Genomic DNA, 72,089 nt, shown 5'->3' with positions numbered 1-72,089 from the left:
ATGCATTATGTTAAAGGTACACTGGGGAATGGAAATTCCATTTTTCTCTAAATCCTCTTTGGTTCTGTCTAAGTATTCTGAAGCTGATTGGGTAGGTAATCCTACAGATAGACGATCAACCACAGGTTACTGTTTTTATTTGGGTGATTCTCTCATTTCCTGGTGGAGTAAGAAACAAACGATTGTTTCTCGATCCAACACTGAATCGAAGTATTGTGTAATTGTTGATGAAACTTTAGAGGTCTTATGGTTGTGTTGACTCTTAGCTGACATGGGGGATCCTCAAAATTATGCCACTGTTCTTTATTATGACAATCATAATGCCATTCAGATAGCACACAATGATGTTTTTCATGAACGGACGAAGCACATTGAGATTGACTGCCACTTTGTCCGCCATCATTTTCAAAGTTCCACTTTACGCCTCCAAACCATACCTACAAGCGAGCAACCGACCGACATCTTCAACAAAATCCTTCACTCTAATCGTTTTCATCAGCTACCATGCAAACTCAAGTTGGTTTCTACCCAATCATCTTGAGTTTGAGAGGGGATATTAAATTGTAAAGATACTCTTCTGTTAGGATATTCATATGTTAGGTTGAGATTTGTTAGGATGTTTATTAGGAGATCTATTAGGACCTGTTAGCTATTTTTAGTAATTGTATACCTATTTATACTTGTACTCTACTTTATTGAAACATAAAATACACACATAAATTATTCATTCAAGTTTTTTTTTTTTTTCAACAGTGTGGACTATTTTTTGGGATTTTATCAAATTATAGAAACTATTTATGAGATTTTATTAAACTATAATGACTAATTTTAATATTCTCCAAATCATAGGGACCAAATTAATAATTTAACTTATGTATTTTTATGTAACGTTTAGGGCAAATTGCAAAAACCACTCCTAAACTATGATAATAGTTGCAATTTCACCCTTTGAATTTTAAAAATTAAATCCTTTAACTTTTATGTTGGTAAGAATTGGGCCCTCAAAGATTGACAACCGTTGACATGTAAGAATCAAATAAGAAAATCTGTCATTGATTCTCTGTCAATTGTTTAACAAATAATGGCGTGACATATACTTAAACAACACATATATATCAATTGAAACGAGTTTTGAATGGATGTATATTAAACGACAAAATAACAAGTTATAGACGATTTTGGACCGAATGACATAAAACAAGCACAAAACCAACATGACCAAGAAAACAACAAATTTTAGGCCGAAAACAATACCTTATGACCAAAATGGCCTAGGGAACAAAGTTGACTTTGACCAAGACCCAAATCGATGTGTTTAGCCTTAATTGAGCTAGTAAAATATGGTACGAGGTATGTCTCATACATGTCTGACTCGAAACATCACTCCTAAGACTAAATTGGGCCTAGGAGAAGTTGCTCAATCTCGACTAAGGCCAATATCGAGCCTAGAAAATTTGTCCAATAAGGCATGCCTCGACCCAGTGAACAAAAATTATCTAGTGTATCCCCAAAACCCTATTGGAGACAATATTCCTGTAATATATCATTATAGCTCCATGGATAGGAAATCAATTCACACTCTCAAAATTCTAAAACTTTCATATTCTTACACTTTTGACTTAAGCATCGAGTGTGCGGTAAATATCACACTGGTGTCACATATATAATATTTGACTCTCTTTTTTTTCTACATTTTAACATAACAATAACAATTACCAAAATTTATCTATTCAAAGTTTAAACTCAAATTGACCTAAAATTAGAAACTAAAACATAGCGATTTCGAAATTAAATCCATAAAGTAAACAGGTGGGCTCCTTTTTTCTTTGCTTTTCTTTTTTTAAAAAAATACATTAAAATAATAAAATTAATACAGCAGCAGTAGTAGATTGGTAATAAACTCAGTGAACCAATATATATATATATATATATATATATAATAATAACTTTTACATATTTTATTAATATGTAGTCCTCGTGGAGTTGAAATTTAAACAGGTCTTACCAACTATCAACCCTTTGATTAATTCCGGTCAAAATTTTTATTTAATAAATATTTGGTTTAATGTTAACCATCCAATTGCAAAATTAAGTGTCAATTAAAAAATATTTGAACCTCAATTTCAAACTAAAGTACGATTGGCATGCACCTTCGACTTTTTTTTCCCCTTTTAAACTATATTATTTTTAATAGCTGTGATTTTTTTTTTTCAAAAATATTTAGTTAGATTGTAAAAGATTAAAATATTGGTGGAAAAAATACAAATTAAGTCTCTAGATCTCGAAGTTAATTTTCATCCGGCCCATTCAAATGTTACATTTCTATTCGTATATTTTGATTTAATTTCTATTTTGTCCCTATATTTCAATGCTACATTTACTCTAGAGTTTTGAATTAAAAATTCATTGATCCTTAAGTTTCAATATTTTACACTTTTACCCCTTTAATTTTTCATAATGCTTACTTTAGTCTCTGAATTTAAATTTTATTTAATTAATTTAAAATAATTATGAAAACTTTTATGGGTGATTTTGGACCGAAGGGTATAGTTAATATTTAAGAACGACAATGTCTAAAAAAGAAGCGTGATGTGAGTAAAAAGTGGAAATTGAGGACCAAAATGGGCCAGAAAAAAAGTCAATGCAATTGTGGGTCTTTAGTGGAGTGTATTAACGAATATTGATTAATTTGGTTAATGAGTTTAACTAATTAATCTCGTTGTAGCTTTTGATCTACAGGTCCACCTGGTCCCTTCGTTAGCTAACTAGAGGATACTTAAAAGGGATAATTTGAATTGTTCAAATTAATTTGAAGAAACTATATATTAATGAGATTAATATATAATTAATTATGAGTATGATCTATAATTAAATTGGAGAATAATATTGAATAAGATTCGAATTAATTAATTCAAGTGAATTAGATTCACAAAGAATTAATTAATAGAGAGGTTTTGCACGTATACATGGGATGTATGTGATAATCAAATGTATACATTAAATTGAGCTTGATGTATAAGTAATTATTTGATTATTGTCCAAATCAAAATTAAATAAGTATTGTTTAATTGTGTAAAATAAATAAGTGTTATTTAATTGGGCTAATTAATTGAATAAGTGTTATTTAATTAAATGAGCTAACTAATTAAATAAGTGTTACTTAATTAATTATAAAAAAAAAAAGAAAATATATTGGGAAAGATCCTTGACCCTTCTCTATACAAATACCTCTCAATAGCCCTTTGGGAATGCACAACACTGAATGCATAATTCTCATTGCAGAGAAACTCTGACAATATACAACTTCTTAGTATTATTGTGCATGATTTTCTCTAAGACATAAATTATCTCTACTCTCTGAAACCTTATTCTCCTCTCCATCTCTCAATAGTCGGATACCACCTATCCCTCTAATGAAATCCTAGAGAATAACGAGGTAACTCTCGTGGTAGTATTTGAGATCGCTCAATGAGTTGTTCGTGATCAAGACTGTTTGAAGATCCGTTCGTTGGAACCTTGGAGAGGATTGTTTTTTGGCACTTGGAGAATCTACCGAGGTAAGAACCATTCTAATGCTTTCCCCAATAGCATGCTAGTTTACGTGTTTATCTATTCCATCAAGTAAAACGAATTTGTTTATTGTAAAAATGGAATCGCGGGATGCAAGACGTTTTAACAAAACGCTTCCGTTGTGTGATTCAATCCCTCCACAAACAAGATGCTTGGCCTCAACCGCCAAACATAAAACCAGGTCCATCTCTTGGTTTGGTAGGTCATCTAATTATCCTAAGGCGCATTCAAAACCCTAGGAACAACCTAGTTCAAGTTTTCCTATAAATACACCCCTTATGGTTCATATGAAGTAATTACAACTTCTGACTTCTTCTTTATTCTTCAATTATCTTATTAACTTAGATATCAAAGTCATTTTTCTTTGTTTTGCAGGTTCTATTTTCCCCAAATTACAAACTCAACTACCAGTGACATACAAGGGTCAGGTGCACTTTCTCTATCCTAAATTTTGCATCAATAAAGACCTTAATTGCAACTTGATCGGTCATATGCTCAAAAAATAAAAAACTTGAGTGGTGAAAGTACTTTTAAAAACAAATTTGAATTTATTGGTTCATAGTACTTAATAGTCATCATTTATGGTTATTTGATATTAATAGAAATAATCTAACCTTATAAAAAAAATTAAACAAATTTTATATAAAAACACACTTATGAAAACACGTAACCAAACCCATGAGTTATTTTAGACATTTAAAAAAAATATTTAAATTAAAATGACTTTTTGAAAAGAAAAAAAATCTAATTAACTTTAAAAGAAATTAGTTTTTTCGTATCAATCAGTTTTGTTTATTTATTGGTTTAAATATATATATTGGTTGCTAGTTGCTCTGCTAGAAAAGGTCGGTTAAGAATAGCGGGACCCTCTTTAAAAAAAAAAAGTTTATTATTTATTAATTTATTTTACTTGAAAATTCATATGTAAGAAGTTTTTAGTTGAATAGCGAGTCAACTAACTGCACGCACATGCTCAAGGTGCGGTATATACTTTATACTTTATTTATTTATGTATTATTTGTTTATTTATTATTTGTTCTTCCCTTTCTTCAAGGAATGAGGATGTGCTTCGTACTAGAGTGAAACTCAGATTTAGTTTTATTGGCTTTGAGGCGAATCAATGATCAAACTAAATCGATCGATTTTATAAAAAAATGGTCTAAATTTATATAATTAAATTCAACGATTTTATAAAAAAATGTCTAAATCGATATTCAATAAAGAACAATATCGATGAATTAGTTTTTATTTGATTAATTTTAGTATCATTTTGGTTTTTTTTTTCCTTCTAATTTTTCATCATTTTTTCTCTTTTTACTTTGAATGGATCCTTTTGCTATTTTCAAATTAAAATTGGATCCTCTTTTTTATGGATTGAAATTTATTATTATTATTATTATTATTATTTTCCGTTATATAAATTTCTAAAGTTGGAGTTTATTTTTAAACGGTTCGCTCCAATATTTTTTTTTTGTTGACTCCAAATACTAACCAAAATGTTTAATTTTATACTAAAAAAACCAAATTAAACTAGTGAAACGATTACATTGGTTGGTTTTTTTTCAAGATTTCCATTTTTTTTTGCACTCCTACCAAATACTTATTTGTTTCTCAAACATCAAATTGGATTAAATTGAACAATTACTAATTATTTTTACAATTGAGATATCTTTTTTTAATTATATTTTTTTAACGTAATGTGATGTGTATTAAGAGTGTTCGTGGATTGAGTTGAGTTAGGTCGAATAATTTTTTAGACTCAACTCAATTGTTCGGATTGTAAATTTCTTCAACCCAAATAAATTTTATTAAAAAAACGAATCAACCCAACCCAACCATGAAACATTTGGGTTGAGTTGACTTGGGTTACTCGGTTCATTCATTTAAATTTTTATTCTAAAAATAAGTAAAATTTTAATACGTAAAAATCTGATTGAATTATTTTCATATATTGAATTAAGAATAAAATTTAATTTCATATTTATGAAAATTTTATTTTCCAAAGTACCAAGAAAAACTATTTTTAGGAGTTGGTGGAGAATAATTGGTAAAAAAAAATGAACTTAAATAAAACTAAAATAAATATATGTATATATACTTGATACATTTTAAAGTTAATATAAATAAGTTCGGGTTGATTCAAATTGGTTCGTGCTATTTTAAGTGATTCATGAACCAATCCAATCCATAATTTTTATTTATTTATTTGAACCAAATCTAACCAAAATGAGTTGATAACTCAACCCAAACCGCAGGAATTGAGTTGAGTTGATCCGTTTTTTCGGTTCTTCAATACATCAACTTAAAATTATGCTCTATTTGATGATCATTTGATTTTTAAAAATTTATTAGGTAAACACCGCTTCTCTATGTTGGTTTTTTATTTAATAATTTTTTCAATTTGAAATTTAACTAAAAATTTAAGTATTTAATTAGAAAAATATTAAAAAAAAGGTTAAGAGACTTTAGAATCAAACCCAATTTAAAAACTTAAATGATTATCAAATAGGAAGATTTTGATGTTCATCTATGCTCTCGTGATAAATACCTCACTAGATAGTTGATTGATGTGTATTTTATATCGTCTCGCTCGAGTTGTGTTACTAGACACACACAACCTTAAATTTTGTAGACTCATGTATGGTAAGTATATTCATGATATATGTGTTTTAAAAAACTATAACCTCGTAATATTTAAATTTTAATTTTGAAGAGTTTGGAGATTTAATATTTTAATAATATTGTTTTTGTTAATAGAATTTATTATATTTTATTTAAATAGAAATTGTATTGGAAATGCTCTATTTAAAGAATTAAAAACCAAAAAAATTATTTAATTAAACATAAATAAAAGTTTGCTTAAAAATATAAATAAATTAAAAAACGATCCCCTTGAAACTCCACGAATGAGGATTGAAATAAAGGTAGAAACGAAGGATGTTTGAGTCAATGAGTTAGTTATTATAGTCCGATTATTATAGTTGGATTATGATAATTTGTATTTATGGTGTAAACTATTTTAGTTTGAGAAGAAAATAATGAACAATATAGCAAATAATAAAAAAATAATGAATGTAAAATAGTAAAAACGGTAGTAAATAGTAAATACTGTAACTAATTAGAGGTTTTAAAATAGTTTTTATTGTAACAAGAGGTAGTTACTATATTTTGATAATAACCCTTACCCCAAACACACCATTTGTCTCTGTTCCATTCTATATATATCTTTACTTTTGACTTACATATTTTATAGCTTATATCAATCAAATTATATTGATATTGACGGAACCACCTTTAAACGTTCCATATAGATAAAATACACTTTTCATAGATACAAAGTTTTTTTTTTTTTTTTTTTTTGGAAAAAAACACTCCAATTTTCATATTATTTCATATTTAGCAATCATTACAAGAAACTTTTGAAATAAAAATCGATAAAAAAAAAAAAAAAGGACAGAAAAATGAAAACCATAGAATATATTAGATAAAACAAAGAAGAAGCTTCCTAGATCGTAAGCCATGTCCAGCCCAACGCGCCTGATGGTCCGCGTGAACGTGTTTCCTGTTTAACCAAAATTAATAAAAACCTGAAACCGAACCTTCGGCTCCATCTTCCTCCACTCGCTCAATCACTTAACCCCTAATTCCTGACCGCGTACACCCCTTACCAAAATTAACATTTTTAATTCATAAATTTTGGATGATATATATGTTATTTAGCCCCTAAATTTTAAAATATAATAAATTTAGTTATACAAATTTGAATTTAATTTCTATTTAGTCTTTATGTTTCAAAACTTTACGTTAACCTTAATTTTTCATTAAATACATATTTTTATTTATTGAAGTTAATGTCTATTAATTAATTTAAAACAAGTGTGAAGTTGAATTTAATTTTAATAGTGATAACACTAAATATTGAAAGTGGATATTTAGTAAACAAATAGACATTAAGAGGCATTTGGCTTGTTGAGTGGAGATAATATGTTGGAATTAGTTAGTTTGTGATAGAGGTATAGAATTGTAAGATAAAATTTTTCGATAATTGTGAAAAGTAAATTAAGAGAGGAAGATGAAGCTACTTGATAAATGTGAAAAAGTAGGAATATAGGAAAAGATGAATTCCTCGATAAATATGATAAGTATAAAAAGATGTGAAGATGTGGTTACTTGATAAATGTGTTGATTTCAATAGTGTTTACTATTTAAGTTGAGTTATTTGAATCAACTCAAAAAATTGGTGGGCTAAACGACTTCTAAAAGTGTAAATCCTGAAACATGAACCAAATTAAAACAAAACTATAATTTTAGAGATAAAATAATAACATTTTTTAAATGTGAGGACCAAATTGAAATCAAACTCAAAACTAAGAACTAAGATCTTATTTGGTGACCATTTCATTTTTTGTTTTTTATTTTTTAAAATTAATGTTGTTTTCTCTAATTTTCTACCATGATTTGCATCTTTATCAAGTACAAAATTAGAATTCCTAGTCAAATTTCAATAACATAAACAAGTTTTTAAAAGTTTCTTTTTTAATTTTTGAAATTTTAACTTGGTTTTTTAAACCATTGGTAAAAAGTAGATAACTAAGGAAGAATTTGGATGTGGGAGTAATGTAGGCCTAATTTTTTTTTTACAAAAAATCAAATGGTTATCAAACGAGACCTAAATGTATATCATTTTTTAAATTTAAGGACCAAACAGAAACTAAACTCAAAATATAGGACTAAAATAGTGTATTCATTATTTGATTTTAGAACAAGTCACAATTACATCCTTAAACGAGTATTAAAATTGGACACTCATACTTTCAATAGTCGTAGATATTCAATCCCTAAATGATAAAAATCGACCCTTCAAACTTATACAATTGTTATAATTTCTAAACTCGTTTCCTATAAAAAAAAAAAAAAAAATTCTACAACCATATAAATTTGAGAGCCTAATTTTAAGACTTATATAAGTTTGAATATTTAGTTTGTATAATAGGATATAATTACAACTATCATCGTACTTTATAAGGCATCTTTGCAATCTTTTCATAATTTGAGTAAAAATATATATATATATATAAAATAAAGAAAAAAAGAAATGGGTCCAATCTCCAATTTCAAGTCACCGTCAAACAATCCTCTACGCGTTCCCACTTACCCACACGTTTCTTCAAACACTCTGTATTTTTTTTTAATTTTCCTTTCTCTGTTCATATAAATATCAACAATTTTCCTTCATTTCTCATTCTCACTTCCATCTTCTCTTTTCACATTCAACAAAAATTCAAACCCCTTCCTCTAATATTTTCTTCAATTCATACGCATTTCACAAAAATTCCTTCCATTTCATGGAAATCTCCTCTTTCCCATTTCTTAATCAAGAAGAATTATTACCCATCTTCAATCTCTTCTCCGATATGGATAATAATCATAACAACACCAACGCCACTTTCAGTGTGAATCAAAGCCCCAAAAAACGGCGAAGATCAGACGAAAATGGCGACGACCACAGTCAATTCAACAACATTTCCTTCACTGAAAACGATGAAGCTTTACAAAAACTCCCCTGCTGGTTCGAATCTCAAGAAAATTGGATTATGGATTCCGAAGAACCAAAACCCAGAAACGAATTTCATCTCTCTGATCAAAATCCCACTCAATTTTCTAAAAAACCCCGTCGTACAACGGCGGAAAATGGTTCTCCGGCGAAAAATCCCACCGGAGGAGGAGCTCAGCAGCGACGGCTATGGGTGAAAGACCGATCCAAGGATTGGTGGGATCAATGCAACCATCCAGATTTTCCCGATGAGGAATTCCGACGAGCATTTCGAATGAGTAAATCAACATTCGATATGATCTGTAAAGAATTGGATTCGACGGTGATGAAAAAGGACACAATGCTTCGTGTTGCGATTCCGGTACGGCAGCGCGTCGCCGTCTGTATATGGCGGTTAGCCACTGGCGAGCCACTCCGATTAGTTTCAAAGCGATTTGGGCTTGGAATTTCCACTTGCCATAAATTAGTCCTCGAGGTTTGTTCAGCAATTCGCAAAGTTCTAATGCCGAAATTCCTCCAATGGCCAGATGAATCAAAATTAACCAAAATCAAACAAGAATTCGAGTCGATTTCAGGAATTCCCAAAGTGGGTGGCTCAATTTACACAACACATATCCCAATAATCGCACCAAAAAACAACGTAGCTGCTTATTTCAACAAACGCCACACAGAACGCAACCAAAAAACTTCATATTCCATCACTGTTCAAGGCGTCGTCGATCCCGCCGGCGTATTCACCGACGTTTGCATCGGATGGCCGGGATCGATGCCGGACGATCAAGTTCTTGAGAAATCAGTCCTATTCGAAAGAGCAAACATGGGTTTATTGAACGACGTCTTCATCGTCGGAAATTCAGGGTACCCACTAATGGATTGGCTTTTAGTTCCTTATACAGTACAAAATTTGACATGGACACAGCATGGTTTTAATGAGAAAGTTGGGGAAATTCAGGCGGCGGCGAAGACAGCGTTTGGGCGGCTGAAAGGGCGGTGGTCATGTCTGCAGAAAAGAACAGAGGTGAAACTGCAGGAGCTGCCGGTGGTGCTCGGAGCTTGTTGTGTTCTTCACAATATATGTGAAATTAGGAAGGAAAAATTCGATCCAGATCTGAAATTTGAGCTTTATGACGATGAAATGGTGCCGGAGAATAATGGGTTGAGATCGGTGAGTGCGATTCAAGCTAGAGATCATATTGCTCATAATCTTCTTCACCATGGACTTGCTGGAACTGGGTTTCTTTAAGGAGATTGAAATTTGATGAAGAATGGAGAATTTATATATATATTTTTTGTTGAAAAGAAATATTTATATTTGTTTTTTTGGGATATAGAGTATAGTTATGTTTTTAGAATAAGGTGACTTTGTGAGTATACTTGTAATTTGGAGGGAAAAAAAATGAAGATTTGGTAGTTTTAGGGGATTTTCATGGTTAGTGGTTAGTGGTTTAGTGGTAGTGTTACATCTTGGAAAAGGGAATTACAGGGATGTAATCAAGCAATGTTTCTTTTGCATCTTTTGAATGGAAGATTGCATTTTTATAATTTGGGACTTGAATTTGGAAGACCAGGTTTGCTAACATTCTCTTTGGAAAATTTTGCCATGGTTTTTGGACCAATATAAAAAGTATTCTAGACCAATATAAAAAGCATTTTTATAAGTAGTTGCTTGCTTGGATGACACTGGCCTGACTTAACTCCGAGGCGACCGATTCTAGAGCTATGGGTTGGCCAAAAGGGCCTCGACCGATCTCTAGGGGGTCGACCATGAGGCCTTGACCAAAATGGTTTTTGTGGGTTAGTTATCTATAGAGTATTGATAAACCCTCTAGGCCTAGGCCATTTTTTCTACCAAAGGTCATACCGTCGACCTAGAGCGGACTTCTATCTCTTGTGTCAACTTGGGCTCAACCTTTTAACTCTTATGATCTTTTGACTTGATTTAATAGTCATTTTCACACCTAACATGGTTGGTTGTATATATGATTGTTCGTATTAGTTTTGAGTTGAAAATGTAAACATAATAGTTTGCTAAATATCGACAAAAGTCTCTTATGTGCTACATTAGATAAACTTTTCATGATTAAGTTTGGATTGAAGATCTAGTTTGAGAACAACTACGTTTAAAATTCTAAAAACAAGTGAACAAGAGATTAACTATAGATTTCTTTCTATAGAAGGATATATATATTTTAAAGAAGAAAACATACTTCATTAAGAAGAAATACCCCTTATCATGTTACAAACCAGAACATCATGTACAATCATAGGCCTAAGCCACATGGGTATGTTAAAAGTCTACATTCCCCCTCGTATTAGAATCACATTACACTCATGAAGAATGAAATTAAAATCCAAAATATGAATATGAATCATCCACTCTCTAGTCTTGTCTAAAATATCTTCAAATTGTGACTGTTCTATAGAGTTTTCATAAATGTTTTTTTTACTAATCTTTGATAATTAAATTCAACTTATATATTAGTAAGACTCATCTCATCAACATTTTGAAGCACAAAAAGAACCAAAACTTCGATAGCCACCACTTCTACCGATAAACCCACAAATCAAATAGCGAGGGATATTAGTTATACAAGTGTTGTCATTGTTGAAAGACTTTTGCAATAATCTATGAGCTACCACTTAAATGGAGTCAAAACCCAACCTATTCTAAAGAGTCCCCCTATGAATTGGTTACGTACTTACATTTTATGTGGTATAAATTTAGACTTTAGATATCAATATCTAGATTATGTTGGTGGGTTTGAAAATGAGTATGAATTCAATAGGAAAAACAAATGACATGACAACAGTCTGAACACACAAAATTTGGTAGCATATTTGATCAAACTCACAATTTTTTTTTTTGTAGATTACGAGTTTATAATATGTTTGTCATTAAAAAAAACTATGCCTAAAATACTACAAATTGTGGTTTACCTCTAATTTTAAACAATATGTACATAAAAAATTAGTATGCAATAACTCTAGCCTAACTCAATTAATTAAGATAAATGTTCTTTTTATTAAAGTGTCCGATGTTAAAATGTTTTCACCCCTATTAAAAAAAGAAAAATTGATTAAAACATATTTTGATATTTGAAATTTCATGGATAATGGAAGTAACCACTTAGTCCCTAAGTTTTATTTTGTCACAATTTAGTCTCTACACTTTTAAATCCGTGACAATGTAGTCATTGTAACGATTTTGTTCCTATCATGAAAAATATTACAAAGATTTAATGGGAATTCTCATGTAAGTTATTGGTAAACTAATTGTAGATTAAATTTATTTATAAGCTCTAGAAATTAAGTCGGTTCCGTAATAAAAATTGGCAATTAATTTTGATGAGATTTTTCATGCTAGAGACTAACTAGTTACAAATTTGAAAGTATAAGAACCAAATTGATACTGCCTAAATTTAAAGGACTAGAAAAATTAACCTAAGAAAAAAAAAACTTTGACCATCTAAAAGTCAAGTTAAGAGGATAAATTACGACTAAAATAACATTTTGATCCCTATATTTTGGATTGTTCTATTTTAATTTTTGTACTTTTAAATATTTAGTTTTCATCCCTATACTTTTAACACATCTTAAATTTAGTCATTGTAGGTAGGTTAATAGATTATTGTAATTTTTTTAAAAAACAAAGACATAGTCTCTCATGACATTTCCTTTAGAATTTGCGAAAACATGTTCACAAAGGGTATTTTCTTGAATAGAATTATTATTATTAAACCAATTTTGATCGAGGACTAAATTTAAAATCCAAATCATAGGAACTAAATTTATATTTAGTCAAAATATCATTTTGATCCCTATAATTCGATGGTTGTGCAATTTTAGTCCTTATACTTTCAAAAGTCTAATTTTAATCTACATACTTTTAATAAATCTTAAAGTTAGTTCCTAAAAGATAAACTTTTATCAAACTTAGCTAAATAATGACAATAATCTTCATCCAAGGGAATATAATATGTGAATGTGTTTTTAAAATTTAGAGTGAAAATGCTAATAAATAACGAAAAGTTTTTGGAAAAAATCAACCATGAGACTAATTTTAAGATTACTTGAAATTACTGCCTATTAATCATGGTGACCCAAGTATGTTTTCTAGTACGTGTCAGCAGGCTGCAATCATATAAACTAAAATTGAACAAACTTTAAAGTACATAACCAAAATTGTGGAAAAAATTCCTTACTACACAATTTTTCATACTCCCTATTTATTGTGTATCATACCAACATGCTTTTAAAAATAGGGCGAGATTAATAAGCTAATATGCTTTTAAAAATAGGGTGAGACTAACTTATATTGATATGATGTCTAATAATATTTAGGTTTAAATACTACTTTGGTCCTTCTAGTCTTTGTTCATTTTGGTCTCTCTTTTGGTCCTTATATTTTCAATTTGTTGGGTTTTATGTCCTAAAACTCGTGGTATGTAAACAATAAAGCTTATTCTGAAAATTCAATAAAGGTGTTATTGAATAGATATATTGCTTGAATAAAAATTCAATAGATCTAAAAGTCCCTTGACTATTGGATGAGTACTTGAACTTTATGTGGAGACATAAAGGTGGATCAGGTTCAAGTAAATAGTCAAAATGATCTAAAGTATATGGATAAGGATGGGTACCTTATTCTGGTAACACTATTGGATACGACCTACTTTGTAGTTGTTACAAGGAGTTGTAAAGTGCTACAAACGAAGTGATCCTAATTCGTTTATGTTAGACATGAGGAGTGGGAGTGTCCTTGTGCTAAAGAGTTTGTACAAGATCGAACCACGAAATGAGTCACTCTTACTTTATAACGTTGTTTACTGTTTAAGACTGACTATTTCAAAGCGATAACCTAAGTAACTTTACCTTAATCCTGAGCAAACTATGGACTTTTATTTATCTATGATTGCCCTTAAATTTGCATAGGTGAGGGTTGACTCAACAATGCTGGCTCAATATGACTGCCATTTCAGGGGTAAGACCAAATATATAGCTGAGGACATAGGGTGCAAGAGAGAATTCACTCCTATCTGCTTTAGAGATAGTAGAGAGATTGTTCCCTTAAGTGTTGATTATGGGGCTTGAATAAGGGATCTCGCCCTCTCATTTGGCGTGAGAGAGACTTGGTTTTGTGATTGGATCACAAAACAATTGTTCATTAGGGGATCAGTGGGGACTTAAGAAACAAGAGGTAATTTTGAGGGTAAAATAGAGATTTGACCTAACCGTTATTACGAACAACATGTAAAGAGTTAACTTACTAATCGTGGTTATATCGAGTGGACATAATATATCTACAGTGAGGGGAGTTCAACAATGAGCTTTAGTGGAGTGACCCATTAGTTAACGAATGAGGGTTAGATCGGTCTAATGAGTTTAATTGATTAATCTCGAATCGTTGGAGTCCATGTTTTGTAGGTCCATGAGGTCCCCTACTAGCTCGAAAATGGATTAGCTCTAGAGTAGCGTGATAAGTTAATTTAAAACGTTCAAATTAGAATCAAATGAAATTGGAGAAAATATATCTGAACATGATTTAAATATATGAATATGAATTTGTATAAAAATTAATTTAATATTGGATATTAAATTAATTAGAATTATTTAAATTGTTTAAATAATTATTTATTAATTTTATTAGAAAATTAATTTATGAAATTAATTTGTAAAATTAATAAATTTTGATTTTAGAAATAAAACATGATTTTAAAATCAAAATAGATTTTGGAAATTGAAAAATTACACAAAATTTAAAATGAGTTTTTCATGTTCATCTTCAACTAGCTTACAAGGAACTCACCTCTTCTTTTGATTTCCTCCAAGCATGAGTTGCATCACATGCAGGCCATCTCTTTGCATGATAGTCTAAAATATATTGAAGAGATTGGAGTGGAGAAATGGATGATGAACCGATAGAATTTTTGTTGAAAAATTCGGACGAAGAAGGTGTTCTTCAATGGGTTGGTTTAGTGAGCTTTCTCTATATTCCCTTTGATTCCAACTTATTTTGAGTCTCACGACTCAATCTAGAGCACCAAAAAGATAGTAGGGAAGATCCCGTGGTAGTCTACCCAAGAATTCAGAGTATTTAACAACTGAAAATGAAGATTTCGATGGTTCGGCCAAGGTATGTTCTTGAAACCCATTATACTATGTTTAACATGTTTCTTTTCAACCAAAATTAATGAATTAGAATGCTTATGGATCTTGTTTCCTTCCGCTACGTGCTGGTGTCGATCCAACACAATTTTGGTTAATTTCTGTTCCTGTACTTTAAAAATGTTCATTTGGATTACTTTCAACTTTGGTTTTTGAACTTTAAAAAAATGATCGTTTCTATCATTTAGTGAAAATGAACGAATCAAAATGGCAACTTTTTAAAAGTATAAAGACTAAAATGAATTAAAATTAAAAGTAAACGACTTACATTTTAAAATATAAGAACAGAAAAGAACAAAAATTGAACAAAATGAACATTTTAAAATATAAAAATTAAAATAAACTAATATAAAAAAATATAGAGAATAAAATGAATAATTTGAAAACAAATTTAGAACGTGTATAAAGGAAATATACTACTCTCGAAAATTTTCCCAAAATTATTTTTAAAAAAAGACAGTAAAAGTATGGACATAAATTCTGGTACAACGCTCTGACTGTTGCCTGTCTCGAATTTTGATTGCAGTGGCATTGAATGATACATCTCATTGAAAGAGAGAGAGAGCGAAAATGGCGGGCCGCGTCAGACATTGCCAGGTGGAAGGCCATTGCAAAAGCTTTGGAAAGCAATGGAAGGAACGAATCGCCATTTCCCACATTTCAGGTCAACAATTTGGATTTCAAACGAACAAAAAAGTCGTCAGCTTTGTTAATTTTTTGAGGTCCCATTCTTCTCAACAATTTTTACCTCTTACCCACATCACAAAACGGAATTTCAGACAATATACACAGAGAAAATTTCTGGTTTTTGGAGAAAAATCATCAGGAGAAATTGAAAAAACAGAAAACCCCCAATAGAAAAAAAAGGCATTTATGGAGGATCATCAGGAGGTTGAAGGCGAGGAAGAAGATGAAGTGGGACCCATCACTGTGGAGGAGGAAGAAATTGGATTTGTGGGTTCGAGCTTGACTTTGGAGAAGGTCGCTGCAGCAAAACAGTACATTGAGAATCATTACAAAGCTCAGAAAAAGCACATTCAAGAACGCAAAGAGAGGTTTGAACCTGATTCTTCCAAGATCGCTTTCTTTATTTGTATTGGTGAACCTTCATGACAGATTTTAATATCGTCCAAATAACTTTTGTCAAGTTTAAAATTATTTCGAATGATCCTACACTTTTAATTGCAAATTTTATATCATATAAATTGGTATTGAATGATTGCAAAAATCTTTTTGATTTTGAGAATGATAAAAGTTATTTTAACTATTTTTGAGAATCATTCTTAAACATGTACTTAGAAGACCTTGGATTTGAGGTTTACTCTTAACACATGCAATGGTTTTATGAGTTAATCTTCATTTTCTGTGACATGATACATTAAAGTAACTTTGATTCTAATACAGATTTATTTTTTTTCATGTTTTTTTTTCCTCACATTTGATGCATTTTGGGAGATGGGTTCTCGATAGCTACTTCTCATTTTGATTCTTCATCGTCGTTATGTGGCAGGGACTAAATTAATACCTTATAAATTAACTTTCTATATAAATTATGTGTTACTTTTTGCAAAATGGTTATAGATTAGATAGACAGAGGTGTATACTTGTAGAAAAGTTAAGAAATGGAGAAGTTTTATAGATTTTGATTTCATTACTTTTCAGGTTGTGTAGGATCCACTTTTTGTTTCCCGTATTGTCCAGTTGCCTTCTTTCATTTGTCTTAATAAAAGGTGAAACATTATGTGATCCTTTTACAATCCAAAGTGCATGCTACTTGATTTTTCAAGTAACGGGAACTGCATCTTAGTATGTTCTTCTTGTGTTGTTGGATTAGCTGAGGATATAATATGTGTTTATGCAATTTGTGGTACGTGAAAGAGTACCTTTCCTCCTTTAGTCCCTTCAAAGGATGAATGCTGGTAGATGCAAGATGCTACAATAAGTTGATAATTTGATCACTCGATTATAGAATTTTGGTTTGTTAAGGCCTCGTTAGGTAACCATTTAGTTTTCTTTTTGGTTTTTGAAAATTAAGCTTATTGTTAAAAGATAGAAAATAGAGAACACTAGATTTACGTGGAAAACCCTAGAACAGGGAGAAAAAACCACGATAGAAAGTCTCTTTTATTATTTTTTAACACACAATGAAAGTAACAATAGAAGTCATATTTATAGACTCTAGCAAGCCCTAAAATAAAAAAGGAAATAAACCTAGGGTAAAGTAAAATACTAAAATAACCTTGGGGCTATAAACTATCAACAAAGCCCCTTATTTCCAATACTCCCCCTCAATTGGGACGTAGATATCAATCAAACCCAACTTGCTAACACATGAGTCAAAACTTTGCCTGAGTAACCCTTTGGTGAGAACATCAACAATTTATACTAGATGGAATATACGGAATACAAATACTACCATTGTCTAATTTCTCTTTTATAAAGTGCCTGTCAATCTCCACATGTTTCGTTCTATCATGTTGTACAGGATTATTAGCTATGCTTATAGCCGCTTTATTGGTAGAATACTGTCTTGGTGTAGATCAGACAGAACTTTTTTCAACCAGATTTCTTCACAGATTCCCAAACTCATAGCTCTATATTCGACTTCAGCACTGCTTCTAGCAACAATACTTTGCTTCTTACTTCTCCAATTAACTAGGTTACCCCACATAAAAGTACACTATCAGAGGTAGACTTTCTATCAATCATTGATCCTGCCTAATCAGAGTTGGTATAAGCCTCAATGCATTTCTTGTCAGTTTTTCTGAACATCAGACCTTTACCTGGTGAGCTTTTCGAATATCTCAGAATCCGATTCAGAGCTTCCATATGTTCTTTGTAGGGTGCCTGCATAAACTGACTAACAACACTGACAGCATAGGAAATATCTGATCTAGTATGAGATAAGTAAATAAGTTTTCCCACTAGACACTGATACCTCTCTTTATCAACAAGAACTTTGTCAACAGAATCTCCCAGTTTTGCATTGAATTCAATAGGAGTGTTAGCAGGTCTACATCCAGTCATATCTATTTCTTTTAACAGGTCAAGAGTGTATTTTCGTTGTGAGACAGAGATTCCTTCCCTTGATCTTGCCACCTCTATTCCAAGGAAATAATTTTAGATTCCCTAGATCTTTGATCTCAAACTCATCAACCATTTTCTTTTTCAGCCTGATGATCTCAACACTATCATTTCTTGACAGGATCATCAACATACACAATTAGAACATCAGTTTTCCCAGATACTGATCTTTTTGTGAACAATGTGTGATCAGAGTGTCCCTGAGTGAAACCTTGGAACTTAATAAAGGTAGTAAACCTGTTGAACCACGGGGACTGTTTCAAACCATACAAAGACTTCCCGAGTTTACAAACCTGATGATCAAACTGAGCTTCAAAACCTAGGGAGAAGGGAGAGGGGGGCTCATATACACCTCATTCTTCTAGTTCACCATTCAGAAATGTATTTTTCACATCAAGTTGATGGAGAGACTAGTCTTTATTAACTACAATAGAAAGAAGGACCCGGATCGCATTTAACTTCGCTACAGGGGAGAAAGTCTTAGAATAATTTATCCCATAAGTTTGAGTAAACCCCTTTGCTATAAGTCTGGCCTTGTACCTATCTAGAGTTCCATCTGATTTATACTTCAGAGTAAACACCCACTTGCACCCTGTTATAGTTCTATTGTTAGGATTTTCCATTATTGTAAATATCTTGTTCTATTTTCCTTTTCTATGCTTTGTACACTTGTATATATTCATATATTTGGTGAATGAATAAAGTATTCTGATTCTCTCTCAAACCTAAGAGTTTTACATGGTATCAGAGACCTTTAAACAAAATTAGGGTTTTGTGAATGTTAGGGTTTGAGAATTTAGAACCCGTTTGTGTTACATCTAGGGTTTTGTGGAGGGGTGAGTTTACACTTTTGCTCACAGATGCTGTCTTCGATTCGTTTGCCGCCATCGCTGCCAGAAAAAAAAAAGGTAGTTTTTCGAGATCGCCCAGTCCATCGAGGAGTCCGGCCGCCGATCTACAGAACCCCAAAGTTTGGAATCCATCTAACCAGCACGTGAGGCTCACACGCCACTTTTCCCTTCTGTCGTTAATCCACACACCGACGCTTGTAGGCACGTGTGCCATCTGTTGTTGACTCTCCTTGGTGGTGTGTTTTTTTGGGGCTATATACTCACTGTTTGTGGTTCATTGAAGAAAAAAAAAACATCTCTTCGATAAGTTTGATTCTCTTCTGTCTGGTGCTTATTTTTTGAGGTAATGGCTGATAAGAAACCAGTAGTCACGTCTAAGATGATTCCTATGGTGTCAAAAGTAACTGAGCACAAGTTGAATGGATCCAATTATTATTCATAGAGATCAAATGTTCACCACTTTATTAGGAGCATGGAGATGGATGATCACATCACGGAAGAGCCACCGGTTAATGCTAATAAAAATATTTGGTGGTAGGACGATTCAAGAATGCTTCTACAAATCAAGAATTCTATTGACCGTGAAATCGTTGAACTAATAAATCATTGCAAATCAGTCAAAGAACTATTGGAATATTTGGATTTTCTTTATTCTGGGAAAGAGAATATTAATAGAGTGTTTAATGTTTGTAAGACTCTATATCAACCTGATCAAGGAGAAAAATCTTTTACAAGCTACTTTATGGAGGTTAAAAATACACGTGCGGAATTCAATGCCTTGATGCCAATCAGCATGGATCCAAAAGTTCTAATGGCTCAATGTGAAAAGTTATTTATTATAATTTTTTTAGTAGATCTTGCACCTAAATATGAGATGGCCAAAGATCAAGTGTTGTCAAGCTCAAATATCTCATCGTTGGAAGAAGCTTATACTCGAATACTTCGTACAGAGAAGACACAAGTAGTTATGTCATCTAATTCTAGTAGTGCTTTGATTGGGTGCACAAATGATGGGGTTGAATCAATAGCTCCAAAGGTCATCCCAATAACCAAAGATCAAATCCAGAAGGTGTTGTTTGCTATTACTTTCATAAACCTGGCCATATGAAACGTGAATGCAGAAGATTGATGAATAAAGGTCAGAGGGTGCCATCTGCACATGTCGCTTCTACTTCTGATAATCTTGACAAGTCAATCGCGATTTCTGTAGAGGAGTTTGCTAAATTTCAACAGTATTAAGAGTCATTGAGGTCATCATCTTCTCTACTCCCATTACGGCCATCGTAGAGACAAGTAATATCTTTAAATGCCTTCTTTCCTCCACATCAAAATGGGTCATTGACTCTGGTGCTACAAACCATATGACAGGTAATCCCAGTTTATTCTCTAACCTTTGTACATCTATCTCTTCACCTAATATCACTATAGCTGATGGAACCTCCACTCCTGTTTTAGGATCAAGAACCGTCCATTTTACTAAATCGATTTCTTTGTCATCAGTTTTAAATTTGCCACATTTCTCGTTTAATTTGATTTCGGTCAGTAAACTCACTCGTGATCTTCATTGTTGTGTCTCTTTTTTCCCTGTTATTGCTTATTTCAGGATTTTACGACGAAGCAGACTATTGGTAAAGGGCGTGAATTTGGAGGTCTTTACATCTTTGAACCACAAACACCTACAACCATCACATGCTCTAGCGTGTCGTCTCCCTTTGAAGAACATTGTCGTTTGGGTCATTCGTCTATCTTTGTGTTAAAGAGTCTTCGTCCACAACTTCCAACATTTGTCTTCTTTAGATTGTGAGTCATGTCAGTTTGCTAAATTTCATCGTTTGAGTTTGTATCCTCGAGTCAATAAACGAGCTAGTGCTCCTTTTGAATTAGTCCATTCTGATGTTTGGGGTCCATGTCCTATCGGGTCCAAAGGAGGGTTTAGGTATTTTGTACATTTGTCGATGACTATTCTCATGTTACGTAGTTATATTTAATGAAAAATCATTCTGAGTTACTTTCTCATTTTTGTAACTTCCATACTGAAATTCGAACTCAGTTTAGTAGTGCTCTTAAAATCCTATGGAGCGATAATGCTAAGGAATATTTCTCTCATGCACTTAAGTCTTATTTACATGCCCATGGCATTCTTCATCAATCTTCTTGTGTCGATACTCCATCTCAAAATTGGGTTGCAAAACGAAAGAATCGTCATCTCCTTGAGACAACCAACGTCTTGATGTTTCAGATGCATGTTCCAAAATCCTTTTGGGCTAATGCTGTTTCCACAGCTTGTTTCTTAATAAATCGCATGCCCTCTTCCATTCTTAAGGGTGAGATACCTTTTCGTACTTTATGCCCCAAGAAACATTTGTTTCCCATTCCACACAAAATATTTGGTTGTACCTGCTTTGTTCGGGATGTTCGGCCTTAACATACCAAGCTGAATCCAAAGTCCTTAAAATGTATTTTCCTTAGTTATTCCCATGTTCAAAAGGGGTATCGCGTTATTGTCCTAGTCTAAATAAATATTTCGTCTCTCTTGATGTCACGTTTTTTTAACATTCCTCATTTTTTCCATTGTCATCTCTCTTTGAATAAGAGTCAGGGGGAGCATAAGGAATTAGAGGATGATTTCCTTGTCTACATAGTTATTTCTCCTTCTGATCCTCTTCCTGATTCATCTCTACCTGTGGCTACCTCTACTCTTCCACCCATCGTTAAGGTCTATACTCGACGACAACCTCCTTCAGTTCCATGCCCTGTACCAGAGACTTCTTTGTCTCCTTCAGTTCCATGCCCTATACCATAGTCTTCTTCGTCATTGGATCCAGAAACGAGTGATGATCTTCCTATTGCTCTTCGTAAAGGTAAACCTACATGTGCTCATCCTATTTCCTCTTTTGTTTCATATAACCATTTGTCGTCTTCCACATGTTCATTCATTGCATCCCTAGAGTCTGTATCCATCCCTAAAACTATTCATGAAGCTTTGTCTCATCCTGGTTCGTGTGCCGCAATGGTGGAGGAGATGACTGCCTTAGATGTTAATTGTACTTGGGATTTAGTTTCTCCCCCTTCAAGAAAGAAGGCTATCGATTGCTAATGGGTGTTTGCGGTTAAAGTCAATCCTGCTGACTCTGTTGCTCGGTTAAAAGCGCGCCTTGTAGCGAAAGGCTATGCACAAACTTATGACGTTGACTATCCTGGTACTTTTTCTCTTTTAGCAAAAATGGTATCTGTGAGGTTTATTTCATTAGCTTCAATCAATCATTGGCCTTTACATCAACTTGATATTAAAAATACATTTCTTCATGGTGATCTTCAAGAAGAGGTGTATATGGAGCAACCACTAGGGTTTATTGCTCAGGGGGAGAATGGAACGGTGTGTCGCATTCGTAAATCTTTGTATGGATTAAAGCAGAGTCCACGGGCTTGGTTTGGTAAATGTAGTCAAGTGAATGAAAGCTTTGGAATGCGGAAAAACATGTAAGATCATTCGGTCTTTTTTAAGAGATCTGAGGGTGGTGTCATTTTGTTAGTCGTATATGTGGATGATATTGTGATTACTGGTGATGATGCTTTAGGTATCCGGTCCCTAAAGACCTTTCTTCATAGTCAATTCCATACAAAAGATTTGGGCATGTTGAATTACTTCTTAGGAATTGAGGTAATAAGAAGCAAGAAAGGAATAGTATTATCATAGAGAAAATATGTACTTGACTTGTTGACTGAAACAGGGAGACTAGGGGCTAAGCCATGTAGTACCCTACTGATGCCCAACTCACAGCTCACAAAAGATGGAGAATTGCTAAAAGATCTTGAAAAATATAGGAGGTTAGTGGGAAAACTTAATTACCTTACAGTGACTCGACCCGACATAGCCTATTCAGTGAATATTGTGAGTCAGGACATGTCATGCCCTACAGTTGATCATTGGGTTGCATTGGAACAGATTTTGTGTTATCTGAAGGCAGCTCTCGGGCGTGGTTTATTATAGAAGGATTATGGTCATACTAATACCAAATGTTTCTCATACGCCGATTGGGCAGGATCTAAAGAAGACAGAAGATCAACGTCAGGGTATTGTATTTTTATTGGTGGTAATTTGATTTCTTGGAAGAGTAAGAAGCAAAATGTGGTGTCACGTTCAAGTGCGAATCAGAATATAGAGCAATGACACAGTCTGTATGTGAATTGATTTGGATTTATCAACTTCTTGTTGAGTTAGGATTTGAGATCACCACACTGACAAAGTTGTAGGTTGATAATCAAGCAGCACTTCATATTGCGTCTAATCCAGTATTTCATGAAAGGACCAAACATATTGAAGTTGATTGCCATTTAGTACATGAGAAAATTCAACAAGTGTTGGTATCTGCAGCATATGTGAAGACTGAAGAACAATTATGAGATATCTTCACCAAAGCATTAAATGGAACACGTATAGATTATCTATGTAACAAGTTGGGCATGATTAACATATATGCTCCAACTTGAGGGGGAGTGTTATAGTTCTATTGTTAGAGTTTTCCAATATTGTAAATATCTTGTTATATTTTTCTTTTCTATGCTTTGTACACTTGTATATATTCATATCTTTGGTGAATGAATAGAGTATTCTGATTTTCTTTCAAACCTAAGAGTTTTACACACCCAACTGTTTTATGCCCTTTAGGAAGAGCAACAAGGTCCCACGTATTATCCTTTTCAAGAGCTTTCATTTCTTCTATGACGGCAGTCTTCCACTTAGGAATTTCTATAGCCATATGTATGTTTTTCGGAATTATTACTATATCAAGGCTGACAGTGAACGCCCTGAACCAGAAGATAGATTACTGTAAGGCATACAACTATACATGGGGTACTTGGTGCAGGCTCTGGTGCCCTTTCTCAATGCAATGGGCATGTTAAGAGAGAGATCATAATCCTTTGGTTTGTCCGATTCCTCATTTGTAATGGGATTTTGATTACATTTTCCAGCCTGATGAAGAATCTCACCCTCTTGTGTTTCTGTTGAAGTCTCAATACTGCTTGTAACCTTGTTATTCTCTGGGACTAACATATCATTCCTGTCATTCTCAGCCAAATCAACAATATCATCCTCAACACACAAGTTAATATTATCAGTGCCCGTGGTACCTTGAGCTTGCATTGGTTTAGATTCATTGATCGGAGCCGGCGAGCAGTAGGGGACACCATTTCCTTTATGAGATTCTTCTTGTAGTAGGTTATCCAAAAGACTTGTTTAGTGGGTAGAACGGTGTCATGGACACTCAGGATGGGTTCAGGAAGGTCAGTCGGGACTTAAGATGTGGATCAATTAGTCTCTTCATTAGTAATCTCTCCCTGAAGATGACTAACGGGAAAGAAAGGTTTATCCTCAAGGAACTTTACATCGATGGAGATGAAGTATTTCTAGGAAGAAGGGTGGAAGCATTTATAACCTTGCTGGTGAAGGGGATATCCAACGAAGATACATTTCTGAGCACGAGGGGTAAACTTAGTTTGGGTAGGGCCATGACTATGGACAAAGGTAGTGCACTCAAAAACTCGAAGAGGAACATCAGGAATAAGCCACATGGTAGGGTATAACTCCTTGAGGCATTCAAGGGGGGTTTGGAGTTGGAGGACACGGGAAGACATTCGATTAATAAGATGAGCTACAGTCAAAACTGCACCCCCCCATAAGTAAGATGGAAGTGAGGTAGATAGCATGAGAGACCTTGTAACCTCAAGAAGGTGATGATTTTTTCTTTCAACCACCTCATTCTATTGACATAGACACACAAGCTTTGGTGGACAATGCCTTTAGAAGACAAAAAATACGAAGAGTATTATTAAGGAACTCACGACCATTATCACTACGAAGAATAGCAATTTTGATATTGAACCGAGTCTCAACAATAATGTAAAATTGTTGAAATACCGATAAAACCTCAGATTTATCAGTGAGGAGAAAAACCCATGTAAGACGGGTATGATCATCAATAAAGGTCACAAATCACCGTTTCCCCGAAGAGGTGGTAATACTCGAGGGACCCCAAACATCACTATGAATAAGGGTGAAGGGCTAAAAAGGTTTGTAAGGTTGAGACGGAAAAGTGACCCTATGTTGTTTTGCACGAATGCACACATCATAAGATTGAGAAGAGACATTAACTTTTATTGAATAAATGAGGAAATAAATATTTCATATATTTGAAATTTGGATGACCAAGGCGAAAATGCCACAACCTACAATCTTTTTCTGAAGTTGAAAAATAAGAAGATAATGAACTAGTCCTATAACAGTTCCTAGAGAAAGCATCATCATCAAGGACATAGAGTCCCCTATTGTGCCGGGCAGTGCCAATCGTCTTCCCCGAACTCAAGTTCTGAAAGAAAACATTATCTGGTGAGAAAGCAACTTGACAATTCAGATCTCTAGTTATCTTACTAATAGATAGTAAATTGTAAGATATTTTGGGTACATGCAACACATTCTGTAAAGTTAAACCATCAAATGAAGAAATATGACCCTTGCCCGCAATAGGAGCAAAGGACCCATCTGCAATCCGAATCTTTTCACTACCAGCACTTGGAAGATATGATAGAAAATTATCAGAAGATCTAGTCGAATAATCTGTAGCCCCTGAATCAAGTATCCATAGTTTCTTATCATTTATGCTGAGGAGACTTAAGGATTGAGAGGTACCTGACTGAGCAACAACCCCAAGGGAAGAGACACCAGGGTCACTTTGGCAATTCACCTGAGGTTGTGAGTGGGGGCACTCGCAGATTCACTCATAAGAGCCCCACTAGGATTGGACCTGTCATTTGGAGGACGTCTTTTTCCATTCAGTGGTCTCCATGTAACTTCCAGCACTGTTTTTTCGTATCCCAAGGTTTCTTGCAATGTTTACACATCAAGGTCTGTTTCCCATTTTGCTTGTCACTATCAGAACCAGATAATTTTGTACTAAAAGCAGCAGAGTCAGTAGCAGATATAGTCGTGATGGTTAAAGCACCGACTTTGTCTTCCTCTGGATGAACCTCAGAACACACTTCCATAAAAGAAGGTATAGGCCTCTGTCCCAGTATGCAACCTCGCACTGCATCGAGCTTGGAGTTTAAACCAACTAGGAAATCATGGACACGATCGACTTCCTCAATCTTAGAATACTGAACACCTCCACAAGGGCACTCCCAGATAATTTGACGACAAATGTCCATCTCCTGCCAGATTAAGGACAAGTTGTTAAAGTATGAAGTGACATCCATCGTCCCCTGTTTGCACTCGTGAGCTTGTTTACTTAGAGTGTAAAGACAAGACACATTCTGCCTCTTAGAATATAATTTCTGAACTACATCCCTATCTGAGGTTCCACACTATTAATCAGCAGTGATCGAAGCAGGGAGTCTTCTCCTTTCCAAATGCGTTCCTAAGGATCCCCTGGCCTAGATCTTGGTATCTCACCAGTTAGATATCCAAACTTGTGATGCCCTTCAAGAGTCATTTTAATGGACTGAGACCAGGAGAAATAATTCTGACCATTCAACTTTTCTACTGCAATTAACCTTATGGAATTTCCCATAGATCCAGACAAATAGTTTGCAGTAGTTAAAGCAGGGAAAGAGGTTATCGGATTCTCTGGATACATCGGTAGACCGGAAGAATATCAGAACTCATTGTACTAGAATTTAAGTTCGTGGAAGCACCTAGGGCTGCCCCAAGAGCAACGATTTGTTGCTGAAAACTTGCCTAAAGATTAGCCAATTGTTGTTGAACCATTACTGGAGATAAACCAATCGCACTTTGATGTTTACAACTAGGCGGCTTATGATGAGGAAGGCCTGGCAGCTGCAAATAGGTTGCTTGCGGCTGAAAGGGAAAAGAGTTGAGGATTCCCGACATTGTCGCTGTAGGGGATTTACCTCTGTGGTAGGTAGATGACTCACCAATCTCGGCTTCAAGGTGTAGGTTTCGGCTACTAGCAGTGAGGTTAGAGGGATAGGCAGCGGCAACTCTCGGTGAAAAGGGAGGAACGTCGACGGCATTGTTAAAAAAGGCAGCGGCGCAAGGGTTTCCATCAAAGGATTGTGGCGGTGCTAAAGTTGGACAGATATGCAAGGACTAAAGGTTCCGATTAACCGCGGCTTGGACAACAGTAACAGCGACGATAGCATCAGTGGTCAGAATCAACAGGAGTGGGGCTGGTGCAGAACTAAGATTATCTTGCACTGATTGGTTTTCGCCGATGGCGGCTAGAGTTTCGTCACCACTCTCTGATACCATGTTAAAAGATAGAAAATAAAGAACACTAGGTTTACGTGGAAAACCCTAGAACAGGGAGAAAAAAACCGCGATAGAAAGTCTCTTTTATTATTTTTTAACACACAGTGAAAGTAACAATAGAAGTCATATTTATAGACTCTAGCAAGCCCTAAAATAAAAAAGGAAATAAACCTAGAGTAAAGTAAAATACTAAAATACCCTTGGCTATAAACTATCAACCAAGCCCCTTATTTCCAACACTTATTTTCTCTTAATTTCTCATCATGATTTTCATCTTTCTTAAGTGAGGCGGAGGAATAATTGGAGGCAAAAGAGATGGATTTGGAGAATCCATGGCATTCGAACGCGAGAGAAAATGGAAGAGGGTTTAAACTACTGATACCATATTAGAAGTGTGAATGAGAGAGAAAAAGTGACTTAATTTTATTAACTTGTCTCAAAGTATATATACATTAGCTAATAATGTAAATAACAGAATTACATTATAAACTAGAAAAACAACAGATTACTGTTATATCTAATAGCAAAAAAGTTGAACTCTTAGCTAAATTCCAAAAACAAAAACAAGTTTTTAAAAACTATTTTTTTAGTTTTTAAAACTTGGCTTGGTCTTTTAAAACATTAATAGAAAGTAGATAACAAATCAAGAAATTTAGAAGTGGAAGGATTGTTTACGTACTTAATTTTTGAAAATCCAAAACAAAACACCAAATAGTTATCAAATGGAGCGTAAATGATATCTTGAATTGTTTGCATTTTCTTCTCGCTCCCTATTCATTTATGCAATTGAAAAGAGTTCGCTTGGTGGCAGATGCCCTTAAACTCAACTGAGTGGGCATGAAATGTTTGAGCCATCAAATAGCATAGGTTCGGACTTAATCTACAAATTTCTACCTCGTAAACATGGGGTCTAGACTTTTTGCATACAGGTTGTCTTGTCTCGTCTCTTAATCACTTGCAACCGTTTCAACTTTTACCTGTTCACATTGTTCTTGATCTCTCAAGTTGATCGAGTCCAAAGCCAGAGACTGCTATTTAACCATGCCATCTTTGTTCATGAAAAGTTTGAATCTAACATGTTTCCCACCTTTGGGGCATAAACACAGTAAAATGTATGATATTTTGTTTGGCTTCCATTATTCCTGTTGCTTGCTTGACTCAATATTCCACTGGAAACGATTTTGGAATCTGTACTTGCATCCATGTAGGTTGTTGATTACACTGGGGACTAAATTATGGATTCTGTGATAGATGAAGCATGTTTCTCTTTAACTTATTATAATATTTGTAGGCGCTCTGTGCTTGAAAGGAAGTTGGCATCTTCAGATGTCTCAGAAGAAGAACAAATTAATCTATTGAAGGATTTGGAGCGCACAGAGACTCAATACATGCGGCTGAAAAGGCATAAAATTTGTGTTGAGGATTTCGACCTTTTGACAATTATTGGGAGAGGTGCATTTGGAGAGGTTGGAAATAGAAATTATTAATTGTGTTGCATATAATTAAACAATTTCTTGTAAAGATTCAAAATTCTCTCTGTACAATTTTATTACACTACATTATGTTAATAGCTCTTGAGAACTAAAATGATTTATCTTATTGGATTAAGACCACACAAATAAATATGCCCATAAGTTGCTTTCTTTGAACATGATTTTTTTAGCCAAACATGTTATGTTTTCCAAATATTTCCACTTTAGTTCTACTTTCCTTCTGGGAGTTAACATAGTTTAATGTATATTCAGTATTATTTTGCAGGTCAGACTTTGTCGGGAGAAGAAAACAGGCAACATATATGCCATGAAAAAGCTGAAAAAATCAGAAATGCTCAGTAGAGGACAGGTAAGATTTGACTTGTATGTGGTAATCTCCGTTAAAATTTTGTCATCCCATTGTTTCTATGAATGCTTTTTCTCACAATGAATGTTAGAAAATTGTTTAGATGAGAAGAAAGTTCAACAAAGCAGAAATTGACTTTTTTTTTCCCCCTTTGTTATTCCCTCCTTTTTTCTGGGTAAATATACCAGTTTCCTTTGTTAAAGATAAAACTTAAATTAGATATTCCGAATGATCAACTCAGATACGGACAATCTTCTACCATTAGATATGGCCTGTGGGGTTCCATCAATTTCCCAAGAGCTTTCCATCTTTGAAGAGATCTCAAGAGGAATCATTATCTGCTTCTCCTTTTTTCAGTATGATTTGTGTCCTATAGTTCTGTTCCTGTCGATGTAGACTTCATTTTGCTTTTTCTTTATACTGAACCACAATTCTGGCCCAGAATCCTTTTGGAATGCTTACAAATAATGCAACTAGGCATTGGCTTGCATTTGGTAAGCACTCTTATTCACAAGGAGAATTTGTACAAAGTATAATAAAATAAGTTACTTCCAACTTCCATCTGATTGCCAATCATAATCGTTATTATCCTAATAATTTCTTTTGTATAACTTGTGGTGAACATACTTCTGGAAAGGACAATCCCTTTCACTTGATTTTGAAAAGTTGTTATCTGCACCATTGTGGAAAAGATGTTTAGTTACATGCTTTTTCAAGAGCAATGTTGTTCAATCTATTCAATTATGCAACATTATAGCTTTTGCACTAGGAGAATGGTCAGTTTACCTTCTCTCACTTGTCAGTTATTTACAACATAGGTTGAACATGTCAGAGCTGAAAGGAATTTACTTGCAGAAGTTGCGAGTCACTGCATTGTGAAACTCTATTATTCTTTCCAAGATGCTGAATACTTGTACCTGATCATGGAGTATCTTCCAGGAGGTGACATGATGACTTTACTGATAAGGGAGGAAACTTTGACGGAAACTGTGGCTAGATTTTATGTCGCCCAAAGTGTTTTAGCAATAGAGTCAATTCATAAACACAACTACATCCACAGGTTGGTTCATTATGTTGGTGCAAATTCACTGACAAACTAGATTGCATCTATTATATCTTGAAGTTCATTATGCGTTTCCACATAGACACACATATACATGTGTGTGGGGTATGTGTTTTCACACAACTTTATAATGTGCTTTATGCATAGTTCATCTAATTTTTCAGAGACATAAAACCTGATAACCTTCTACTGGACAAAAGGGGTCATATGAAACTCTCTGATTTTGGTCTTTGCAAGCCTCTTGACTGCACAAATCTGTCTGCAATAAATGAAAATGAAGTCCTTGATGATGAAAACTTGCATGATACGGTGGATGTGGACGACAGCGTTCCAGGTAAAAAGAGTGGGAGGCGCTGGAAGAGCCCCCTTGAACAACTTCAGCATTGGCAGATTAACAGAAGGAAACTGGTATAAGAAAAACTCTCTTCATGTTCTAGAACTGTGGAGTTCCATAGATATTTAGTGTTTTTTTTAATATCATTTTCAGTAACATAAGCTAATTTTTCAATTAACAAGCACCAACTTTAGAGAATGAAGAATCCAAGTGGTAGGGTCCTAGTAGGCCACTCTTTTAGTTTTAATAAACTAATACTCCTTATTTATTTAGTTTTTTAATTGTCAGCACCTTGATATCTATTTATATTTTCAAATTGACCATAAAAAGTTGTTAGAGAAGGGAGATACGAGAAAAATCAACATTTTTCTTCGTGGATTATATTTCATGGCGCTTTTTTATCATCTTACAGTTCTATATTGTTGTCTATTAATGGTAGGCATTTTCCACGGTTGGCACTCCAGATTACATAGCTCCAGAAGTGTTGCTAAAGAAAGGATACGGTGTGGAATGTGACTGGTAAGTTAATCCAATTTGACTGCATGGCATTTTCCAATGAAATTTATCCGATAGTAGTCATTACACTGAATTTCCTGCTATGCCCGAGAGAAATAGAGAGATGAAAACGTAAAGATGCGCGAAAGATAGTTAATTACTTTCTCTTTGTGCCAACATTGAGCACTGATATGAACTTGTATTATCAATCTCAAGGTTTAAGGTTCAATCCCCCCACCCCACATGTTGTCAAAAAAAAAAAAAAAAATTACTCTCTTCATTATGCTGAACATCATTAGAATGTTCGAAAATTTCTGTTCATCAATTAAGTTAGCCAGATTCTTTGCATTCAACTTACAATATGGTTGGCCGATGGAAATTCTCAATTATGCTAATCTTGTCATTCAATATGGTTTGTTTGCTTCATTGGTCCCTATACCTATACCTTACTGTGTATCTTCCAATTTTTCTCGGGAACAAATTCTTATACATATCCTGGTTGCAGGTGGTCTCTTGGTGCAATAATGTATGAAATGCTTGTTGGTTATCCACCATTTTATTCTGATGATCCAGTAACAACGTGCCGAAAGGTTAAATCTAAAATTACACTGAATAAGACATCTGTTTTTCCTTTTGCTTTCTTCTTTGAATAATGTGACCATTCGAGCTATTCATTTTGAGTTCTATTGGAGCACTTATAGCTCATTCCATATTTTTTCCACTGTTGATGATTCTTTTTAATAAGAAACTAGCAATATTTAATTAAACAGCAAGTGAAGTGAACAAGCAGCCTGATTTTTCGATCAGATACAAAAGTGGCTTTCTGTTAGTACATATATTAGAAATCAAATAGCTAGTAAAATGAACAAGCAGCCTCATATTTCGATCAGATAACTTGCATTGAATACTGTCATAAAGGAGTTCACTGTCAAAGGAACTTTATGAGTATTCCTTTGATAACATTATTTTTTAATGAGTATAGTTTATAGCTATTATGCTAAGTGGTCTATTCTTTACATGTCATTTTCCTTCTACGTCGTGGTTCAAATTAAATTAATGCTTGTGTAAGACCCTAGTTATGGTTATATTAGGATTATTGGTATGGTTATTAGTAAGGGTCATGTTAATAAATAGCTAGTAAGTTTGTTAGAGCTTTTGGTTATAAATAGAGAGAGTGGGTTGGGAGCAAGGAAGAATTTTGTGGGATTTCCTTTGGGGAATTTGAGAGAGACTGGCCTCTTGAAAGGCTATGTTATCTTGTTACTTTGTTACTTTTCTTATAATATTTCAACATATTCCCATACTTGAGTGTATTTGATTTTTCTGTGTTGTTCTTGAGTGTTCTTATTAGGAGGCATCCTAAAGCTTGCTGTTGAATTCCGTAATATCAGATTGTGCATTGGAAAAATCACTTAAAATTCCCTGATGAGATTAGATTATCACCTGAAGCAAAAGACATGATCAGTAGGCTGCTTTGCGATGCCGAGCATAGGCTTGGTTCTGGAGGTGCAGACCAAATCAAGGTCAGTATATGGTATCTTTCCTTAAATTAGATATATGCTGATGTTCTATATATTGACAAAAAAACCTATTAGGCTCATCCTTGGTTCAAAGATACCGACTGGGACAAACTCTATGACATGGATGCGGCATTTAAGCCCGAGGTCAATGGGGAACTCGATACGCAGAATTTTATGCAATTTGATGAGGTGAGGTCAAGATAATCTGTCGTATTTGTTTAAATCTCACTCCATGGATCCACTATTGTTTCATGGTGATCGACTTTTAATTGTATGAATATTCCTCTAAGGGTTGGACATGGTGTTTAAAAGATAGCCCTTGGAGTGAAATAAGAGGTTATTGATCCAAACGGAGTCGTACCTGCATTTTAAAACACATGCAATGAATAGATTTACATGAATTAATTTAGGGACTCTTTCTTATTAAAAACTCACTAGTCGCTTTCTTATTATAAGTTACAAGAGATACAACTTACAACTTACAAGTGACGTTACTAGTCACTTACCATAATAATCAAGTTCCATCCCACTCATAATTGACAATTTTTTCTTTGCTTTATATATATATATATATATATATATATTAAATATATGGTTTTCTTTTGATAAGAAATCAATGAAAAAACAATTTCATTGATGGTATGAAATTATAATAGAAAGGGGAAAACCTCCAATGGGAGAGATTACAAATTACTTTCCAGATTGAAAGGAAACTAATGTAGTTATAGTGTTGAAGAGATCCATTCGGCTTTAGTTCTGACAACTTTTTCATTGAAAAAATTTCAAGCAGTTTTTGTAAATAATGTGTTTGGCTTATACTATACACACAATAGGAAATTCTTTCACACACATCAAATAAAAAAGAACAAAACAGAGCAATTATGTACTTAGATTGTTGACAATAACTATCTTCTCCTCATCAAGTTTTCTAGATCCTGACAAGGGTGCTGCTCTGTCATAGGTTGATCCACCGCCAACTAGAACCGGATCTGGACCAATAAGGAAGGTACATAAAAAATCATGATATTTTGCCCCAATGCTTTGAATGAAATATTATAAACCTAACATATCTAGTATCCACTCTTCTCATTTTCAATTACTGTTGTTTATGCTACTTAGTTGTTTTGAACTTTTGACAAAATCATAAACAGTATTTGGTATCTTATTGTCTCCACTGACTTTTTATTTAGATGTTGTTGACTCCGAAAGATCTCAGTTTTGTTGGTTATACATATAAAAATTTTGACGCTGTCAAAGGTCTACACCATTCATTTGGTAAGAGATCTATATCCTTCCCAATTTCGTTCTGAGTGAATCATCTCCCTTCCCCATCCCCTCATATAACATGGGTAACAACCCGTTCTATGTGATATGTTGCTGACATTTTCCTTGTTTGATCATGGATTTGACCTAGTCCTTCCAATCGCTGCAAAAGTTTTGCAGTTATTTCTGCGTCATAACCTCTCTTAGACGTATTGTATACATCATCGTTTCTCTATCAATAGGTTAGAGCTTATATGCATTTTTATGCTCACCAAAAAGGAATCTTGCATACTTACTGCAGTGTGCAAAATTGTGAAAGTAATTTACCTTTTGAAAAATATTTTCTTATCGAGTTATCTCATAATATGAGTTGACTGCTTAGATTCTACAAGCGAATGTAAAAAGTTGGATCTAACTCAGTTGAAGTAAAGAGTTGCATTACTTCGATAACTCTCCATGTTCCTCAAATGGATCTCTTTGAAAATATCCTGAGCATATTTGTAAGTGACAGATTTCAATGACGCATATCAATTTTTATTGTGGTTACTTTCTAAGCCGATATTCTCTTCCCTCGCTTTCTGCAAAGCTCATAGTTTTACGTCGTATCACCTGAACTCAAGTATGATTAAAAAAAATATATCCACCTTATAGCAATAGTTAGTTTTGCCCTCTTCTCACTTTATTAACTACTTTATTCTTCAATCTGCTAGATAGTGACAGACTCTTATATGAAAATATAAATATGCGCATGCTTATCTGAATATTTTGATGTTTTCTGTGATAATGGATTGAGTTCACCAAACATGCCATGATCTCTCGGACATTCTTGTCTGCCCAATCCCTCACATTTCAGATTTGAAGTCAAGCACCACCCCAATTCGAACTTCGTCTGTTGACTCTACTAAAAGTATTTAAGCGAACTATACTTACCGATTTCAACTCAAGTTGTTTTGCGATGAGCTTCTTACCAACACGAACATCTTGTACAGGTGACTCGGCATTGAATAACTACTCTACCACCTACTCACCAGATGACAGGGAAGCCATATTGGCATCATCAGGGGATGCTTTGTCACAGTAAAAATGTCAAAGAGGCCTGTCTGAAGAAGATGGTGACTTAAACTTAAAAGCACCTGCTTATTTTTTCAGTGGGCAAAGGAAAGTCAAAGTTCCAAATTGTTTTGCAGAGTTCATGTACAGAGAGTTTTGGTTTAGAAACTCAAGATGCCCCCCTCCAAATGGCTGGCCTAGGAGTGTGTGAGATTGTGAGTTTTCTAAGGCGTTGACTGCCCAGGTTGGTTTATAGGACCTAGCCTTCTCTTGTGGCAGCTTCTTGGCCCATTTTTTGCCTCCTCCTTTGTATTTGAGAAATTTTATTGCTGCATTGACAATCCACAAAGCTATACTTGTTATGTGGATATGAGACGCTTTTGGTGTCTCAAGTGTCTTTTTCATTTTTTTCACAAGTTGCTCACAATATCCCTTCTGTTTTGGGAAACAAGTTCACTTTTACTTTTATTTGTGACATGTTGAATATATCATTTTTTGTTCCAATGTATACACTATTTTTCTCTTATAAGATTTTATTTTCAATCACCTTCTTATTGTTTAGGTGAATGTTGAAGAAAATATAAGATAAGAGATTAAATGGTGTTACGATAGTGTTATGGAATCGATAAATAAAGAAAATGTAAATAGTAGATAATTAATACATATATATACATGGTATAATAGTGCATTAACTATATTCATGGGCAAAGAGAGAAAGTAGTTTATTATTAAAGAGAAAATATCATATTACGGATTAAACATCTAGGGTTAGAGAGTTCCTCTAAAATCTAGGACCTAAATCATAATTAACATAAATACAAATACAACTTAGGTTTCAAGGACGTTGTCTCCAAAACCCCCACCAAGGTGTGTCACCCTTGGACCTCAACTCCATATTTGGTCATTTAGAACACCAAATAATAGATTTAAGATATTTCAATAGATAGAATAATGATGTAATAGTCAATTCATATTCATTATATTTTATCTCCGTGACAATATATATATGAGTCCAACATAATTCAAGCAATTATTAATTTAAAAAAGTTCCTCCTAAATATATATGTATATAGTACATACATAACTTAAATGTCAGATGTCTAAGTACAAGAATGACAAAGGTTGAAGGACTAAAATGAAATGGACATTACAAAGTAAAAAAGAAAAAAATTGAAGGACCAAGACCAAACTCATATTTTAATAGTAGAAAGAAAAGACAGCAATGTTTTAAAATATCTAGTAAGCCATATTTGCAGGTACAACTCCAGTTCTAGTATGCTTCCAAATATTGCCTTTTATTAGGAGAATTAAATTGAAAGTAACTGTGCTTTCTTTCTATAATGCTTATGACTCATTCTTACCATGGAAGATGAAACCAATTAACTTTATAGTAAATTATAAACACTATATTTGTTTCACTTCTACACCACAAACTTTATTATAATTATTATTATTTCTTTATTAGGAGAAACTCACACACTTTTTATTAACTACACGATGCTATATAGAGAGAGCTATAATTGGGTGTAAGATGAACCTATTATCCCACTTTCATCGAAGGTGTATTTGGCCTAAGGTATTATGAAGTAGAAGTTGTGAACTCCACTCATTGTTTGGTCAAAGAAATTTGTGGGTCCCGCTACTAAAAGCATTCATTTTATAACTCTTTGGAGCTTATCATTCCACTCATTATCCCACGCACTCTTAAAGAAAATGTAGTAATAATTTGGAGATAATTGCCCAAAAGACCTATTTTAAATGTCCAAAATGGTAAATAGTCTAGTTTTTGAAAAAAATGTCAAATGCCCCTTTGCTGATATCATAACCACATGAAGCTATGATATTGTCATTCTTTTTTCTTTTTCCTCTTCTTCTCCGGTGCAAGAAATCTTCATCTACACGTCGTCTTTTTCTTCTTCTCATGCTTCTTCTCCTCTGTACGTCTTCTTTTCCTTCTCCGACATGATGAGTCCACAAGAGCAGTTTTGATGCAACCAACTCCGGTGAGCAAGAGCGAGAGAAAAGAGTGGTTTTGTGAGTGAGGAGTCGAAGAGAGAGTGAGACAAGTGAGAGACATAGTAATTTGTGAGTGAAAAAAATAAGAGAGAACAAGACGAGTGAGAGCCAGAGACAATTTGATAGGAACCACATAGATGAGTGTAGTTTGTAGTGCACCTAAATATTTTTCTTATATATATATATATTATATACATGTGGAATATATAACCAGTGCTCATGCTTTAACTTCTGTTATCACGAACCATAGTCACCATTTCAGATGGTCAACTAAAACCCATGTCACGGTGTAAGAAACATAAATTAAATTTCTCAATCATGTTTAATCTTGTAGAATATGCCCCCTATATTCACATGTAATACTATTATTACAAGCACTTATAAAATATTAGCTACAAATTGGATCTCATAGCTACAATTTGATAATAGAAAAAAATCGTGGGTTAAAATATCTTTTTGGTTTCTATATCATAAAGTTTTTTCGATTGTAAATCTTATAATTTCAATTGTTCAATTTTAATTCTTCTACTTTCAATACTCTCTCAAAGTTAATTTTTACCGAATTTGATTAAATAATAATAATAACTTTCATACAAAGAAATACAATATGTGAATATGTTTTCAAAAGTTAAAATAAAATTTTCAATAGATAATAAAGAGATTTTTTTTTTAAAAAAATAAACAATTAATTAGTAGTGGAAACTAAATTTAAGATTTATTAAAAATATAGGGATTGAATTTTGAAATTAAATGTACTTGAACAAAGTTAAAGTATATCACAGGCAATTTATATTTGTAATGCAACGACTTGTTTGAATTGACTTTCTAAATGTTTATAAATATATATATATAAAAAATATTTATAATCATTTAAAAAATCAATCTAAACGGGTCCCAAATTTCATAGGTTGGATTTCTTAATCTCACAGACTATCTAAAGCCTTCATGTTGTGACCAACAATATCTACAACTATACAAATTATAAACTGCACGACTCGGTTAAGAACTATTCACACACATTTGTATATTTATATTTGAAGCATAAATTAATCTTAATTATTAAAGTACAATTAAAACTATCCAAAATATAAAGTGAACTATATAAAGTAATTCATAATTAATGTAACATGTTTGGTTTAATACGAATTAAGCAAAAGAAAATAAAAAATATGAACAAAAATAGAAACATGTGATATACTATTCTTTGAAAAGTACTAATTTTCATCCGGTTCGAACTTCATCTTCCGGTTCGTATCACAAACAATCACCGCGACCAGGCTTGAGAAGCCGGTTCGACCCGGTCCAACCACAATCTTCCCAAAATACTCGATTCCCAACACCAATTTTAATTTATAGGCCAAATAGTAGCATGGGCAAAAGCGTAATTTAGCCTGACAATTTTCATTGCCGATCAAAGCAATGAGCTTCCTCCTCCATGGCTTCGCATGAACAACCTTCAATCTGGAGCTTCAACTCGTACATGAAAACAAAAAAAATTGTTCTTTTATTTTTTTTTGAATTTTTTCTAGTACTATCTGATTCTGTAAGAATTTTCCAAACCCTTGAATGTCTTGGATCGTAGTAGCTCGAGTTGAGCACGAATATCGACGATTAATATCGGATTGAAAGTTGAGGTAGATTCATTTCGCTTCTTTTAGTTTAATTTTAAATTTTAATCGAATTGAATTATCGTATTTTTGTTGTATATTTCTTAGTATTTCTGGTTGTTTGAAGTTGGATTGAAGGTGTTTTACGTATCTCGAGAATTTAGCTTCTAGGGTTCCTTCTTTCAAATGTGAGGTTTTCTGTTTAATTTTGGTTGGGTAGTTATTAAATAAAGTGTAATTAACATAAGGTCAACGAAGTAGAATGGAAACATTCTTTAATTAATTTTGGAGCTGGAAATACTTTTCTAGCAGAATCTAGATGGGTATGTCAATTGGTTATTGGAGTCAAGTTTATGAATGGAAATGCCATGGAAAAGATGTAAAAGTTGCAGATACAGAGCGGAATACTGTATGATGAAACTTGGTTCTTTCCGGAAATGAAATGTAGAAATTTCTTAAAGTTAAAGATATTTTATAGTTGAAAATTTGTATTTACTTGTTTTTTTTGGACATAGATTTTAGTCTGTTTTTATTATAATTTGTGAATTTTGGATCTTGGAATCTCCAAGTGTTTGGAACGTTAATGAACTGTATTGGGGTGGTGTTGATCAGTAGGCTAGCCATATGTGTGTTGAAATGCATTAGTTGATCCAACTTCGTGTTTTTTTAGATTTCTCTACTGTGTCGGCCTCAAATGGTTGGTAACTTCTTCTTCTTCTTCTTTTTTGTCCTAAACTATCATGATAACTTTTAAAGTCAATCTTTATATAATACTATTTTCCTTTGATTATGGTCCATTTGTCTTAGTTTGCGTTATTGCTGGTATAATCACACAATACTGGTTTAATGAAACTGCAACTATGTCCATGGTGCATTTTCACTTTTAGGATTTTTAAAGAGTGGTGTTTATGGCCAACCAAAGGATAACTCAACTAGTTAAGGCGTCGTCATAAGTTTGAATATCACTCGCTTAAGTTATTCAACTCAAAGAGTAGTGCCTATGAGGTTATTTGTATTCGTTGGAGGGGAGAGGTCTGTGTACATAGTCAACTGCCGTAGCTTGAGCACATTGAATTTCTGCAACTGTATCTATAGAAAAGTTGAGTTTCTTACATATTTCTTTCATCTTACAAATATTTAAGACCCTCATAGATGCGATACCTGATTGGAGCTTGTGTGCATGTTTACATGAATGAAATGTAGATGGGATTTTGATTCTAAAGACCGCCAGTGTCTGGGATAAAAAATGTTCTTTGTCTTGCATGGTTTGCAATTTGATCATGCTTTGGGTGCTTCCTATATTTGTGTCTACTTAACAAATAGTTTCACTTTTGAAAAATGGATTCACACTTCAACGTCAGTATCCTCACGTTTGGGGGTGGGCAGGGTTGGTTAAGTACTAATCATTGACTATTACGGGGGAAAAGTTTGAACATAAACCTAGGATCCGAGAGAGGTTGTCAAGAACCAGTAGCCAGTAGAAAATGTAATTTAGCAAGTTATGCCTATAGAAGTGAGTTCCACAGATGCAAGGATATAAAGGTAACTACAGGTATTCTTGGTTCATATATTGTGGATCTTGGAGCAGGAAAATATTTCTGACACTTGGGCACAAGTTATCTACTTAGTGGACCAATTATATAATCGCAGCCTTTATCTTCACCCATCTCCTTTCTTATGTAAATATCTTTTCAATGAAATATCTTTTTGATAAAAGTATCATACACCAGTTAATTAAAAAATTGGTCTTTTATTTTGTTGAGATAGTTTTATCTTATTAGTCTAAATTAGTTAGAACTTTTGGCCTTAAGAGGACACAAGGAGTTGATTGGGACATTAGAGACAATCTTTAGTTTCTGACCCAAAGTCTGTGTTCCTTGAATTGGGATAATTATTCAATAGGATTCCAGAGCTGTGCTTCTTAGCCAAGTATGTTTTCTTGTATTTATGTACTGAAATGCTAGCAATTCTTTTTTCTCTGAATATTAGGGTGTGAAGTTCTGTCCTTGTCTTCTTTCCTTATTTGTTTTTTTTCTTACAATCTTGGATAGGTAAACCATCTTTTTGTTTCAAGGTATGAGTCGGGAACTCCTTGCTGTGTGTTACTTTGCTTGCTATGGCATGGACGATGCACGGACTTTAACCTGATGGTGATGTCTAGCAAGTTTGAATTCACTTCAAGTAGCCCAGATAGACCATTACACTCTAGTGGGCAACGTGGAGCCCACATGGCCGTTCCACTGGACAGATCTGGTAGCTTTCGCGAGAGTTTGGAGAATCCAAATTTATCTACTCTTTCAAATATGTCGAGAAGTGCTTCTGCTGTATCACAGGGGGACGTTTTAAATTTCTTGCAATGCTTGCATTTTGGTCGAAAGTTGGTTGCTACAGATGAAAAGTCTAATCGCCAAGGGGACTTCAGCAGACAGTTGCAACTTGCTCTTAGTATGTCACCAGACGATTCTCCATCTAGTTCTTCAAAAGGTAAATTGCCATCATCTGTGATGCCAGAAGAAATCAAACGGATGAAGGTTAGTCTACGTGAGTGCTCTATCAAAGCCAGGTAACTCTTCATAAACTTTGTATTTTGGATCAGAATTTGTCCAATTTCTTTGTCAGATCCTTTGATTTTTTATTTTCTTCAGGGAACGCTTGAAACTTTTCAATGAAGCCTTATCTGTATTTAACAAGTTTTTCCCAAGTGTACCATCAAAAAAGAGATCCCGGTCAGAAGGTTATAACAATGAGCGGTCCAATCTCATTTTATCTGGTGAGCGGTCTGCGAGGGGGCAAGTAGGCAAGTTTGGAAATCAGAGTCATGCAATCAATGGTGTTTTTGAGCATGAGATGCAGAAATCTGAAGAACGAATAAAAAATGCTTTGCCGAATAAACGCACAAGAACTTCTTTGGTGGATGCAAGGGGGGTTTGTACCTTATACCTCATACATATTTATGTGCTATTATGGCTTTTTATTCAATATTTTGACCCTTTTTCGTATTTTATATGTATGTTTTATACGGTTAACTCATTAGAATGGGCTTTTTGTAGTTGTCCAAATTTTCTTGCCTTTTTATGTTTGACAAATCTTTGATACCCATATATTTCTTGCTTAAATCTTATGTCATACTTAAATATCTCTTGAGTACTAGTAGATTTTTCACAATTTTATTGATATGTTGCAGTTATCCATGCATTTGTGCTGAGATTTATGTGAAATTCAGCTCAGCTTCTGTTCCTTGACAGTCTTCATGGTTTCAAAATCTACAGATGGATGTTCGTGGTAATCCTCCTGTGAGACCATCTGGAGCTGCAGACAGGGAAAGAGATGCACTAAGGCTTCCAAATAGTGGTGCTGTTCCAGGTGAAGATAGGAGTTTATCAATTGGCGTCGATGGTTGGGAGAAGTCAAAAATGAAGAAAAAGCGATCTGGAATAAAGCCAGATGTCTCTTCAAGCAGTCAATCAACGAAACCAGTAGATAGCTATGATGAAGTTAAGCAACAATTGCAGCAAAGACCTGTTTCTGATGCTCGATCACGAATAAATAAAGATAGCCATGGGTTTAGGTATGACTTCTTAAATCTGTAAACATCCCTCTTATAGTCACTATTTGACCATGTGGCTTAATGACATATATTTATGTATCAATTTGATGACTAAATTTTTGGTAACGATGAATTAGTTATGGTCTATGACACATTTTAGTCATATACTCAGGTAAATATCTTTGATATTTCTGATGAAGATGATGCTGGAATATGCATGCAAATCCTTGCCACTTATATTTTACTTTATACTATGGTTTTATGCTTGAAGCTTGCATAGTCGAGATTGCCCCTTGGAGAGTGATAATTATAATGTGGTTTTTATAGGCCAGGGTTTGCTAATGGAGCTTCTGGTGTTGGAAAATCTGATGCTGTTGCCCAACAAAATGGCTTGGGTATTCGTTCATCCATGTCCAGGACTGATTTGGACGGCAATTCCCTTGTCAATGACAGGAGAGATAATTCTTTTGGTTCAGACAAAGAAAGAGTGAATCTCCGGGGTGTTAATAAGTATATCTCTTCCTTGCTACAAGTACTCAAATCATTTTTTAAATGGTCAAAGCCATTGATTGCATGGTCTGAATCTTTTTGCTACATTTTCCCTCTTTCACATGCATTCTCCTTCCGTTTAATTCTTGGATTTTAGTTGGTTTAAAATATTTTCCAAGCATTATTACAAATTTGAGATTTGAAATGTCCTTCACCTCTGTTTGCTCTATTTTGATCATATACTTATGAATTTTCCATCTGTCAATTGGTAGGTCGAATGTCCGTGACGACTTTGTTTCAACCAGTCCTACATCAAATGCTAAAGTAAATCCATCTGTTCGTGCTCCGCGGTCCGGTTCAGGCGTTGCTCCAAAATTTTCCCCGGTTGTTCATAGAGCAGTTGCTTCTAATGATTGGGATATGTCAAATTGCACAAATAAGCCTACTGCTCCTGTTGGTGTGAGCAATCGTAAACGCATGACATCAATGCGGTCCTCATCCCCTCCAGTTTCCCATTGGGCAAGCCAGAGACCACAGAAGATCTCCCGCATTGCAAGGAGGACCAATCTGGTTCCTATTGTTTCAAGCAATGATGATAATCCTTTGGATAACACATCTGATGTTGTGGGCAATGATACTGGCTTGGGATTTGGTAGACACATGTCTGGTAGTTCTCCACAGCAAATGAAAATAAAAGGTGAACCATTATCCTCAGCTGCCCAATCTGAAAGCGAGGAATCTGGGGCTGCTGAGATCAAATCTAGAGAGAAGACCCGAAAATCGGACGATTTAGATGATAAATCTGAACAAGGTGTTCAAAAGGTACCTTCTTTAGTTCTGCCGACTAGGAAGAATAAGTTGGTTGATGAAGACATAGGAGATGGGGTTCGGAGACAAGGGAGGACTGGCCGTTCTTTTACTTCCACTAGGTCTCTCATGCCAATGACAGTTGAGAAGATTGATGCTGTAGGAACTGCAAAACAGCTTAGAAGTGCCAGACTTGGATTTGATAAAGTTGAAAGGTTAGACATATTTTGTATACATGAAGTTTCTAGGAAATGTCATTGCGATATTTCATTTAGTTTCAAAATTCTCATTATTTTTCAAATTCCACTCAGCAAGGCAGGTCGTCCACCTACTAGGAAATTTACTGACCGCAAGGCATATAAACGTCAAAAGCATTCGGCAATCAATGTGGGGACAGATTTTCTTGGTATTGTACTTCAGCTTTGAACAGCAGCTTCTTTGTTAGTGTGAGAATTCCTCCCTCATATCACCCCTTGTCTAATCATGTTTGGTTGACTTGTCTTAGTTGGATCAGATCATGGGCATGAAGAGCTATTGGCTGCTGCTAATGCTGTTACAAATCCTGGTTTGTTCTTAAGATTGCATGCAAACATGTTTCTCTACAGATGTCAAATGTGTTTTTGTTTTTTCTTTTCAATAAGAAACTGAATGTTAAATGCTAGTTTATCTTTCATGTTGCATATGTTAATCACTCTGCTGCAACAGGTCGCACTTTTTTCAGCCCATTTTGGAGACAGATGGAGCAATTTTTTCGTTTTATATCTGAAGCAGATATTACGCACTTAAGAAAGCAAGTATGGCCTATATTTTCTAGTTACCATTACTTTTCTTTTTTTGTTTCTATCCCTTTATTTTAATCCAGCGGATACTGCAAAGATGGTTATTTCCCCCTTGAAGTGCTATGAATATAATATTTTATATTTCTGCACCTTGAATTAAGTAAAAGATGGAAGGTGGAACATGCTCACGATCTGGTTTCATTTCAGGTTATTGAGCTGAAACTAATAAGCAGAACTTTTGTTTTAGCGGGTTGCATATTCTTTCTAAAATATGAGGCTTCTTTTGAAATTTTCTCTGCTTCTAGTCATCCAGCAGTAGTGTTCTATTTCATCTGAGCACCGATTGTTTTAATTACCTTTTCATGCTTGGCTTCTATGAACAAATCATTTCGTAGATTCCCATCCAAGTTAGTCATGGTTTAATAACTGCTGTAGTTTTATGTCAAAACTATCCTAAATTTTTTCCTTATAGAAAAAAAATGAAAACAAAACTATCCTAATTTTTCTAAGTTCCTGCTTGGTTTCTCTTTCAGGGAGATCTTGAAGGTGCTGCATCGGGGCCAAAAGTTGTTTCAGACAAGGACGCTTACAATATTAGTCACGATAATTTTGAGCACATTGAAAATGAAGCAAGAGGAGAGGTTCCTTTAGAACATATAATTCAAAAGTCAAAAGATCATACTGTAATTCCTTTATACCAGAGACTCTTAGCCTCGTTAATTCCAGAGGAGGTGGCTGACAACGAAAGTGAGGACTCCGAATTTGATAGATACGGAATGTCTGAGTTGGATGAAGATTTTAAACCAAACAAACTGAGTCACGAAATTTCACCTAGTTCTCAGTTTTCTGGGCATTCTGCTAATGATGATTATAACATGAGAGGAGGATCGGGATCAGATCAATATATGCCTGAAACAGATAGACAGGGCATTCCAAACTCTGTGATGATGTTAAATTTCTCAAATTCCCTGAATGGCTTGGTCTCTAATCAAGCTTTGCCTGGAATGGCCTGTCCAGAGTTTCAGTATGAAGACATGCCATTGAATGAGAAACTTCTCTTGGAGATTCAAAGTATTGGAATTTTCCCAGATTCGGTGGTATGTTTACATTCAACTAATTAATTCTTCGGTAGAGGAAATAGATTGAGACATTTCTCCGATGGCACTAATGTATCTTGTCCAATACCTGGAGTGGTTTTATATGTGAATGAACAATTGACATCATTTAAATATTGCTGAAATTTCTTACCCTAGTGTTAAAATTGGTCTCGTGAGTTTTCTTTTAAATATTGAAATCATGTTACATCATTTAGACAGTTCACTGTTCATATTTTTAACATATATATATTATAAGGACTCGGCAATACCTTAGGTCCCTGCAATCCCAAGCCTAAAGTGAAAATATGAAAACATGTTTTTCTTATTTAATAAATGTTATGGAACGGCCAAATGTCTTAGAAGTATTAATGCTAGACATAAATGGATGTGGCTCTTCTTATAAATATAGCATTCGTTTTTCCATTGTAAGCCATGTATTAAGTTTTGGCTCCTACACATACTTTGTGTTGATTCCATTCTTTCAGTTTTATCCCTTGTAATTATAAATAAATTGAAATAATGGTCTGTGCTTTTTTCAGCCTGAAATGTTACAGATAGAAGAGGAAGAGATCACCAATGACATCCGTCAGTTGGAAGAGAAGAAGAATGAGCTGGTATTCCTTTACTCAATGAGTTAAAACTTGCACATTGTAATGATTCTTGCTACACATATCTATATACTTGTCATGGCTTGGTACCTGCATTTTGATTATAGTTCTCAGCTTATTGTGGCAAAATTTCTTACGTTACAATATATTCTTTTCTGAGCACTTTTCTGGTTTCATTCATTGATGCAAATAGGTTTCAAGAAAGAATTCTTTGCTCCACAAACTGTTACAGTCTGCCTTGGGCACAAAGCAACTTCAAGAAAAGTATTGTTTTCTGTTTGGACTGTTTAATGCATAGTAGCATTTTAACTTTCATCAAATCTTCAGCATATTCAAGGTGTTAACAACATTTTTAAATCCCCACAGGGAGTTTGAAAGGCTTGCCATGGATAAACTTGTTGCAATGGCTTACGAGAAGTATATGGTAATCTTCCCTTTCAGCTTTATTGTTAGCTTTGCAAACTTGTTGGCTTTTCCTATGAGTTTCACTGTTTCTCCATTGCCCTTAATTAAGCACATGAACTCTCTGTGACCATTGCAAGCCATATATGATATATGTGAACCTTCTAAAGTTGGATAATGGTTTCAGATAACTGATGAAGACATAATAGGAAATGGACAAAGAAATTCTTTTATTCCACATACTGGTTCTGTTTTCTTTGCCCCCTAGAATGAGAACTATTAACTGGTTTTATTTTATTTTATTTTCTAGCAGAAGTATGAGATGTACAATTTTATTTTTGCTGCCAGTTTTCATTTTTTAATTTTAGCTTGATTTGTTGAGAATGAGCGCTTTCTTTCAACTCCACTAATTCACAAGCCCATTATGCTCTTCAATGTTACATATTTGTTTATCCTTTCTATATGGAGATATAAGTTACAAAATTTTGCTGCACAGGCTTGTAAAGTTTCTAATGCCTCTAGTGGAAAGAGTTCCAATAACAAAATGGCAAAGCAAGCTGCCTTGGCATTTGTTAAAAGAACATTGAACCGTTGTCATAAATTTGAGGATACAGGAAAGAGCTTCTTCAGTGAGCCTTCATTTAGAGAGATATATTCTTCCTGGTCTGTCAATCCCAATGGTGAAAGGCAATCAGATCCTGTGGAGGGTGAATCAGAGAAATCATATGCCTCCATTCAATCTCTGGATGCCAGAGTCTCAGGTGTGTATTAAGATGCCTTGTAGAAATTTGCGAAATTCTGTGAATAATCCTGTGATATCTTCGACATGAACCTCAATATTGCCATTTTTGTCATTCTGACTAATTTTAATTTGATATTTTTTTTCCATTAACTTCATGTAGATTGTGGGTGATTTTTTTAGTAATATATTTTGTGGAAATTGATTTAGCAAAAGTCACCTACAGAATCATCTCTCTTCCGCAGCTTTGGCAGGTTCACAGAATAGCCCTTCACACTTTAGTCAGAATGTGGAAAACCACGATGTTACCTCTGGCAATGTGCTTCCACCTGCTAATCACCAAGCTGAGAGAACAACCGGAAGAGAAGAAATATGGTCAAACAGGGTGAAAAAGAGAGAACTGTTGCTTGATGATGTCGGTAATGCAGGTGCCCCATCAGTCATTGGGAGTTGTATTTCAAGCAGTGCAAAAGGGAAGAGGAGTGAAAGGGATAGAGATGGTAAAGGACATAACAGAGAGGTGTCGTCTAGAAACGGAACTAAAATTGGTAGGCCAGCATTATCAAATACTAAAGGGGAAAGGAAAACTAAGACAAAGCCCAAGCACAAAACTGCCCAATTATCAATTTCTGTTAATGGCCTTCTAGGCAAGATGCCAGAGCAACCAAAATCAACGCTGTCTCCTCTACCAAAATCAAGTACTTCAACTGGTGGTTCAAAAGAAAAGGATCAATTTGGCTTGGATGGACTTGATGACCCTGACTCCATAGATTTATCTAATCTTCAATTACCAGGAATGGATGTATTAGGTGTTCCTGATGATCTTGATGGCCAGGGTCAGGATCTGGGTTCATGGTTAAATATTGATGAGGATGGTTTACAAGATCAAGACTTCATGGGCCTTGAGATTCCAATGGATGACCTCTCAGATTTAAATATGATGGTTTGAAGTTGCCCTCCTTGTATAGTCTTCAAGTCTTGTTTATTAATACTTTACAAACTAAAAGGAAATCCTACGTTAAGAGTGACTGGTAGTTGCATAGTTATTGGCTACCGATCCAAATTAGGTTATTAGATTCTTTTGAGGCTCCTCTTCAAGTTATTTCAAGTAAATCTTTCGGATGTTTGGAATTTTGCTCCTGTATTTAGTTGGTGACTTTGACTGTAAAGATAGTCTTGTTCAAGCTACAAGTTAGTATAGTCATAGTGATATCTAGGGTACACAGTATCCTTCATGTAGCTTTTTGATCAGAGAATGATTCCTCTTGTACATAAGTTCATATTTGAAATAAATCAGCCTTTTATTCTACAAGGGTCTGGAAATTGTTTAAACTTTATTTCCTAATTTCTTATGGTACATAATTCTTAAAGCATAGTTAATCTGTCAAAACTGATGCAGCGGATATACAGATAGGAAACGGCCATCAAAATCTGCTTGGGAATGTAAGGTGAGTTTTGAAGTTGCAACTTATAAATTGAATGCTTTGGATATTATTTCTCGTGCTCATGCTAGGAGATCATCGTTAACAGTTTTAAACGACTTGGGTTTTGCTAGTGTATTATTATCCTTAACGTTCTTATGCATTCAGAAGTAATGGAGCCTCTCCAACCTCCATCATGGTGTGGAGGATTCTAGTATTAGAGTGGAAAGGAGTAACAAATCGCAGACTTCTAGAGAGCTTGCTTTGGTAACATAAATTTCATTTCCCAATTTTTGTTTAAAAGGATTTTCTTTTATAATTATTGATATGCTTATTTCTAAGGGAACCCATGAAGAAGACAGTTATAAATTAATCTTGATACAAGACATATTTGTACTTTCTTTCCTTTTTATTTTCAGATTTAAGGGTATTTAGAGAGTTTCAAAGTTGCAATACATTACTTGAGTTTTCTGAAGAAACTTTTATGTACTAGGAACAGAGTCCTAGTTGCATCGGTATAGGGGATACTGATAGCCTTCTTGATTGATCTTCTGATGTGTCTTGCTGCAGGTCTTCAATCCATTCACTTGGGAAACTGGTTTACACTTTCCATAACTTGATGTTACCAAAGATATTTGCTTGGTAACTACAAAAGCTTGAGGTAAACAAAACTGAAAGTTTCAGTTTCTCATTTTCATCCGCCCTTTTAAGACTGAAACTAGGAATGAAATTGGAGAGCAAAAAAGAAAGGGGAAAAAAAAAGATGTAAAAGGGATACTGATAGACTTTTTATATATATATATATATATATATATTTATGCTTATTTCTCTTGCTGCAGGTCTCCAATTCATCCACTTAAGAAACTGATTTCGATTTTCCTTACTTTGAGGTAATACCAAACGAAATATACATTTCTAGTCAATACAATAGCTTGAATGAAGTAAATAAATTTGAAAGAGTAGGACGTTAGTTTGTCATTTTCATCCAGCCCCTTTAGGATCAAGACTTAACTTTTTATTCTCGGTCTGTTAATTTGTTGTTTGGGTGGTCAAAATTACATAACTAATTTGCTGCATATCTGGATTTCTTTTACAAGCATCTATTCTTCCTATATTACAAAAGAAAAAACAGTTTATGCATTGTCAATACTGGTCATTGTTATTTTTAGAGGAAATATAGACAAACACCTGAAAGTTCGATTACGTGCAGGAAATGAAATCTGAAGATAAACTGTTTAGCCATATAATGGTCATGTCAGGGGACATGGACACCACCAGGAGTTCGAACTTTGTTGAATCCCATACCAGAACTTTGAGCATTTTTACCACAAATGCATTATTCCTTCCTTGAATGCTCACTTCCCTGGAAAATTAATGTGAGATTGCAACCTGATATCGGACATGGAGGATCTGAAATCAGAGGAAGACAGGCTAGCAGCTGACAAATGGCGGCTCTCTCCATCATGAAGCTGAGGCACTGTGGACATTGGACACTTCTTACGAGTGCAATCTGGATGCGGAAATCATCTGTCAGAAACTCTCACGGGAAGACGATGTTTAGACTCGGAGCGTTTTATAATCTCAAATGGTGGTGTTGTGCTTAAACTCAGTCTCCACATTCTTTGATTCTTTAGAAGTTGCTTTCAGAAAAGAATCAGTTTCCAATGTGGGATGTCCTGCTAGGTAAACAACGATGTGGGATGGTAGAAGGTTTCATCACAAATCAAAGATGCAACCAAACTGCCCATAATCTAGCAAGCCATGTTAGACGAATATGAACAACACAAGTGTGGATCGAAGACCATTCCCTTGGGTGAAGCTTTATGTTTCTTCTTTTTCTCATATGCTTCAAGTTATGTTTCTTCTTTTTCTCATACGATGTAAGATTTGTATGATATTAGTAAGGGAGGGAGGGGTATTACAGATAATTAACTAATGTCTTGACTACAAACAAAAGGGAATTATGGACCTTAGAAGGTGTGAATCATTTTGGCGTGAGTTTTCATCATGAGACTTTGAGAGAGTGTGCCTTCTCGAAAGGTTATTGGTATATTATAACTTCATGTATTCCTATACTTGTGTTCTTAGTATTTCTATTTTTTCCCCCCTCTTTGTGAGGTGGTATCCTAACAATTATGTACTTATGGATGGTTATGGCCATCCTAGGATTCTTTAGAAGCTACGTGCACAAATTTAACTTCAGATAACAATACAAAACAAATTGGATACCATTGCATTCGTTAGAATGTTGTTCACCGATCCCACCAACCCCCACAGCCCAACCTCCAGATACTTCACAAAACTCCCTCACTATCCATGATGTGGTTCCTATCCTTGCTGAACATGGACTTTGCATCATGGCAATCCCATCCCAGCCGCCACCAAAACCTAAAAGACACCAATCTACGGTTGGGAAACGAAATAAAATGCAAGGGGAACTTCAAAAATCCATTCGAGAATTCATTATGATAAAGCAGCCACTCTATGTTGGCCAATGAAGATTATCTCATGGAATGTTTGAGGCTTAAATTCTTTGGAAAACATGCTTTGGTTAAGAAGCTTATTCAGCAAAGTAATCCTGGCATTGTTCTTCTCTAGGAAACCAAAGTATCAGAAGTGGACTCCTTTATAATCAAATCTTTATGGAGTTCATTTATTGGCTGGACAACACTGGATGCGATAGACTCATCAGGAGGTATTTTAATCTTTTAGCGTGCTCCTGACTATATTGTTCATGAGGTTATTACATGCATTTATTCTATATCTTTACATATAGTTTTGTTAGATTGTCTCTTTTTGGCTCTCTGCTGTCTGTGGGCCTTCTCATAATATATGTCGAACAGAATACCGGTAAGAATTGGATGATCTAGTTGGATTGGGAGGTGACAGTGATTCTAGTGTGACTTGATGGTCTTGGGAAAAATCTCACGATCATTCCATATCCTCCAGTATGTGGATGTTCAACCAATGGATATCCAATTATCAGTTATGTGATTTACCTTTGAATAATGGGAACTTTACTTGGTCCAGCTTTGGTTCTCCATGCTACTTATCTCTGCTGGATTTGTTTTTTTTACCACAGACAACTATCTTTATAAATTTGATACTATGACTGTGCAATATCTTGATAGAATCACATCAGATAACTATCTTTTGATTCTCTCTACTAGTAATATAGTTTGGGGTCCTTGTCCATTTCGTTTGGAGAATTCCTGATTACAAGACACATCCTTTCAACCTTTTGTTGAGGATTGGTGGAACGGAAACCCAACTATAGGATGGCCCCGTCATGGTTTGATGATGAAGTTAAAAGACTTGAAATGTTTTCTTAGAACTTGGCATCAAAACTAGGTTAATTTTGCAACGAGGCTTCCTTTTATATCACAGCTTAACTATCTTGATAATCTAGAGGATATTATGTTAGACCCCCCATCATCAATATGTACAAGAGGAGGGATAGAAAAGGAAAATTGTCTAGAATAGTGGAAGTTGAAAAAGAATATTTGGATGGGGGTGGAGCATGACCAAGAAAAAGAAATATAACCGTATGGATAAGGAAAGGGACCACTTCTGTTCTTCAAATAACAGAGTATAGCGAGGGTGAAAAAGGAGAGAAGAATTTGGGTTATTTGCTAAAGAGCTTCAGCTAAATGAGAGAAACAACCCTTTCAAATAGGCTGGTTCCTATCTTTTTCCTTTAGAGTTTTCTTGTTTTCGATATTAGTTCTTGAGGATTATATCTGTAATATTTTCCCTATTGTTGCATAAATATAGTAGAACTTGCTCTGTTTTTCTAGGAATATCTTCTTTGTTGGGTATCAGAGCCATAAAACATCCTGGGGCGAACAAGGCAAATGACACAAAAACAAATGGAAGAGAGAGTGGAAGCCAATAAGAAAGAAGTATCAAGTATGAAGGATATGTTGCTGGTACTATGCAAGAAATTGAGAAACTAACCTAGGAGGTGAAGGAGACGAGCTCGTTGCGGAAGGCGACTGAATTAGGTACGTATGAGGGCTCGAAACTTAAAATGAAGGAGAAAATCGGTGAATCTGATTCAGGGCTGGGACCGGACAAAGGGTCAAGCGGAGTGGACAAAAGTAAGTACAAAAGACTAGAGATGCCAATATTTTTAGGAGAAACCCAAAATCTTGGGTATATCGGGCTGAGCACTACTTCGACATACACGACCTCAATGACTGCGAGAAAGTGAAGGCGGTTGTGGTGAGCTTCGCGCTAGATGAAGTCGACTGGTTTCGTTGGAGCCATAACTGACAACCGATCAACACATGAGAGGAACTGAAGAAACCACTGTTCAATCATTATAAGCCAACCAGCGAAGAGAGTATAGGGGCACGACTACTACGGATCAAGCAAGATGGAAGTTACACTAACTATGTGAAGAAATTTGTCACCTACTCCGCACCATTGTCGAAAATGGTCGAGGATGTGCTGACAGATGCCTTTCTGAATGGGTTGGAGCCATCCTTGCAAGTGGAAGTTATTAGTAGGAATCCCAAAGGGCTGAATGAGTGTATGAAAGAGGCCCAACTAGTTAATGATCGTAATCTTGCTCTTAAAATGGCCCTGAGCGAATTAGTCAGGCCTTGTTGGGCCTATCAGTAAAGAATCCCAAAACGCAATGGGAAATAAAGCTTTAGCATCAGGAGTGAAGTATAGTCCAAAGAGGTCCAAAGCTGGGGCGGCCAGGCAAGTCTCAATCTCAGTCAAAACGAATCTGGTGAAGAAGGAGGCACCTGTGAGACGATTGTTCGATAGCGAATAGATGAGCACTTGGAAAAAGCGCTTTGTTTTCGGTGTAATGACAAATACTTCCAAGGACATCAGTGTAAGATATGTGAAAACTGAGAACTAATGTTGTTTATTTTGAATGAAGGAGACGATGGGGAAGAGAACCCAGAAACAGGGGTGACAGAAGAGACACCAGAGCTGCAAAGAGTCGAAGTCGTTGAAGACGTAGAAGTATCCCTGCGATCGATGATGGGATTTCCCAAGAAGGGCACGATGAAGCTGAAAGGAACAATTCTTGATTACGAAGTCCTGGTTTTAATTGATTGTGGTGCCACCCACAATTTCATTCATCAACGGCTGATTGACGAGCTAGAACTACAGGTCACGTTAACTACAGGTTATGAAGTAGTAGTCGGAAATGGAGATGTCATGTACGGGAGAGGAATCTATAAGTTTGTAAAGCTTTTGTTGCAAGGGTTGACGATCGAGCTGATTTCCTCCCAATGGAGTTGGGGAAAATGGACGTGATCCTAGGTATACAGTGGTTAGTGACAACCGGTTTCATGGGTGTTAGTTGGTCTTCACTGCTGATGTGCTTCAAGGACGGGGAGAACACAATCCTTCTCCAAGGGGACCCATCTTTAACTCGTTCAGAAGTATCCTTAAAGGTGATGACTAAAGAATGGGAAGAAGATGACCAAGGATTCTTGGTTGAGTTCCACAATGTGGAGTGTGCGGGTGAAGGCAAAATCTAAGCTGTCAGCCGTAGCATACAAGACCCCCTTCATGTGATGATTGAAGCTGTGTTATAAGAGAATGCAGACATTTTCGAACCACCTACCAAACTGCCTCCCAAGAAAGTCGTAGATCATCAAATAAACCTATCAGCAGGGCATCCTCCTGTAAATGTTAGGCCATACAAATACAACCGCCATCAGAAGGAAGAAATAGAAAGGTTGGTGGAGGAAATACTGCAGGTCAGCATCATCAGACCAAGTAGGAATCCGTATTTCAGTCTCGTACTGTTGGTAAAGAAAAAAGACAGGGGTTGGAGATTTTGTGTGGACTACAGAAAATTAAACCAAGCAGCCATAGCTGACAAGTTTCCTATTCCGATGATAGAGGAATTATTAGATGAACTCCATGGATCGACAATCTACTCCAAGCTAGATCTTAAGTCCGGATACCACTAAATCAGGATGAACGAGAAAGATGTTGAGAAAACAATGTTTAGAACTCATGAGGGCCATTACGAATTTTTAGTAATGTCGTTTAGGTTAACAAATGCCTCTGCTACCTTTCAATCACTGATGAACCACATCTTCTGGCCATTTCTTCGAAGGTTTGTTCTCATGTTCTTTGATGATATACTTATCTATAGTCCAGATTTATTCACTCATGAAACACACTTAGCCGTTGTTTTTAATGTTTTGCGAAATCACAATCTGGTGGCCAATAAGAAAAAGTGTTGTTTTTTCCAAGCACGGATTCAATACTTAAGACACTGGGTGTCTCAAGAAGGAGTGGAGGCTGATGATGAGAAGGTGCAAGCAATGATCAAGTGGTCGAAACCAAAGAATGTGACAGAATTGAGGGAATTCTTGGGTTTGACGAGTTACTACCGGAGATTTGTCCAAAACTATGGCTAGATCGCAACCCCATTAACACAACTACTTCAGAAAAACCAATTCAAGTGGAATGAACAAGCATCCAAAGCTTTTGAGGATTTGAAGAGGGCCATGACGACAATACCGGTATTAGCCTTGCCTGATTTTTCCCTTCCATTTGTGATTGAAACAGACGCATCCGACTTTGGAGTGGGAGTTGTGCTAAGCCAAAACGACAGACCTATTGCCTACTTTAGTCAAAAGTTGTCCCCCCAAGCGTAAAAAAAATCTATATATGAAAGGGAGCTCATGGCTATAGTTCTTGCTATTCAGAAGTAGCGTCATTATCTCACAAGGAGCAGATTTGTAGTCATTTCGAACCAAAAGACGCTAAATTTTTTATTGGAACAAAGAGAGGTGCAACCCCAATTCCAACATTGGTTAATAAAGCTCATGGGATACGATTTCGAGATACTATATCAACCCGGCTTGCAAAATAAGGTTGCTGATGCTTTATCCCGTTTACCTGCTACAGTGAAGGTATTTACATTGACATCACCTGCTTTAGTTGACCTCAAGACGACCTTACAAGAGGTGGAGAACGACGAGGAATTATAGAAAATTATTGCATTATTAAAGGAAGAACCCGATGGGAGATCAAAATATCAGTAGGAACATGGGAAACTACTCTGCAAGGGCCGATTAGTAATCTCTAAACATTCCTCGCTGATCCCGTCCTTGTTGCACACATTCCACAATTCGGTTTTGGGAGGACACTCCGGGTTCCTAAGAACCTATACGCGAATGTCGGGGGAGTTGTATTGGCAAGGGATGAAGGCGGATGTAAAGAGGTACGTAGAACAGTGTGAAGTACGCCAATGAAACAAAACATAAGCCCTCAATTATGCCAGCTTGTTACAACCATTGCCTATTCCGGAGCAGATTTTGGAAGAGTTGACCATGGACTTCATTGAAGGATTACCACGATCCGAAGGTTACAATTCTATTATGGTGGTTGTTGATCGGTTGAGTAAATATGCTTATTTTATTCCCCTGAAACATCCATTCTCTGCAAAACAAGTGGCCGAGTTGTTTATTCGAGAGGTCATTAAGCATTATGGAATTCCTAAATCAATAATAACCGACCGAGACAAGATCTTCCTTAGTCACTTTTAGAAGGAACTCTTTACTATGATGGGCACGGTCTTAAAAAGAAGCACAACATTCCACCCACAGATGGATGGCCAAACTAAGAGAGTCAATCGATGTCTTGAGACTTACCTACGTTGCTTTTGTAATGAGCAGCCTTCAAAATGGAATAAGTGGATTCTATGGGCAAAATTGTGGTATAACACTACATTTCATACATCCATCAATATTACTCCTTATCAAACGGTTTTTGGAAGGAAGGCACCACCTATATTATCCTATGGAGAGAAGAAAACATCCAATGACATGGTGGAGCAGCAGTTGATGGTGCGTGATTATGCATTGACAACATTAAAGGAACACTTAATAGTGGCCCATAATCGAATGAAGAAACAATTAGATCGCCATCGTCGAGAACTACACTTTGAGGTGGGAGAGAGTTTTTCTGAAGTTGAGACCCTATCAACAGAAATCTTTAGCATGAAAAAGGTGTGAGAAATTATCTCCAAAATATTACAGTCCCTATAAGATTGTAGACATAGTGGGGATGGTGGCCTACAAACTAGATCTTCCCTCAGAAGCAAACATACATAATGCTTTTCATGTCTCCTAATTAAAGAAGAAGTTGAGTCAGAACACTCAAGTTCAACATCATTATCCAACACTCACAGAAGAATTCGAGTTGCAGTTGTCTCCTGTAAAGATACTCAGGGTACGTTGGAATGGAGAGCTAGCATTGAAAGAGTGGTTGGTGCAATGACAAGGACTACTAGAAAGTGAGGCTACATGGGAAGCTGTCCACTTGATCACGGAGCAATTTCCTAAATTCCACCTTGAGGATAAGGTGCATTTCGAGGTGGGCAGTATTGTTAAACCTCCAATTATCAATACGTACAAGAGAAGGGGTAGAAAAGGAAAATTGCCTAGAATAGTGGAAGTTGAAAAAGAATATTCGGACGAGGGTGGAGCATGACCAAGAAAAGGAAATATAACCGTATAGATAAGGAAAAGGACCATTTCTGTTCTTTAAATAGCAGGGTATAGCGAGGGTGGACAAGGAGAGAAGAATTTGGGTTATTTGTTGAAGAGCTTCAGCTGAGGGAGAGAAACAACCCTCTCGAATAGACTGGTTCCTATCTTTTTCTTTTAGAGTTTTCTTGTTTTCGATATTAGTTCTTGAGGATTATATCTTTCCCTAATGGATCTTAAGAAGTTTTTTGATATTATTGACTAGAATTTTCTAGATGTTGTTCTATAGGTTAAAGGTTTTGGTCCTATTTGAAAGTCATGGATTCATGGCTGTATATCTAGCATGAATTTTTTGATCATCCTCAACGATAGGCCTAAGGGGAAGATTGTCCCTTTTTGTGGCATCATGCAGGGGGATTCATTTTCCCCCTTCTTATTTGTTCTTATCGTTGATGGTTTAAGTCGCCTTCTAGATCATAGTTCTTCTCTGAGTCTCTTTGCTACTCATCCGATTGGTTGATCTCATCTTAATTTGAATCACTTGCAATTTGCTGATGACACACTGCTTTTTTCTACTGCTGATTGTATTGCTGTTATGCGTCTTTTCTATGTGGTTCGAATTTTTTAAAGGGCTTCTGGTTTGGCCATTAATTTGTTAAAGAGCGAAATGTTGGGGATTCATATCAGTGACGCAAATTTGGCTTAGACGTTGAATACTTTTGGCTGTAAATAGGGTATCTGGCCTTCTACTTATCTTGGTTTGCCTCTGGGTAGAATCCCTATCTCCAAGTTTTTGGCAGCCTATGGTTGAGTGGATTCAGCATAAACTTCACAATTGAAAACATGCTTATATCTTTAAAGGGTGAGACATATACTGATATAGTCTACGCTTTCTAATATTCCTACTTATTATCTTTTCCTTTTTCACTCCCCATTGTTGTCATTGGTTTGAGATTTTCTCTGGGAAGGATCTCATGGTGATGAATGTGGGCATATTGTTAACTGGGAGATTGTTCAGCTCCCAAGATTGATGGGTGACTTGGGTATTGGTAATTTTTGTCGTTGTAATTATGCTTTGCTTGCGAAATAAATTTGGTGGTTTCTTCATGAGCCTAACGCTTTGTGGTGTGAATTTATTGTGGCTAAGTACTACACCCCATCTATTGGTGTCTGGCCTATTGTTGTTCAGGGTGGATCTTCTAAGTCTCCTTGGTGTTTTATTTCTCAGACTATTGATTTAATTGCATCTTGTATTCGGAATCGTGTGGGCATATTGTTAACTGGGAATCGTATTTCTTCTTCTTTCTAGAAGGACCCTTGGTTGGAATGTGGTATTCTTTGCAATTTTTTTTCCTCGTTTATTTTGTCTTGCGCTTCAACCTGATTTTTCTATGGCATGCTTGGATTGTTGAAATAGAGTCTTGGAATATGTGTCTTTGCCACAACCTTAATGATTTGGAGACCATTGAATGGGCTTCTTTGTCCCATATTTTATCATTGATCAGGTTGTGCCCCTTACCTGATTCTTGGTCCTGGTCATTGGACTCCTCTTCATCCTTCTATGTTAAATCCCTCGATGATTTGATTGGGGAGGTTGAGCCCTATGTACGAGACCTTTATTCTGTTATTTGGAAAGATTTCTATCCTAAGAAGATTAAAATTTTCTTGTGGGAGCTTAGTTTGGGTGCGGTTAATACTGCTGATCGTCTTCAGTATCGTATATTTTATATGTTTCTCTTGCCTTCTTGGTGTTCTATGTGTTGGTACAATTGTGAATCTTTAGTTCACCTTTTTGTGCATTGCTCTTTTGCTTCCCCTTTTTGGCATATCGTCTTGGCGACTTTTGGTTGGAATAGTATTTTTTATATTTTGGCATCCCTGCTAGTGGGTCATCCCAAAAGATTGATTTGGTTGGCGCTATTCTTCGAGCTTTCTTTTGGACTCTTTGGTACGAGCGAAATGGTTGTATTTTCAGAGATCCAGTCTCCTCTTTGGAAAAATTTATAGATTTGCTCTTATCTATTATTTTTCATTGGTGCAAGGATAAAACATCCTTTTAATCTTTTTAGCTTGTCGTATTTAGTCTCCAATTGGAAGTGTTTCTTGTAGTTGTCTTTTGGCTTTTAGAGTTTTTTCTTTCATTCATCAATATAATGTTATTAAAAAAAAAAAAAAAAAGTTGTTCACTGATCACCCTTTTAAAGCAACCGAAGGGAATTTATGGAACAGCATTATCAGAGCTCTCTCTTTGGAAGATTTGGGAGGAGAGGGATTCTACTATTTTCAATGAAAAATAAAGATCCTCAGGGGATGTTCTTCAATCATCCATTTCCAATTCCTTTTTTGGTGTAAAAATAAACACCCTCTCAATCATCCATTTTGTTCTCTTTGTAGATTTCACTTATCAATGAAATAGTTTCAAACAAACAAATACGGGATGTGGAATAAAATCATGCAGTGTTTCTGCTGTCATAATATGTATTTATTTCCCTTTGATGCTTCAAATTATACATGGGTAGTGGTAGAATTGGATTACAAAATGTTACAAGCAAGGGCCACAATTTGAAATCTCTTTACACAACATAATATCCTGTTATCATTCTGAACCATCCACAAGAAGGATCAGAACCATCTATATCGTCACTGGCAAAGGACAACTATATCATCCAGTTTTGATTGAAACCTCTTTCATTAAGACACAAACTGAAGTAAAACAAGCAGCATTCATGAGAAACCGAGATCACGGCGGATTCCTTGTCGATCTTTGCAAGCAGCTCAAAAGCAGCAAACGAGATTCCCGTGTAAGAGACAGAGACGATCAACTGTGTAAAAAAATGAAGCATTATTAATACAAACACCAGTAAATGGCTAAAAGCTCGAATGAGAGACAGAGACGGGAAGGGCATATGGGATAGATATCCTAGACAATATTAAATTTCTCACTTTCTTTAATTTTAGGGATTTCAATTGGCCATCAATAACCATCACTGACCATACATAATATTTTTTATCTGAAATTTTAATACTTCATCATTCAAGTAAAATGATAGTCAGAAACACCAACATACCATAGACAGATTTCAATTTCTAGTGACTCTGTAGATCTGATTTTTTAAATTAACCTATCATATAAGCTTTAAACAGGTTTCATGTAGGCTCTTAAGCATCTTGTCCTGTGCTTTCTTATATTCCCTATAGGTCATGGATTCGATCATGCTATATATGTGTATGCACGTATACTTTTCCTCAAGTCTCTTGTCCCAGAGAAAGCCGGTGTCCTTAATTTACTCATATTATGCAGAGTCACACACAGCTATGCTGGGGAGATTGGGAACCAGAGATGGATGTTCAAGATCCCTAACATTGTGAACTGGCAAAGCTGAAAGCAGAAGAATCTCTCACTACTCACTATCAAAGGAGATAAACAGTTGGTTCTACGCTCACTACACCAGATGATAAAAGGGCTAAAAGGGAAAACATAGTTTATAATACATGTTTAGCATGCAAACATAAATTCATAGAAATTTACACTTCATTACACCAAATGATAGATTCCGTTTCAAGGAAGTGATTGCCTCACGTAATTCTCAACAGAATTCAAAAAGATATCAAGAGGAAGCTTTAAACGGGACGTAGTTCCATAACATACCAGATAAAATTTAGAAAGTTGCAAGTGGAGATCCTGCATCGTTGAAGTAAGATGACAGGTCAATATCCGTATCTTCATACATCTTGATGAAAGGATGTTCCTGAAAATCACACAAAATATGAAGAAAAACTTCAAATTTATCTTCTCTATTGTGCTGACATATTGCTTATCAACAAGTGGAAGGAAGAATAATATACCAAAAGTTCACGTGCCGACAGTCTATCCTTCGGGTCCGTTTGCACACTGATATTCATAAAGATTACCAGTTTCCGAGTTAGCAATCTCATAATGTACAACCTACGAAGCATGAACACGGACACGAGACACGGAGATGGATACAACACGTTGGAAATGCACTTTTTTTTTTAATTATTATTATTTAGGATATATATAAATTTAACATAAAATATTAAATACACTCCACTAGAAAAAGCATAAAATATCAAGTTAATTAACAATGGTAGGAGATGAAACGTTTAGGTTTCTAAGTTCATTTTTTATATTTCTATTTTTTTTCTTTGGTTAAAAACGTGGGGTTTCCTTTTTTTTTTTCTTTTTTAATCTCAATTTAACATATAATTGATTTGGGCTTTAAATTTTGATCCATCATAAAGGGTTGGACCATTTTATCCATACAAAAATTTCCCAAGCGTGTCCAAGAAGTGTCTCAAACAAGTCCCCATGTGTCTGAAATTAAAAATAAATAAATAAAAATAGGACACATAAATTTGTGTGTCGGACCGTGTCTGGAGCGTGTTTGTGTTCGTGCTTCATAGTGTAAAACACTTGAAATAAGGAGCAAAAGAAAATACCTACTTACAGATACAAATTCCTACTTGAAGTACATCTAATGATTGACATAATCTTAGGAAAAGGGACCACAATAAAAGTTGGATCCTTACCATGCAGAAATGAACGAACAGAAGTTGGGAGTAAATTGGTCGGCCGGAGCAGAAGGAGGTTCGCCTTCAACAATGGCTTCCATAAGCTCATAAAAATTAACCCATCCTCCATCTTGCTCTGGTGGAGAATAAGGGAATTTTCCGGTGGCACACTCGAGTAATATCAGACCCAAGCTCCAAATGTCACTTTTATTGTCATATCTTTCTCCCACAATTCTCTCTGGCTATAAATGACAATGCATAGAGACACCATTCAGTTATACACATTGATTATAAAAGGAAAAACGTACAGCTTTGCCAGAAAAAATGAAGGGAAGACAGACGGCCAGAGAATTGTATTTATCCGAATATACTGAGAATTGATACTCACAGACATATAGTTATATGTGCCAACAAAAGTATTAGCCTCTCCAGATGTGCTTGCCATAATCGCACTGACACCAAAGTCAGTAATCTTGACTTCCCCTCTATGGTTTATTAATAAATTAGAAGGCTTTAAGTCCCTATGGATGATGTGTCTTTCGTGGTGAAGGTACGACAGCCCCTTAAGAACCTGTATGGAAGGAGAAAGGGGATTAAAAAGGAAATCTACAATTATCTCCTTCAGTTGAAAAATATTTTTCTTTTTTTTAAAAAAAAAAATTAATTAATTAAAAGAACAAATTCTCCGAATCCAAGCAGGGACTTTTTGTACCTACCTGCTTACAAAGGGCAGCAAGATATGGTTCTTGAATTTTTTTAACCTTTTTCAAAAAATCTGCTAAAGATCCTCCATCCATATATTCTAGGATGATGTATATAGATCCATTATCATAGAAAGATTGGTAACAGACCACAATATAAGGGCACTGCGCTGATTGATTGATTTTCAGTTCTTGTGCGATCTGCTTGCGGTGAGACTCTTCGATTTTCATCTGAATTACCTGAAAGAGTATATGAACTGATTTGAGGTATGGAACATCTTCCCTTTTTTTTGCTAATTAATGCTGCTAGTTGTTACCTTCTTTGGTGATTGTAAAATTTTTAATGGGAAGAGCACGAATAGGAATGTGAAACAGCTTGTGAAAGAAAAATATATCTTCTTTTATTATTAACCATCTTATTTCACCAAAACAATTGTCCATTAATGTTGATATAGTACAGTAGATTTAACTGTTTACAGTTCAAAATTCGAAAGAAAAATATACCTTCTTTTTTATTAACCATCTTTTTGTTCGCAAGAAAATAAGTTAAGAAATTCCATCAACTAAAATCCTCTCATTTTGATAAAGAAATCGTCTAATGATATAGTTGTCAAGAAATTAAAGGACCGTACAGAAAATAGCATCAAAATATTTGGAATCGAGGGGAAAGAAAAGAAAACCTTAAATTCTCATGAAGTATATAAATGCTTTATCTTTCTTAAAAAAACAATCCAGCGAGATTAGAGAGGATGGATAAGAATTTGAACTAAATTGCGTAGAAACAGAGCTCTGCCTGCACATTAGAAAACATGATTTGATAGCAAAGAGCTGTTGAATATGTTAGTTTCAGAAAACTGCAAAGACAGATGAAGGGGGAATAGTCGTTCAGAAATCATAGACCTTCAATTTAATGATGATTAAGATGCTCTAACCACTTTTTGAAGCATGAACTATAAAGTATATAAATCATAGAAGTCAGATGCAGACAATTTCAATAATGTTTAAGCTGTGCACTACCTTCAATGCAAAAAACTGAGCAGTCCATTTGTGCTGAACTAATTGCACAGTTCCACCATTTCCTTTTCCAATGACTTTAATAATGTCTATGTCCGCTAAACTCAACTGATCATCTGTAGGCTTAATCGGAGGTGGCTGAACACACATGTAGACAGATAACAAGTTAGTAGCCTGATATGCACAACATAGTTCAGAAGGCAACATAACCAACTACTTTTTCACTTTGTTCCCCGTCTGTAGGAAAACAAACAAGTTTGGCGTCGCAATTTCACGTATTATATACCTCAATCAATTAAACTGCATCCAATAATGATAACCATCTAGTTTTTAATATTTGAAAATAAAGCTTATAAATACAATTTCCACTTATGAGTTTTTTTTTTCCTACTCCTTGCAAATGTTTTCAAAATTCAACCCAAGTTTTGAAAGCTAAAAGAAATTAGTTTTTGTTTTTGTTTATTTGGAATTTGGCTAGGAATCTAAATATTTCATAAAAGAGAAATGAAAACCATAGTAAAGAAATGATAAGGAAACGAGCACAGTTTTCAAAGACATAATCTAAAAGTGAAATAGATATCACAGAGGCTCTTAGTACTAGAAGTTAGTAACAACTCTAAGCCCAATCACAAATGCAATCCATGGTTAGGGAAATGAGAGCACGGTACATCAGGTATAGTATAAGAATTCATAATTCCATACTTCACTGGAGAATATCTTTATGCAACTCAACAGAAACAAAGACTTTGAAAAGTTAACAAGCTAAAATCGAAGCCCCCAAGCATAACATTGAAAATTACAGCACATTATAATCCTCTAAAGTTACACTATGGTGCAAAACTGAGATTTCTTACTGCTTCAACTTCGCTTTGAGAAACAATCCGAACCCCATCTCTGTTTACGAGCAGATCACCATCCTTAAACGTGCCGCTCTGCGTTCTATACAAAAGAAACCCAAGTTCCAGATTCATCAGAACTTTCCACTTACACACACACACACACAAAAAAAAAAAACAAACAAACAAACAAACAGAGAGAGAGAGATTACAGGAACGTGGCTATGGATTGGTCTTCTTTAGGAAGATTGAGCTTGAGGTTGAGGTTGTTGCTGAAGCCTCCCTTCCTCATTGATGGCGGATCTCTTCCAGGCTGCAACCGTGTAGAATTGATACTCGAATTGAAGCTTTTCTGCGATAATTCTATGATTGGTAGAGAGAGATAAAGAGAGAGAATTCACAGAAATGTCAAAAACTTGTTTATATGTGAATTTATCAAGTGTTCAGCAGTAGTTGAGAAAGAAATTGATAGATTTACGAAAATTGATAACAAGTTATCATACAAAATTCAAACTCAAAACCCTAATTTCGCCATTTTTGTCACACTCAAAGCTGATGATTTAAACTTTAAAAAAAAAAAAAAAAATACGGCTGTGCTTGGTTGGATTAGATTGGAGGATGCGGGACCGTTTACCTTTCTTCTCCCTTTCCTTCTTTTGAATCTTTGACTTTTCTTTTTCTTGCAAAATTCTAATTTTTCAAACATTTAAATATGGCTTAACTGGTTACAACATGTATGAATGAAATCTTTAAATTCTATCTTTTTAAATTTTCAATGTTGGAAGTCGGTTTAAGTATTACTCATCTTTAAGAGACATATACGAACGGATTTTTTCTTTTTTAAAATGAAAAATCATAAAAACCTATCTTGAATAACAAATGAAACAACAAGTCACCAATAATTCATCCAAAACGCAATTTGAAAAACTAAAAAACGAACAACATCCAATACCTGCTGAATTAGAAGAATGCAAAAAGGCCGATGAACTTAGCAGAATACACAGTGAGCGGGCTTGTTACATATACGTAGACAACATGAAAAGGAGACATGACCCAACTAACTCGTTAAAGCTCAATTTTCTCAGCTACATCATCTACTTTAGTAAAATTGGACGAACAGTTGTTATTCAAATTCACCAACTTCCTAGCATCATATTCAACCACAATAGAGAGGGAGAGATAAATCATAAGAATGTAGAAAATACAAGCTCATTGACAATTGCTTATGCTTGGAGCAACTCGATGGACTATTCATGAAAAATATTTCTAAGCTCCGTCTCTTTTAGAGATTGAAATGAGTCATGCACCATCCAATTCACGCCTCTACAACATTTTCATCATTCCAAGAAGCATCGACATTTGTCTATAATATTAAATTTTCGTCAAAATGTCGATATTTCCAACAATATTTCTACGTTTCCATAGATTCGATATTGATATGAGAGATGAATCGATATTTCCATTATATCGTAGAAAAATCACGAAACATAATAATTAAGCAACAAAATATCACTAATATGAATATAATATAGATAATAGATATGCTAACTTGTTTAAAAATTAAAAAAAAATGTTTATATACAAATTTAAATTATTTTTTGAATTTTTTGTTTTTATAATTTTTCTAGAAATATACATTGAAATCGAAATTTTATCAATATTCCATTGAATTTTTTATAAAATTAAGATCTCAATATTTCCTTCGACGTCGATATTTTAAACAATGATTCATCATCCACTAGTTTTAATGAGGGAACATCACGAAATATAACTCTATTTTCATTATTTTCACTTGTTTTGTAGGAATAAAATGTTAGAATTTAGAAGGAAAAAAGGGGGAAAAAAATACAATGTTGATGTGAGAGTAAAAATTAAATATCATTTTCTTCCCCCGAACTTAAATTGTCATTACTGATTTCATATTTTAGTTTCAACGTAGAATATAGAAATATTAACGTAATACAATTGGAGAATGGCAACTCTGTACGTGGAATTCGTAATTTAATTTTGTAGAGATTAGTTTTCCGTTGGAAATTATTCCCTTTTTTTAAATAAAATTTTAACATAGAGAATTGAAGCGAAGATGGAGAATATAATTCCTCATCCCTTATCTCCGATTAACCCTTTTCTTTCTTTCCTCCACAAAGTAAATAGACATAAATTATTTAGTATCTAGTCGTCTAAAAATAGAGTCACCTTATTCGGTTAAAGAGTTAACCGACTTCTAATAAAATAGTACAATCAGAAGTAGTGGATTTGAATCATAGACCTTATAGTTAGTGACACACTCATATGAGTTATGTTCATTTTGACAATAATTAACTCTACTTGAATCTTTAAAAACCAACCATTTTGAAATTTAATATAAAGCATAATATATATTTTATAAAATTGGGTTCAAAATCACATATATATATTTCAAAGAAATAAAAATTTGGGAGGCCATAGCCCCACCCAATCCTTCTAATTTTGCTAGGTTTATCTTTCATCTTTATAATCGTTGTGGTTAAAAAAAAAAAAGAAAAAGAAAAAACAATCGACTTTAAAGAGTAAAAGAAAAAGGTTCAATTTAACCGTGGTGAAAAAAAAAAAAAACTCGTTTTGTAATATTAGTGTCAGATAGAAGACAACCGTGTCAACATTGTTCTTCCACAAGCCCATACAAAAGCCCAAATTTCAAATGGGTTGGATTTTGAATGTTTTTAAAGAATTGGTGAAAATATATTGTGATTTTCAGGGAAAAAAAAAATAGCGCAATTTACAAAAATGCCCTTGTGGTTGTTAGAATTTCACTACTGAATTTTTAATGGTAAATATTAATCTTCCAAAGTTTGACGAGTGGAAAAATTAGACCCTTAATGATCCTCTTAAATATATTAGGATTGACGAGGTTTGATTTTTATTGTTGAAATGTTTTTGTACTTGATGTTATATTGCATTTGGGTTCTTGGGTTTTTAAGTTCAATAATTTATTCTTGAAGTTTGCATATGATTCTACTTTATATTAGGGATAAAATTGTTAGTTTGAAAAAGTCACTGATGTGAATACAATTTAACTCAAATTTTATGGACATATAGTCTCATTTTTCTTAATGTTTACCGTAGAAAATTCGAAGGTTTAGTAATAACAATCACAATATATTTTAAGTAGTTTGTGCAATTTGTCTAAGTATTTAGGAGTCGTTTCTTTTTTAGGAATGCAGATAATCAGAATCTTTAGATGCCCGAAATTATAAATGTTTGATATTGTAGATGTGCATCATGTTTAAATAATCATGTTTGTTTTGTAGAAATGTTTCTGCAAATAATTGGAAATACTTTGATGATTGTGTTTGTTTGGTAGAATTTCTAGTTGAAAATGACTTAAATTTACATCACGTTGTCCTTGAGACAATTCATTAATTTAATATAATTTCAACTTATATAACATATTTGTTTTCATTAATTTGAATTTCTTTTTTAAATTAATATAGTTCATATTATTTTTAGAAGTTGTTTTTTTCAACAAAATAACCTATATATTTAAGATCTATTATAAAATAAATTAAAATTTGATTATCTTTCCCAAAAAATTACAATATAAAAAGAAAAAGAGAGATATATATAGTTGATGGTATTTACTTTAATTATAAAATGTAAAGAAGTGTGATACAAGAAAAAAGAAAAGGTAAAGAAAAGGACGATCTCAACATAGGAATATGGAAAACCTATGTTTTAAGAGAACATCTAAAACTTTTGAGATATCCTCTGCAAGAGCAACATCTAACATTATTAACAAACAAACAGATAATCTAGATACTCACTTCTCGAGAATCTTGGATGTGCACGGATGAATTCTTATAAATTTTTTTCTTTTTTATAATAAGTAAACTTTTTGTTGATGGGGTTTTGAATGTAATTTAATCAGAATATTGATTTATTAAATCTAAAACCCTACAATTTTATTTTTAACATTAAATAAAAAAAATAATTGCAACTGTCTATGTCATAGTGGAATCACTTGGACTAGTAATATCAATTTCAACATCATATACGATGGCTTCAATTTCATATGATTTGATTTTGAAAAAGATACCATTGATTAATTTTGTCAAGATAGTTAATTTCAAACGATCTTAACTATTCGTTTCACTGTGGAATATGAATTAATGTAGATCACAAACAATAACATTAACTTTCTATATTTTTAAATAATAACTTAGTTAAAAGATTTATTCCTCTTTAAAGTTAAAAGATTCGATTTTATCTTTAATGGAAATTATTTGTATTATTAGATTAGTTGTTAGGTCAAATTATCAAATTAGTTTGATTGAACTATCATTTTCTCTTTCTTTCATATAATTGATGTCAATCAATGAGTAAAGTAACTTCATTATTTAATAAAAAAGATGAAAGCCAAATGATTTATTTTAAAATAGAAATTATATGTAGGGGCCTTTTTAAATATAAAAAAATATAAAAATATTTACATTTTATAATAAAAAGTTCCAAAACTAGTTTGTACTTTTTGAATTTTATTTTTTGTACTAAAGGGTAAATATTTTGGGGATTTTTCTATTTATTTAATTAATGCGCTAATTAATTAAATAACATTTATTTAATTAATTAAAAGATTGGAAAAAGACTATGAGAAGGGGTTGACCATTCTCTATATAAAGTCTTCCTTATAACCTTTTTGGGGACACACAGAACACAATAGAATTGCAAACATTCATTGTACAATTTTCCTAAGCCACAAAAGAAATCCTCTCTACTCATACAAAAAGTTTTCCTCCTCACCCTCTTCCAATAATTGGATACTAATCATTCTATTAAAATATTTAAGAATAACAAGGTTACTCTCGTGGCCGTGTTCAAGATTGTTTGAGGAAACATTCGTATTCAAGATCGTTGAAGGAGTCATTCGTTGAAACATTGAGAGGATCATTCTAAGAGCTTGGGAATCTACAAAAGTAAGAATGGTTCTATCTTTTTCCTACAACATGTTATTTACATGTTTGTTCCACATATATTTTGTTTTAGTTTACTGTCTTTGTTTGTGTAAAAATCGATTTGTGGGATTCAAGACGTTCACAATGCTTCTGCTAATCCCTTCAATTAGTATCAAAACCAATATCTTGCATTCTCATTATTCGTATTTTTCGAAATAAAAATCAGTTTAGAGGTGGGTTATTAAATTTAAGATTGGATGTTTTCGATTTTGGCACTTAGATTACTTTTAACATGATTAAAATGTAAAGACTTGTTGTATTTTTTGGACAATTTAATTCTTGCTTCGAGGCTGTAAGTCTATGTTGATCGAAAGAGCAATGATTGTTGAAGAAATCGAAAGAAATGGAAGTGTTCGGGACAAGTTCAGAGATGAAAATGAGTAGGACAGAAGCATTCTACCATTCAACGTCGCGATGTTGCTATCGCCTTAGCATTGCAATGCTCCGAAATTTGACGGAGTCCTGGTAGCACGCGCGAGAGAGAATGCAGCGACTGAAGTCCCTTTTGACCTAGTTTTTTTGTATTTATTAATTTATATTAATTAATTAAATTGATATAATAGTTATATTAATTTAATTAATTAATTTTGCATTAGGATGCCAAAATCGGTCTAATTTTTTGTTGTTTAAATTAATTTAATTATGCATTGGATGCATGTTTAGATTAATATTTGAATTCATATTACACATTGTATGTCATATAGATTAAAAAATACCCACCTTTGGATAAACATGTATATGCATCATAATTAATTATAAGGGTTATATTTTATGGATGCATGATTAAATTAGCATGTTCATGCATCATGGTATAAGTGTTATGTTAAAATGATGTATGATTACACTAAGCATGTCCATGCATCATGCTATATATTAAAATGATTATAATAAATAGTAGAATGATGTATGTGAATGCTTGTTTTTCATGTATGATTTATATAAGTGTTATATTTATCAAGTGAAAATGGAATTTGCATTGAGCATGACATTACTTAGAAAAATATAATTATTGTATTTAATCAATGTCATTAGATACAAATTTTATAGGTTTTAATAAGGCATTAAAATATAAGTGTGATACTTTTAATGAGATAAATTAAAATCTATAATCAAGAGTTGCATGTAAACATAGGTCCAAATTAAGTTTAAATAGTTTAAAATTGATCAACTTAGACTTATGTTATTTCTAATGAGATTATGAATAGGTTAATCTTTTTAATTTGTTTTAATAGGATTAAAAGGAATTTAATCAAAAGATTAAATTTATAAAATAATTATCCATAGGGTACCTTTGTCTAAAGAACGTTCTGTTTAGGAGAGGGTACTTAAGCGGATGGAAATGGAACACCTCCACTTGGAATCCGACCTAGAAGGTGAATTGGGCAAATATTTTATAAGCATGCAATAAATGATTGATTTTATTAAAGAGTTGAATAAATGAAATCAAGTATTGTTGAATCATTTAATATAAATATTATATTGAGCAAATTAAAACGACTTAGATAAATTTATTAGCCGGGTTTTAACTAAGTATAATAAAATCCTAAAAATATTAGAATACATTAGTGGGAGGAAATTGGTATATGTGATAATCAAATTTCAACTCTCGCATCTGTAAGAGTTCACACCATTAGAACCATGTTCGGCTTTGTGTCACCCTGGGTGTGGCCTCCTATCAGAAATGAAGGGAAACTCGACCTAAGGAGATCCTTGAGCGTAAGCGGATCGTCCAAATTCCATTTCGATTGAAACATAAATTTACAGTAAATGCATACCGATTATGCAAACTAAGTAAATTATAACATGTTTTTCAAATAAGATACATAGTTCAAGGGAAATCACCTTTGAAGAAACACTTCTTTTCGTATTCCTCAAATGGTCACGAACTCTTCGAACAAACAACAATAAGATCTTGAAGGCCTTCTTCAAGTAAATCACAAACTAAATAGGAAGAGAACACTACCACTCGGATTTCTTGGTATGCTCGAGGTGAGAACCCAGGAGTGGTGGGTTATATCTATTTTGGTTAAGAGGGTATTAGTAAGTTTGGAGGAGGAAGACAATCGAAGAAGTTAACTATCGCATAACATGCTTCTCGATCGTGTAGACTATCGCATAGCCAAGACTTCCTATTGCATAGACAAAGAGCCTATCATATATGCTCTCTGTTTGTCGTGTAGACTATTGCATAGCCTATACCTTGCGTTCACGTTGTTATTTTCTTTCTTATCAATCTTAGGAGAAAATGAAAAACTCCTTTTCATTTTATTCCAATTGCCATAAAATTGTATAACCACCCACTAAGGTAATTTTTTAGAAAAAGGGATTATTATTCGAAATAATAAATAATATAAATAAATATAATAACCAACTTATCATATTATATATATAACCTATAGTTTTAATATTGCATCACATACAATATAAACTATAGTTTTTTTTTCTCAATTCTCATCCAAGTGAAATAAAAACTACAACAACTGAACTTACCTCGACTACAACATATCTCTGACATTTTTGACCTGAAGCAGAGGTTGAAGAAATTGACTTCTCTCTCACGGAAAACAGGATAACAATAGACCGTTGTTTAGTTAGAGCCGCCAAACGTGAAAAGAAGCAAATAACTACAAGAACAAAGTCCAACTGCATTTAAACAGCTAACATATATGGAAATTTGATGTTGTGTTGAGACGAATTTATGTGTAGATATGGAGTGGGAACAAAGAAAATTTCACCTTTGAACGGATCTGATCCAGAGATCGAAGATTGAAATAGATCTGAGCTGAGATATGAGTTGGAAGAACAAGAACCTGAGCCACAATGACCGACTGGGCTACAACGAAAGGGATCTGAGCTACAACGACGGACTTGTACCTTTGATGGCTCGACTTCAACTGAATGGACGGCTGGGCTTGTACCTTCAATAATGGAACAAACGGTTGAGCTTCGACAGAATGGATGGTGGATT

General features: G+C 34.4%; 3 protein-coding genes and 1 long non-coding RNA gene across 14 annotated transcripts; 3 read left to right on the top strand and 1 right to left on the bottom strand.

Annotated features, from left to right (window-relative positions):
• The first annotated feature begins 15,756 nt into the window (after window positions 1-15,756).
• Window positions 15,757-35,603, top strand: LOC120071429 (uncharacterized). Of its 6 annotated transcripts, XM_039023706.2 has the most exons (14): window positions 15,792-15,953; window positions 16,069-16,344; window positions 28,785-28,959; window positions 29,252-29,335; window positions 30,151-30,392; window positions 30,560-30,803; window positions 31,169-31,248; window positions 31,730-31,814; window positions 32,616-32,747; window positions 32,820-32,933; window positions 33,706-33,750; window positions 33,935-34,019; window positions 34,801-34,914; window positions 34,997-35,235. In XM_039023706.2, exons 2-14 carry the CDS (start codon window positions 16,163-16,165, stop codon window positions 35,086-35,088), a joined length of 1,674 nt encoding a protein of 557 aa, XP_038879634.1. In that variant the 5' UTR covers window positions 15,792-15,953; window positions 16,069-16,162; the 3' UTR covers window positions 35,089-35,235. The 6 variants fall into 6 exon arrangements, with proteins under 6 accessions (XP_038879636.1, XP_038879634.1, XP_090167477.1 ...); XM_039023708.2 differs by having other exon boundaries at window positions 15,757-16,344; window positions 34,861-34,914; window positions 34,997-35,603; XM_090311351.1 differs by having other exon boundaries at window positions 15,792-16,344.
• A 2,848-nt stretch (window positions 35,604-38,451) lies between these two features.
• LOC120072350 (uncharacterized) lies at window positions 38,452-48,460 on the top strand. Of its 2 annotated transcripts, none has more exons than XM_090311235.1 (15): window positions 38,452-38,707; window positions 40,732-41,243; window positions 41,326-41,605; window positions 41,950-42,248; window positions 42,555-42,737; window positions 42,989-43,738; window positions 43,835-43,929; window positions 44,029-44,088; window positions 44,229-44,317; window positions 44,836-45,399; window positions 45,939-46,013; window positions 46,201-46,271; window positions 46,374-46,431; window positions 46,906-47,170; window positions 47,394-48,460. In XM_090311235.1, the coding sequence occupies exons 2-15, from the start codon at window positions 40,828-40,830 to the stop codon at window positions 48,095-48,097; spliced, it is 3,909 nt and encodes a 1,302-aa protein (XP_090167361.1). In that variant the 5' UTR covers window positions 38,452-38,707; window positions 40,732-40,827; the 3' UTR covers window positions 48,098-48,460. The 2 variants fall into 2 exon arrangements, with proteins under 2 accessions (XP_090167361.1, XP_038880760.2); XM_039024832.2 differs by having other exon boundaries at window positions 38,509-38,707; window positions 40,755-41,243.
• LOC150038035 (uncharacterized) lies at window positions 48,458-50,644 on the top strand. 3 transcript variants are annotated; one of them, XR_016527883.1, is made up of 5 exons: window positions 48,458-48,596; window positions 48,738-48,836; window positions 49,140-49,230; window positions 49,409-49,459; window positions 49,780-50,644. It is a non-coding gene; the product is annotated as an uncharacterized LOC150038035 (long non-coding RNA). The 3 variants fall into 3 exon arrangements; XR_016527884.1 differs by having other exon boundaries at window positions 48,463-48,596; window positions 48,741-48,836; XR_016527882.1 differs by lacking the exon at window positions 48,458-48,596 and having other exon boundaries at window positions 48,700-48,836.
• Window positions 50,645-59,486: 8,842 nt separating this feature from the next.
• LOC120071790 (mitogen-activated protein kinase kinase SIPKK-like) lies at window positions 59,487-64,907 on the bottom strand. Of its 3 annotated transcripts, none has more exons than XM_039024171.2 (10): window positions 64,765-64,907; window positions 64,343-64,493; window positions 64,149-64,233; window positions 63,298-63,432; window positions 62,296-62,520; window positions 61,968-62,150; window positions 61,598-61,821; window positions 60,893-60,938; window positions 60,696-60,795; window positions 59,487-59,868 (listed from the first exon to the last, which is right to left on the bottom strand). In XM_039024171.2, the coding sequence occupies exons 2-9, from the start codon at window positions 64,420-64,422 to the stop codon at window positions 60,706-60,708; spliced, it is 1,068 nt and encodes a 355-aa protein (XP_038880099.1). In that variant the 5' UTR covers window positions 64,423-64,493; window positions 64,765-64,907; the 3' UTR covers window positions 59,487-59,868; window positions 60,696-60,705. The 3 variants fall into 3 exon arrangements, with proteins under 3 accessions (XP_038880099.1, XP_038880098.1, XP_090166735.1); XM_039024170.2 differs by lacking the exon at window positions 64,765-64,907 and adding an exon at window positions 64,634-64,760; XM_090310609.1 differs by lacking the exon at window positions 64,765-64,907 and adding an exon at window positions 64,720-64,753.
• Window positions 64,908-72,089: the final 7,182 nt, after the last annotated feature.

The sequence above is a fragment of the Benincasa hispida genome, chromosome 2 (assembly GCF_027475165.1).
Source record: "Benincasa hispida cultivar pf3 chromosome 2, pf3_genome.v1.1, whole genome shotgun sequence".
Taxonomy (NCBI): Eukaryota; Viridiplantae; Streptophyta; class Magnoliopsida; order Cucurbitales; family Cucurbitaceae; genus Benincasa; species Benincasa hispida.
Note: the sequence above shows the minus strand (reverse complement) of the source record. Positions and strands in the feature narration are given on the sequence as shown.

Bases quoted from the DNA above. Each gene is read 5' to 3' on its own strand.
- LOC120071429 (XM_039023706.2), top strand. From the start codon at position 16,163: ATGGAGGATCATCAGGAGGTTGAAGGCGAGGAAGAAGATGAAGTGGGA. The intron at 28,960-29,251 runs GTTGGAAATAGA...ATTATTTTGCAG, and splicing joins GGAGAGGTGCATTTGGAGAG to GTCAGACTTTGTCGGGAGAA. The intron at 33,751-33,934 runs GTACATAAAAAA...CTTTTTATTTAG, and splicing joins GATCTGGACCAATAAGGAAG to ATGTTGTTGACTCCGAAAGA.
- LOC120072350 (XM_090311235.1), top strand. From the start codon at position 40,828: ATGGTGATGTCTAGCAAGTTTGAATTCACTTCAAGTAGCCCAGATAGA. The intron at 45,400-45,938 runs GTATGTTTACAT...TGCTTTTTTCAG, and splicing joins GAATTTTCCCAGATTCGGTG to CCTGAAATGTTACAGATAGA. The intron at 47,171-47,393 runs GTGTGTATTAAG...TCTCTTCCGCAG, and splicing joins TCTGGATGCCAGAGTCTCAG to CTTTGGCAGGTTCACAGAAT.
- LOC120071790 (XM_039024171.2), bottom strand. From the start codon at position 64,422: ATGAGGAAGGGAGGCTTCAGCAACAACCTCAACCTCAAGCTCAATCTT. The intron at 62,521-63,297 runs GTAGTGCACAGC...ATACTCTTTCAG, and splicing joins CTCAGTTTTTTGCATTGAAG to GTAATTCAGATGAAAATCGA. The intron at 62,151-62,295 runs GTAGGTACAAAA...CCTTCCATACAG, and splicing joins TTGCTGCCCTTTGTAAGCAG to GTTCTTAAGGGGCTGTCGTA.